This window comes from Echeneis naucrates, chromosome 22, assembly GCF_900963305.1.
Source record: "Echeneis naucrates chromosome 22, fEcheNa1.1, whole genome shotgun sequence".
NCBI classification, from domain to species: domain Eukaryota; kingdom Metazoa; phylum Chordata; class Actinopteri; order Carangiformes; family Echeneidae; genus Echeneis; species Echeneis naucrates.
The window spans coordinates 452637-513676 of record NC_042532.1 but is presented as its reverse complement, the minus strand read 5'-3'; the positions used below and the strand labels follow the sequence as shown (position 1 = coordinate 513676).

Sequence of the window (61040 nt, the reverse complement as noted above, 5' to 3'; positions counted from 1 at the left end):
CAACCCAACCGGTCAAGGCAGATGGCCGCCCCCCCTGAGCCTGGTTCTGCTCGAGGTTTCTTAAAGGAAGTTTTTCCTTGCCACTGTTGCCAAGTGCTTGCTCATCGGGGGATCTGTTGGGTCTCTTTAAATAAATTTATAAAGAGCTTGGTCTAGACCTGCTCTATATGTAAAGTGTCTTGATGTAACTTTTTCATGATTTGGCGCTATACAAATAAATCTGATTTGATTTGATTTACAGTATCAGCCCCCACACCAACCCCATCCCCTCTGTTTTACTTTGTCCATTATGTCCTACAGGGAACTGGAGAATTGTGCTGAGTTGTTTTCACGATAGTACATTGATCGCAAGGCAGTAGCAACTCAGCATGGATGAGGAGAATGGATAAGAGAGGTGAAGTACCCTTTAACTGGATCACAGGCTATGTAGCTGAAGTCAAGTGTCAGTCTTCTGAACTACTTTAAAGTCTCTGGATTTTAAGTCCCGGGGGAAGGCTTTGGTGACATCATGTGAGCTGGCCTTGCTTATAATTTACCATACACCACGTTATGTACACAATGTTGACTCAATACACCACTTTTATTGTCGAAAACAATGTTATATATTATATAATGTCACATCATCATGCATAATTTATCTATGCTATCGATCTATGCCTTATTACTATCAGATATTGAGTTCTGTCTGGTTTTAGTTTGCACTGTTTGTGGTTTCCACTTTCTGTTTTATTTTGAAAGACTTTTGAAAGTGTTTGTGGTAGAAAACCTATTGTTTTGAGTGAAGGACTTATCAATGAAACAACTGATCAATGGAACAATGGATCAATAAAAATAGTTTTGAATCTCAGGTCCTTTTTCCAAGAGCAGGTAATTTGGTTAAAATTCCATTCCAAAAGATTGTACCACTCACCACAGCAGGAGCATTAGTGCAGTGAGGGAAGGTGAGATGTGGGAAGGAGGTGGTGTCTTGGCTCAAAAGCTGTTATTGCATGTCTGCAGGTGTTTGGTAATTGAATTAATGCTGGAGCAAAATGAGGAATGTGTTTCCTCCACAGGCTGAGAAACCAAGAGGACAAACATACCTTTTTCATGGAAGAGTGAGCTTCAGCTGCAGCACAGATACATCCTCTATGTTCCAGAGTGTCTCCCTCCTCCACATAGACAGTTAAAAACGACTGTGCTGCCCCTCAGAAAAGGAATTTATCTAAAGCCCAAAGCAAAACAAGAACAGGGGAGATGAAGGACGATGATGATGATGGGCCTCTTCCCAGTTTGATCCATCTCCAAGAGAAACTTGGGTAACCTCAGCCAAACATACCCTCTCAGGTTCTTGTATGTATCTTACTCTTTCCACCCAGAGAGTCTGGAAAAAAAGCCACACTTTGTGGGGCTTCAGACAAAACAATTGTCAAGGATGTGTGAGGTGGTGGGACATCCTGTCGAAATAATGGATTAGTCAGATTAAAGACAGTGGATTTGGCTAAAATGGGCCAACAGTAGTCTGATGTAATGAAACTGCTTCCTTATTTGGAGGTTTTCTCATGCATTTTCTCTTTTGTTGTTAAAGTTGTCTGTTTTCTGTCAGGTCCCAATGTCCAAATCTATCTTATTTTTGCTCAGTGAACTGCACCCAGTGATGGTCGTGCTTACTCTCAAAATTTATGTCAAACTCAGGTTAGATAACAATTACCATTTACTGTCATCAGAGACTGAATTTTAAATATCAAACATCTAAATATAGAAACAGTGGGAGGTATGAAGTAAGAAGATCACCCACAGAATTCAGACAGACTTACTACTCCATACAGTAATGTGGTTTTTGAAACATCAAGAAATGATGTTGTTACTCTGAGAGAGTCCACTCCTGTCAGCTCAAATTTCAATGACTGTGATGAACTAAGAAAATAGTTTGTGTGTGTTTATCTGTGTACTGTCTGGTGTGCTCACTGGTTCTTGGGCTGTTTTGTGTTACCATTTGATTGGTCGTAATACTTTAAAACAGCAGTAATGCTTCAACACATACTGTATATTTCACCTGGGTCACATAGGTCCTCACATAAGAGCAGCTTTCCAATAACACAATATTATTCATTTATTTAAGTATAACATTTATCAAACTAAAGTTTTTGTTGGAGGCGGAACAGGTATGTCCTAATGTGTCAGCTTTGGTTTCAGCCTTCTGTTTTCATAAATAAAATGTTACTTCCCACGCAGAAATATTCGGCCATTTGAGATAAAGAAATATATGTTGTCTCTGATTAGACAGTAATTTATTAGACACTCAACTGTGTCCCAACAATGGGACATCATCCCATTCAAGGTTAACCCTGGACTGTGAGTCTGTGTTAGCTGTGCTCCTAATGGTTAGGTTCAGGAAGCACTTTCACTGAATGGGCACATCACATCACAGTTACATCTCATATCCATCAAGACAAATTTAAATAGTCAACAGCTAGCTGTTTTAAATGCAATCAAATTTTGTTTATAAAGCACCAAATCAAAAAGTTACATCAATGGACTTATCGTATAGAGCAAGTCTACATCAAACTCTTTATAAAATGTAAAGGTCAGATTGGGGTTGCAGCTCAAAGCTTTGCCTTTCATTATAGATTTGACATTATTGAGAAAGTTTATGTAACAACTTAAGAATAATTCTCTCCAGAACAGCATGCACAACTGAAGTCAGGGATAACTCCAGCATCTCGCGACATAGAAACAGATAAGCAGTAGATGGTGAATGAAAGAATGTTTGAAGCTGGATGTAGTGCATCACATACATGATGCTTTAATGACAAATTTGTCTTCTGAATTGTCATCATTGTGGACTGGGAAATCCTTTCACCTGGGACTGAGGTGAATTGATATTGTCTCATTGACTTGTCACTGAGTTCCATCCTGTCCACAGTGCCTGTTCAAGTGGCTTTGAGAGACTTTACAGGTGTTCAAGTTTGTTTTTATAGGTCGCAGCTTTTCTTTCAGAGGTGTTTAATGCATCTCTCAAGTAGCATTTTATGGCACCAGCAGATGACGCATGTGGCCCCTGACGAAATGTTGTGATGTCTGCAAAGAACACCATGAGACTCAGAAGATCCACCTTTAAACTAACACTTGTGGAAAACAGAGATCTTTCATACAGTCGAGCTTTCTGTAAGGTGGGAGTCAGAAGACAGCAGTCTGTCACAATAAACCAAAAACAAAGAAGACGGCAAACAATTGTTGGACTGTCGTTCTGGTTAGAACACATGATTAAGAGTGAGAAGGAAGGACGGAAGAAAGGAAAGAAATATGTCTGAGGCATCCTGCTCTCAGTTACCGTCAAATTAGGAGAAGGGATTCAACTCTTCAACGAAGCAAATTAACACGTGATGTAATGATACAAATGTTCTTTAGTGGAGGACCTGGCAGAACTGAGATACAGGAACACGTTTCTATTTGGACCATTAGTAATGAGGGATTCTGTTACACATCCTCAGAGGATGTGTGTTACATTCCCAATATGAAAGTTTCGTAATTTTTTCTGTTCTGCTGCTGCTTGAGGCCTCAGTCCTAGACTCTCTCCCCCTCCTCCCTGGGCAGTGGGCGTTGCCAGTGGATCTCCCGCCAATCAGGGCATACCACTCACCTGAACAGCTGGAGTATAAAAGCTAAGGAGCTGCACCCCATTCTCTCCCTGCCATCTGTTGTTGCTTTATTTTGTATGACCTTTATGAGTAAGATTTGTTCTAGCCAGGTAGGGGGGAGCTGCCACTTTGTTTCCATTGTGTTTTCTCCTGTTTATATGAAGGATCAGAGGCTTTAGTTTTGTAAACCTTTTCTTTTTATTAGATCATGGGTAGCTATTTGCTTTCTAGATAGGGACAGTTTTGTTTGTTGTTTTGGCCTGGGTTCCCCCTGATGTTGTAATGCGGTGGTAGGCAACCTTTTTAAGTCTAAGATCCCTGATCTTGGCCTTGGTGAAAGGCAAGATCTAACGATTGAACTGTTAATTAAAATAGACAGCTAACACTGAACTTCCCAGTTTAGGCCTTTTATTTGCCTGTATTTTCATTACATTCACTTTGGTGCAACAGTCAAATTGATACAGCCAAGAAAAGATTCTAATTAATTGACATATCAACAATAACAAAGTTGTGAATACACAAAGCACTTTTCTGATGTTTCACTGTTATAGTGCAAGTGGACATACAGGGTTTATGCCAGAGGGGAAACCTCTGGGCCTTCAAAGTATTCAGTGAAGGCCTTAGAAAAAATATTGAAAGAATTTTTGTACCATATATATATATAATTAATTACATCTTTTGATGATTTTGATGATTTTTATTCAGTCAGTAGTAGTAATATTTTCTAGATCATTGTTATAAACATGGATGGATATTTATTGGGAATGTGTTATAAGAATGAGAAACGTACAAATCACAATTTTTCTTCCAATGGTATCTGGGTAGGCTATTAAATCTGTAACGGATGCCCGTGTAATTCAAGTCAATGTGAGCATGAATTGGAGTTTGACAGGTGTCTTAGCCAATCATATTTCATTGAGCTGTGGGTGGGACCATATCACGACATCTTCCGGGTATTTGCAAATACCTAGGAGAACATATATAAGTCAAGCAGCCTGCCAAAACAGTGAGTGAGTGAGTGGAGAGTGGAGTGGAAAGCCGGGAAATGGTGGGAGCTAGGGAAGAAGAAGAAGACCCTGTGGGTTATATTTTGAGCCACAGCAGCAGCACAAAAATTAGTAAGAAGTGTCATGTAGGCCTAAACCAAAAATTTGCAGACAGTTCTATAGCCCTTAAGGCCAGTGAAAAATGGCTGAGCATAACTTACAAAGAGCTTTTTCCTTTTCCCATTTCACCTCAAGAGGTGTTTGTGTTATACTTTTGAAATATTAAATATTAAATCTACATTGAAATTCAATTGTGTCAAAGCTGAAACAAACAAAAAACATTGGATCCATCTTTAGTTGTTGAACAGTAGCTAATAAAAATGATTCTAGACATTTTACTTTCATTCCAGCTAAACCAATCCATGAGGTAAGTGAATGTGTGATTTGCTTGTTTCATTTAGTTTTTGTAATTAAATGTCATGATAGCAGGCTTTGAATGTCTGTTTCTCCAGAATCAACTTGGTGTATTGTTCAGCCGGTTGGGGCAAATAAACCTTTAATATGCTGAACATCAATGTGGCAGGGCTCTGGCTATTATTTGTGTTGCTATGTTTAATCTTTTATTGCTACATGTGGTTCTATTGAAGACCCAGGGTCTGGGTCCATGGCTCGCCAGTGGTTTATGGATATATCCATTTGCAGTGAATGAGTCTCAGAAATTGGCAATGGAACACAGCGATTTTGAAAGAACATTTTAAAAGTACATACTGAATGCATGTATGCCACACATAAACACTTGTCTTTCACTAAGGTAAGTAAAAATTCCTCTTCCAGTTCAAGGTGGAAATTATATATTTTTGCCTTCTTATGAGAACCCCCACCATGCCCGCTAGAAAACTCCTTCGCTCTGGATCAAGACAGGCATTTTTTCAATTATTTTGGAGAGCTCCACAGAAAGTCCGATAGATCCCACGGTAGATTCGATCAACAGGTTGCCAACCCCTGTTGTAATGCTTCAGAATCTGGCAGTAAAAAGAAGAACCGGTAATCCTTTGTCTCCTTGAGTTACTCATCTAATGCTGTGTTTCTCCCCTGTTCCAATTGACCTACCTGTGGATGTGAGAGAAGTGGGGGCTCATCTGGGCATTAAAGTTTCCCTCTACCAGATGGCAAATTCTCAAAGATACTAGAGGATTTGGTAATTTGAGTAAGCACTGGCAACTTGCATCTTTGATTTAAAAAAAATCTAATGGGATTTTGATTAATCCCACCTGGGCAGAGTTTGATAGTTGCCACTCACTTTGGTTTGTCTGGAACCAAGCATATACTTAATGAGTTAAAATCCTTGTTTTGCAGGCAGACTGGCAGAGAAGGGATTGCTCACTTTGCTTTGGTCACCTCCTTTTGTCAGTTTTCCTGACAGCAGAGATATTGGGGCCTGCTTAATCAACAGCAGATACAGATCCAGAAGCTAGGAGTCCACCAATGATTGTAAGGACAAACCCCTCACCAATCTTTGATACTTACCTCTGGGTCTAAGGAACGTTGCATGGTAAAGGTATGTTTGACCTGCTTAAAGATGGAGCTGAGGATAAAATTAAAGCAAGACAAACATATTACGAGCTTTGTAAACGGAAACTCTCAGCAGAAACTGAGAAAGCTGCCAAACTTGAAAAGAATTGGACTGTCATTTGAACATTAAAAAAATAAATTAAAGTGTGTCAACAGGAGTTGCAATCATTTGCACCTGGCACTTCCCTGCAAGCAGTTTTTTGCACTTCTCGACCGCATGCCCCTGAAAAAATCATTTAAAAATGCCAAACAGGTGCCTCTTTCTGCTGTTACAGCAGGCTCCTTTGATGTCAGCAAACTTATTGTATTGGTTCCTCCCTTTTGAGAATCAGAAGTTGATGCATATTTTAATGTATTTGAGTGTGTAGCTTCACTGCAATGGCAAAAGGAAGTGTAGCCTTCGCTTTTTCAATGCAGATTGGTTGCGGAAGTCCAAGAAGTTTGTTCAACTTTGTTAAACTTTTTCTTTGGAAGATGGCCTACAGTATGATGTAGTCCAGAGATACTCATTGTGCGGCTCATCAAGCTTTACTTGGTGGCTTGTGTGGTAGCCTATAACAATATGGTAACGTAGCCAATATTTTTTTTTTTTCAAATGTGCTACATAAATATTCAGTGAACACTGCACTACAAACATCTGCATTATACTTCGATTGCTAATTAAAAAAAAAAAAAAAGGCAAAAAAATCGTGCAGACAGACACACACCGTTGTAACGAAAATGAGGATAAAGAGTCTGAGGAAGAAGCAAATGAAAATCAACATGAAGATGCCGGAGAGGGGATGAGCAGTCAAACGTCAGGTGTTCCAAGTAAAAACCATGTGGCTCTCCCCTTGACTTTGCTCTGGCAATGTATCTCGTGAAAAAAATAGTGAGGATCACTGATGTAGTCAAAAGTGCTATCCTACATGCTTATGAGCATGTAGGATAGCATGCAGACAACGTTTCAGGGCCCAAAAAATCCACAGGTCAAGCTTTTGTGGGGGGTTTGAAAGAGAGAAAACTTCTCTCTTTGATATATGGTGTGTAGCTAATAAAGTTTGACGTTTGCACTCTTTGTGAAATCATCTTCAAGAATTGTGTGCCTGAGAGAATCACATGGAAGCCCATTTCTGCCAGTAAAAAAAAAAAACAAACAAAAAACTTAGCCTTGATATAAAAAATTACATACCAAGTACATAATGACATAAGTCAAAATTATGAGATAAAGTCACAATGAGAACGTCAGATAAAATCAAGGAATGACATTCTCCAGTGTGTAAAGATTCTTACATAATGACAAAAAGTCAAAATTATGAGATAAAAAGTCAAAATTATGGGATAAAAGAGTGTGTTTGCTTATTACAATAACATGGGAATCCAGAAACAAATTGAGTATTTAATTTATTGTAAATCCATGTTTAAAGTAGTTCTCAATGTGTTCATAATCGAATTCACAAGAAGAGAATTCACAAGAAGAGAATTCACACAAAGAGCTGCTACTCTGACAGTTGTTAACGTGGTATCTCATAATTTAAACTTTTTATCTCATAATTTTGACTTTTTAGCTCATAATTTCATTTTCATCTTTTTATTTTTTCTTTCAAAGGTTGATGCGCAATCCCCACAAATGGTCCTCTGTCCCGGAAGCTGATTTGGAGTGCTTCTATTGTCAAAAGCCAAATTCCTCTAGGCAACATTATCAGGAAACACAACATCAACTTTCACTGTTATCAAATCAAATCAGATTTATTTGTATAGCGCCAAATCATAACAAAGTTACATCAAGGCGCTTTACATATAGAGCAGGTCTAGACCAAACTCTTTATAAATTTATTTAAAGAGACCCAACAGATCCCCCGATGAGCAAGCACTTGGCAACAGTGGCAAGGAAAAACTTCCTTTAAGAGGCAGAAACCTCGAGCAGAACCAGGCTCAGGGGGGGCGGCCATCTGCCTCAACCGGTTGGGTTGATGGCCATTAGAATGTCATTGGAGACTTTAACCAGCGCTGTTTCTGTGCTATGATGGGCTCTAAATCCTGACTGAAACTCTGGAACAAACTGTTCCCATCCAGATGGTCGTGTAGTTGTTTTGCTACAGCTTTCTCAATGATTTTAGAAATAAATGGAAGGTTCGATATGGGTCTATAGTTTGCCAAAACATCTGGATCAAGATTAGGCTTTTTAAGCTGGGGTTTGATGACCGCAGTCTTAAGTGCCTGAGGTACATAACCCAGAAATAAAGTCAGATTAACCAAATCTAGAATGAACGGCTCAATTACATAAAAGATCTCTTTAAAGAGGCTAGTTGGTACTGGGTCTAATAGACAGGTTGACGGTCTGGATGATGAAACTATAGAAGCTAGCTCTGAGAGATTTAGAGGTGAGAATGATTCCAGATGTAAAAGAGGCGCCGCAGCTGATTCAGCAGTTGCCGTCTTCAGAAGGGGATTTTTATTTAACGTAGGCAAGAGCTGATACATTCTTTCTCTGATCGTGAGAATTTTGTCTGAAAAAAAACTAATAAAATCATTACTGCTTAGAGCTAAGGGGATCACTGGTTCAACTGACCTATGGCTCTCTGCTTTAATACGTTTTTAGGCTGTCTTTCCAGGCTCTGTGAGACCAGTTTCTTTCTAATTTCCTTGATGTCTGCTTCAAGGTACGGATTTGGTAACTATACCAGGGAGCCATCATCCTCAGATTGAATACTTTCTTTTTGAGAGGGGCGGCATTATCAAGATTCGAACGCAGTGTGGCCATAGTGCTAGTCACAAGGTCATCAACCTGCATATGGGAGAAATCCTCATTTAAATTTAGATATGGCATTGTTGGGAATGATGACCAAATGTTCTCTTTAAATTTAGCCACAGCAGCTTCAGATAAACATCTTCTATAGCTGAATTTATTCCTCAATGCTGTGGAGCCCATTAAAGTAAACTCAAATGTAATAAGGTAATGGTCAGACAGGAGAGAATTTTGGGGAAGAATTGTTAGCTTGTCAATTTCAATGCCATAAGTTAGAACAAGATCAAGGATATGATTGTAAAAGTGAGTGGGTTCATTCACATGCTGGGAAAAGCCAATTGAGTCTAGTAGGGAAAGAAACCCAGAACTAAGGCTGTCGCTTTCTACATCAACATGTATATTGAAATCTCCCAGAATAATGATTTTATCTGTACTAATTACTAACTCTGATATAAACTCAGAAAACTCTGATAGGAATTCTGAGTACGGACCAGGTGGACGGTATACTGTAACTAACAGAACTGGTTTTTCACCTTTCCAGTCCGAGTGGGAGAGACTAAGAGTGAGGCTTTCAAAAGACCTGCAGCCAGATTTTGGTCTGGGGTTGATTAATAGGCTTGACTGAAATATTGCAGCCACCCCACCTCCTCGACCTGTGGTACGAGGGATATGAAAGTTAACATGAGTTGGGGGTGTAGCTTCATTAATGCTAACATACTCATCCTGCTGCAGCCACGTTTCAGTTATACAAAATAAATCAATATGGTGATCAGCTATGAGATCGTTAACTAGTAGAGATTTTGATGATAATGATCGAATGTTCAACAGTCCACATTTGATCGCAGTGTTATTTGAGACTGAATTTGTGGCTGTTTTAATTACAGTTAGGTTTTTGTTTTTAGCTCCTGTTTTGTTTAATTTGGGTTTATTAACTTTTCTAAATTTAGGTCGTCGGGGGACAGACACAGTTTCTATAGACCTAAACATAGACAGAGACTCTATTCTATTCTCGGCAGATGACCGCTCTGACTGAGGCGCAGAGGAGCGTGTTAAACTGCGGCTCTGCCTCCTGGTCTCGACCCGGGATTGTCAGGGTTTTGGATTTCTAATAAAATCGGCCATATTTCTAGAAATGAGAGCGGCCCCGTCCACGGTGGGATGGACACCATCTCTCCTAATTAGACCAGGTCTCCCCCAGAAAGACTTCCAGTTATCTATGTAGCCCACGTTGTTTTCGGGACACCACCTCGACAGCCAGCGGTTAAATGACGACATGCGGCTGTACATGTCATCACTGGTCCGATTGGGGAGGGGGCCGGAGAAAACTACAGTGTCCGACATCGTTTTAGCAAAAGTACACACCGATTCCACATTCATTTTTGTGACTTCCGACTGGCGAAGTCGGGTGTCGTTACTGCCGACGTGAACTACAATATTAGCATATTACATATAGCATACGTTTACCCTTAGCCAGCAGTTTCAGATAAGACTGGATGTCGCCTGCTCTGGCCCCCGGGATACACTTCACTATGGCCGCCGGTGTCGCTAACTTCACGTTCCTCAGAATAGAATCACCAATCACTAGAGTCGGCTTTTCAGCGGGTGTGTCGCTGAGAGGGGAGAACCTGTTGGAAACGTGAACTGGTCGGTGGTGAACCGGGGGCTGCTGCCTACGACTATGCCTCTTGTCTCGGACAGTCACCCAGCCGCCCTGACGAGATCCCGGCTGCTCGGGAGCCACTGGGGGGGGAGGAAACTATCTTAGCTGGCGTATGAGCTCGTCTAGGTTGGTCCGCACCGGCTACAGGGGGGGGGCTAGCTACACTAGCATAAGTTGGGCTAGCTAAAGTGCGGAGCCGGGATTCTAACTCATTAATCTTCGCCTCCATTTCTACCATCATCCTACATCTATGACAAGAGGTGCTATCATAAAAGGAGGCAGAAGAATAACTACACATGAGGCACAGAGAACAGGAGAGGAGAGGAGGAGGAGAAGGAGGAACAGAGAGTGGAGACAGAGAGCTAGAGGACATTACTAATCGGGTAGTTTGATTAGCGGAGGAACAGAAACGGTTATAAACTTTGGAGAAAGGGGAAATATTGACTTCTAAAACCTAGTGTTGGTGTGAAAATAATTTTCTGCCTGATTACTCGAGTGAATTAGGAAATAATAGCAGAAGAACAGTGGAAACAACACAAGCACAATATAGAGTTATGCAGATGATATTCAGCTGTATTTATCAATGAAGCCAAATGAAGTCAGTCAGATAGTCAGACTGCAGACATGTTTTGAGGACATTAAAGTCTGGATGACCCAAATTTTTTTACTCCTTAATGCAGACAAAAGAGAAGTTATTGCACTTGGCCCTAAGCACCTCAGAGAAACCTTATTTAACCATCTAAACAGTCTTGATGGCATTACTTTGGCTTCCAGCTCCACTGAAAGAAATCTTGGACTAACTTTTGACCAGGACATGTCCCTTGTCCCTCACGTAAAACAAGTCAGTCAGGCAGCTTTCTTTCACCTCTGAAACATTAGGAAAATCAGCAACATACCCTCTCTCAAGATGATCCAGAAAAACTAGTCCATGCATTTGTAACTTCTAGGCTGGACTACTCAAACTCATTACTATCTGGATGTCCAAACAAATCTCTGAAAGGCCTTCAGTTGATTCAGAATGCTACTGCACAATGTATAACTGGAACTAGGAAAAGAGATCACATCTCTCCTGTGTTAACTGCCCTTCATTGGCTGCTGGTAAAATTCAGAATAGAATTTAAAGGTAAAGAAACCTAAGTACTTATACTGACTCACTATTTCCACTGCTGTTCCTTTGACAAAGGTTTGGGCCTTGGCAGGAGGGTTTCTGCGGAAGTCAGGATCATGTCTTTTGTTTTAGACACATTAAACTGCAGATAAGTCATCAAACCATATAACAAAATAGTCAAGGACAAGTCCATGGTCCACCTCATGGTCCTACAACAGCTGATAATCACCGAGTCATCTACAAATTTTGTTATAAACCTTGACTCAAACATGCTCTTACGATGATTAGTGAAAAGCATGAACAGAAGTGGTGACAAGACACACCCTTGAGGTGAACCTGTGAAACACAACAGAGTTTCAGACAGGGTTTCATTCACATGTTCTCTGCAGTCTCATTGTCAGAAAATCAACTAACCAACATATAGTTCCGAAATCAATGCTGGGTATTTTTTAAAGTCTCTGAGCAAGAACATGAGGCTGTAAGCAGTTCAACGCTGATGAAAAATCAGCAAAGCATAGACGTACATGTGATTTCCTACCCTCCAAGTGTCTGACAACAACAGCATCCTCCACCCCTCTCCTGGGTTGATAGGCAAATTGAAGTGGATCAATCATTGTCTGTGTCATTGCTTTTTTTTTTTTTTTCACGAGATTGTCAAACTCTTCATCACCACTGAGGTGAGGGCCACAGGATGATAATCATTTAACATCTTTGGTGTTAGTACCTTAGCCACTGGGACAATTCTTTCCATAATGAGGGAACTTTGTTTCGTGACAAGGACCACTGAAAAATGTACGTGAAGATATCACTTAAGAATGGGGCATAGCATTTAAGTAGTCAAGCATTGATGCCATCAGGTCCATGACTTTTCCTAGCATTAGTATTTTCAAAAATGTTCCACACGCTGATTTCATCTATCAGAATCAGGCTGCTTATTGGAGCAGCCCTGAATTTGGATATGTCGTCAGAAAAGTCCTTAGAGTCAAATCTCAGACAAAATTGGTTGAGATCTTCTGCGAGGGTAGAGTCAGATTTGTCAGTATTAGACACTCTTTTTTCATATCCTGAATTCCCACCATGGACTTAATTCCTTTCCAAGCGAAGTAAGAATCACTTCTTCTTCCAGACAGACTAATTTCTCTTTTCACCAGTTTTTTTGTTTCTTTTTGTTGAGTAACATCTCCCTCATAGTAAGCTACTGAGTGAAGGGTCCTCTTGTAAGGCTGGCATCCTAGTTTAAGATGTTGAAATGGGCTTTGTTGCAACTCCTTTGCATGAGGTATGTGTGAAATCCAGATTAATCAATGGTTTCTTTGAGGTGGCTGTCATGGGAAATGATATTGCTGGGGGTAAAGTGAAGCCTGTTCCTGAAGTTCCTGAGGTTTTAGAACCATACTTCTGGGTGAATGAACTACAGATCGAACCCTGTCCAGCTATTTTCCTCTGCTCTTACCAGAGCTCAGTCTCATTGTTTGAAGGAGGAACTGGATCTGAGTGACACAGTCGTGTGATTGACTCTAGCAGGTGACCAGGACACAGAGGTGGTAAGCGGCATAGCTTATTCCCAGATATCATTAGCCACCTGCGACCTCGAAGACAGTTCTGGATGTAAATACACCCAGTGAGGTTCCTATGAAACTCTCGGTAACAAGTGAGGCACTTTGTGATGGTCCTGCCTAGCCATCACTGCAGTATGTTTTTATCACGCCCTTCTATTCTTGTATTCCCCTACTTACCACTTATCTCTGTGCTTCCCTCGCGGTCCTCTAGATGTCCTCCCGATCAGCTCACATGGTGTCCTCACCTCACAGCTGTCTCCACACATGTCATCACCTGGTGTCCTCTGGTTCCCAAGGTTTCTCCTGTTGTGTGATTAATCCACCATGTATTTAGGCATACCTGTGTTTGTCTCTCACTGTTGAGATGTCTGTTACCCTAAGCATGCTGTTTTTTCACTCTGGAGTAAATACCCAAGTTTGGATTCTGCACCATCCCTGTCTTGGATCTTTTTCTGCATTCCTGGGTCTGTATAGCAAACCCTGACACACTTGTTACTCAAAGTTCCAATCCCTCTCTTGTTAAATTTTTCTCAATCAAAGGAGCTGTTTTTGTCCGTATTACCTGGAAGATGGGATCTTGATGCAGAGGTGGATTCCCCACCCAGCCCACTCAGTAAGCTCTGAAAAGGAAAAAGGTGACTGGAACACTGGCATGTGGTCCTTTCTGCCTATTGTCTCTTGCACATCATCACCTATGGGTAGGACATCTTGGTGTCACAAAAACCTACAACAAAGTCCTTAGTAATTTTTTCTGGCCTGGTTTAAAGACAGATGTGGTGCAATTTTGTTGTACCTGCAAAAACTTAGTTTGCTGGAAAACCTAATCAGGTGGTTCCACCTTCTCTTCTTTGCCCCATGTCAGCCCTCAGTGAATCTTTTGAGCGAGTGGCGAGCCGCGGAGGAGTCATGGCCAGGCAGAAGAGTCGAAACCAGGAAAGCAGGCAGACACTGGAGACGCAGAGGCTGAACCTGTTTTCAGAGACAGAAGGCAGACGAGCACATGTCGACGGGAACACAGCAGGCAGCGAATCGAGAAGGCAGGGCCCCCATCAATAATCCGGGGAGGAGGTGGTGGCTGAGGAGCAGGCATGAGTGGACTCTCACTTACTGGCTTGATGTTGGAAATGTGAAAGGTAGGGTGGATCCACATTGTGCGGGGCAACTTGAGCCTGACAGCTGCAGGGTTGATGATTTTCTCAATGGTGAACAGCCCGATGAACTTGGGCGCCAGCTTCTTGGACTCCACCCTCAGGGGAAGATCCTGGGTTGAGAGCCACACCTTCTGACCCACCAGGTAGGTAGGCGCCCTGGAGCTACGACGGTTGGCAGCTGTGGAATAGGGATCAGCAGCCTTCAGGAGAGTAGTTCTGGCCTTGGTCCAGGTTCGGTGGCAGCAGCAGATGAAGGCCTCAACAGAGGGGCAGGAAACTTCTTTCTCCAGTGCCGGGAACAAAGGAGGCTGGAAACCATATGCACACTGGAAGGGGGACAACCCACTGGCAGAACTGGTTAAGGTGTTGTGGGCATATTCAACCCACAACAGCAGTTTGGACCATGTCGAGAGACGCTTAGGTGCCATGCATGCCATCCATCTCCTGATTCATCCTCTCTGCCTGGCCATTAGATTGGGGATGATACCCGGAGGACAGACTGGAGGTGGCCCCGATGAGACAGCAGAACTCTCGCCTGAGAGAGTGAGGTGAACTGGGGACCACATCAGAGGGGAGGCCGTGGATCAGGAAAAGGTAAGGGCACGAAGTGGGTCATCTTGCTAAACCAGTCCACCACTGTCAGCATGGTCGTGTTGCCACCCGACAGTGGCAGACCGGTGACAAAGTCCAAGGAGATGTGAGACCAGGGCGGATGGGGCACTGGCAGGGGTTGCAGGTAGCCTGCCGGGGCCCGGCGGGAGGTCTTGTGCTGACTGCAGACTGGGCAGGCGTTGACGAAATTCTTGGTGTCTTCCTCCAATGTGGCCCACCAGAACCGTCGCTGCAGGACCTCCTTAGTGTGCGGAATGCCAGGGCGGCACGTGAGCTGGGAGCCGTGGGCCCATTACAGGACGTCGGACCGTAACCCCTGAGGGACAAACAGGCGGTCTAGAGGACAGGAGCTGGGACCTGGCTGATTTTCCAAAGTGGCTTTAACCCGCTCCTCCACCTCCCAGGAGAAGGAAGCCACCAGACGGGGAACAGGGAGGATGGTGTCCAGGTTGGGGGCAATGTCCTCCTTCCCCATGAACTGGCAAGACAGGGCGTCAGGCTTGATGTTGTGGGAGCCCGGCCGATATGACAGGGGAAAGTTGAATGTGGTGAAGAATAAGGACCCCCCTGTTCACTGCTGAGCCCTTCCTTTTGCTGGGCAACAGGAGATGAAGTGTCCAGACGTACGTCCCTCCTCCTCGCCTGGATGCGCCTGTCCAGCTGGGAAGTCAGTTCGATGAGGTCATCAAGGGAGGTCAAACGAAACCAACTAGTCCTTGATGTACAGTGCTAGCCCATGAAGGAAGGCATCACACTGGGCAGCAGCATTCCAGTCACTGAGGCAGGCCCAGGTCCAAAAGTCTATAGCATAATCTTCCACGGTCTGAGCCCCCTGTCTCAGGCCCATGAGTCCTCCAGTGGCGTCAGGTCCCAATGGAACAGACCTGAAAACTTTACGTAGCTCTGTAGCAAATGCCTGGAATGAGGAGCAGGCTGGCGTGCCTCTCTCCCACTCTGCTGTTCCCCAAAGGCGGGCTTGGCCAGTCAGATTATTAACGGTGAAGGCTACCCTCGCTGCCTCTGCAGCGCAGGTGTGGGGCTGCAGAGTGAACAGAATGGAGCAGTTTGTCAGGAAAGGGTTGCAGCCCTCGGGGTCCCCCGAATAGTGTTCCAGGGTCCCCACCCAGGGCTCAGGAGCTGGAGCCACCAGTGAAGACAGGGAATCCGCTATCTGTTGTACCTGGTTAGCTAGAGATGTTAGCGCTTGCTCCAACGCTGACGCTGTCTGCTGAGCCTCTGCTGCGCTGGAGGCCATCTCAGCCTCGTGGTGCTGGAACATTCCCTCCACCCACTCCAAGCGGGCTTGAGGGGAGGGAGAGTGTGCTGGGTCCCTTCGTGGCCAGATTGTACTGTGATGGATGTGTATGGAACCCAAACGCAGTACTCCAGAGCTCATGAACAGTTGGTAATGACTTTTATTTTCACAGCAGTTAAACAGGAGTGTTAGCAGGTGAATTAGCTTAGCGTTCAGTTCACACTTCAGGCTGGTAGCCCAAAAATAGTCTCTGGATGTCTGGCTTGAGAACAGGAATGAGTTCAACCCGGCCGAGGGACTGAGGAGGGGGACGTGCACCCTTGGACCCGTAAAGCTGTTGACACTTGATGTCCAGAGCCAGACGGATCAGCCGAAGGTGCAGAGGGCGATCGACGAGCGGCAAGCCATGGAGGAGTCATGGCCAGGCAGAAGAGTCGAAACCAGGGGAGCAGGCAGATGAGGCAGAGGTACCGGTGAGGAGCGAGCTGCAGAGGAGTCAAGGCCAGGCGGGGGAGTCGAAACCAGGAGAGCAGGCAGATGAGGCAGAGGTACCGGTGAGGAGCGAGCTGCAGAGGAGTCAAGGCCAGGCGGGGGAGTCGAAACCAGGAGAGCAGGCAGATGAGGCAGAGGTACCGGTGAGGAGCGAGCTGCAGAGGAGTCAAGGCCAGGCAGGGGAGTCGAAACCAGGAGAGCAGGCAGACGCTGGAGATGCCGAGGCTGAACCTGTGGTCAGAGACAGAAGGCAGGTCGGTACACTGGGAGGCAGACAAGCGGGGCAGGTCGGGGACAGGCAGGGTCGGCACCAGGAGGTCAGGCAAAGATAGCACACTGGAGAGTCTCACATAGTAGAACAATCTGACGAGGCGTGAGAGTGCTTGAGGAGCTTATATGCCAGGCTGATGAGACAAGCAGCAGCTGTGCAACCAGGTGAGTGGAGTTGAGCTGATGAGGGGGCGTGGCTGAGAGGTGGAGTGAAGCAGAGGCAGGGAGAGAGGAAGAATACAGAGGGCAGAGTGGAACCAGGAGAACAGAGCTGTGACACTTGCGTGCAGGTGCAGAGCTGTACAGAGCTATATGTCAATTACTGATAAAAACGCATGCTATGACCTTGTCCTTGAGAATGAAAGTGCTGAGATGAGACAATAGCCTTTGGAATGTCTTAGATATGGGGGGGGACTAACAAAAAGATTATAAAGCTGTGTTTGAGAAATGTCAGACTTATGTATCTGTCGTAACCCACCGATTGTCCCTGTGAGACCAAAGCTCTCATCTTTATTTAGATACAACATTTCAGAAAAGGTAATTAATTCTAGGTGAGATGCAATGTTCCCATAACCCAGATTTGTTTGATTAAATCAAACAGAGGGCAATAGAAGTTTTAGAATTGATTTTATTTTATTTTGTTTATTTATTTTTTGTCTACATTTGTCCTCATAGTTTAGCCCCCATAAGTGTCATAAGTGACCTTGTACCAGGGAGGGCAGTGCTACACCTCATTGAATACAGGGGGTGCCTTGATGTAACTTTGTTATGATTTGGCGCAATATAAATAAATCTGATTTGATTTGATCAAGATAGTTTTTACAGTAGATTTACAGTAGTCTGGTCGAGAGCTCACAAATGTATGGATTAGCTTGGTGCGTGAGCATAGAGGGGCTACTCTATTGTTTGGTCTGAGTGTGTGAGGTAAGTGAAAGAGAGAGGCAAAGCAGTTTATCAGTTTGCTTATGCGTGTTTTAATTGCTCTTTATCTCTTCCTCAATGGGAAGGGGGTAGGCAGTCCGTGAGCTGGCTGTTTTGGGTCTTTCATGATGTTTCTAGCCTTCTTGTGTAGTTTCCAACTGTAAACAGAGTCCAGTTCTGGGAGGTTGGCCCCCACAATCATCTGTACAGCCTTAACCACACGGGCCAGGTCCCTGCGGTTCTCTGCAGTGCAGCTGCTGTACCACACTGTGACACAGTGGCAGAGGATCCTTACTATTGTGCTCCTGTAAAAGTTCACTAAAAGCTCAGTGGGAGGGCTGGCTTTTTTCAGTTTTCTTAGGAAGAAACGCCTCTGCTGAGCTTTCTTCACAGGGTGAGTGGTGTTGAGGGTCCATGAAAGGTCGCTTGTGATGTCGAGGCCTAGGAATTTGGTGTTATTGACCCTCACAACTTCCTCTCCATTGATGTGAAGTGGGAAGTGAGATACTTTCCTCGTCCTGCTGAAGTCTACAAAGATCTCTTCTGTCTTGGCAGTATTGAGGACCAGGTTGCTGTCTGAGCACCATCTGGCCAGGTGTTGGCGTTCCTTTCTGTAGTGTGTCTCATTGTCCCCTGATATGTGACACACTATAGTGGTTTCATCAGCAAACTTCGCCATGGTGTCAGAGGGGTGGATGGCTGTGCAGTCCTGTGTGAACAGAGTGAAGATGGCCGGGGTGATAACACAACCCTGGGGCACCACAGGATGTGTTCAGGATGAGGGCGAATGATGTGAGGTTACCTACTCCTATGTTTTGTGGACTATTGGTCAGGAAGTCCAGGATCCATGATCAGTGTGAAGAGTGTGGTGGCTAAGCCCAAGTTGCTGAACTTTTTAATAAGAAAATTATTTAAAGAGACCCAACAGATCCCCTCGTGAGCAAGAACGTGGGGACAGTGGCAAGGAAAAGCTTCCTTCAAAAGGCAGAAAACTTGGGCAGAACCAGGACTGGGGGAAGGCAATCACAAGTAAAAATGCAGGTATCATTTCACATGCATAAGTAATCTATCTTACACCAAAGCTATAATATGTTAATTTTCAACTTGTGGAAAATAAAGAAGACAAACCCAGAAACATGTCACATACATGTGGCCTGTGCCATGCTAAGCCACCCTGCAGTTCAGTGCTGAAAAACAAAAAAAAAGAAAGATTTCGATTCCTGAAAATCTGCGAGCACAGCATGTGGTGTAAAACCTTAGAGGTGAATTGCATGATTGTTACGTGGGTGGATATGTAGACAAAACCATAAGTACTAACTTCCTTATCTGCGCTACAACTGTCCACAGAACCTGCACCTCTGGTATGGCTCAGAGGGGACCTGCCAACTCGGCACACAACTCTGCACTATTGGAGTTGTGTCAGACAAGAATGTCCAGGTAGTTTGACCCACTGTGTTCAAATCTTATTTCCATCCTTGCCAAACAGAAAAATGTCATCACAGAGTATTTTGATTTCAACTGCTCTGTCTCTAGTGCTTGCTCATGGAGGGATCTGTTGGGCCTCTTAAAATAATTTTAGAGAGAGCTTAGTCTAGACCTTTTCTATGTAAAGAAGTAACTGCATTGTGATTTGACATTATAACACTTGTAGGTATCGAGAATGTGGATTGGATCAAACGGATTGTGTTACACTGACCTAAAGGCATACAGACAACATTTGTGAGTATCCTTGAAGCTGATGAACCAGTGTACCAGTGGCACTAATCTCATTCACATTGTGCTCAATGTTTCTTCTGCTGAGATGTGACCAGTGCTCTGTAAAAATAACTGAGTGTATTTCTTTTCCAGGCAAGACTTGCCAACAGCCTTGTAAACACAAATGGTTTTATGGAACACCTCTGCTACAGACATGGCCTTTTTCTTAGAGATTGCATTTTAGAAAAACATTCTGTCCCATTTTTGTCTGTGTATATATGTATGTGTGTGTGTGTGTGTGTGTGTGTGTGTGTGTGTCCGGGGGGGTACTTTAGAGTAATGTTTCCCAGCATGGAAGGAACAAAGGAGCTGGGAATATAAACCATGTGCGTCCACAGCAGCTGCAGTATTTTCTGTAATAGTTTGAGCCCATACACTCCTAGTGATTGGGCTGTCTCATTATAATACTGACCGGCCACAGTGTGAAACCTCTTGTGTTATCTGCAAACTCTACTGCTGTGGGAGTGTACAGTCGATGTGGATAACAAACTTTGCCAAAACAAATATGGTTAAATATCTTCAACATGCTGAATTGATAAAGTTCTAAACCTGGTCCATGGACTGACTGACAGGGAAGCTGCATGCATAGCTGATGAAATCATTTATACATGCAGGCCTGCTGTGGACTCTGAGGAGTTGGACTGATTTTGGATTGTTCCACATGCTGAATGGTGTTCACACAGAGTGTAGTTTGTACTTTAAATATACAGTTCATCCATAATTTCTCAGTCCTTCACATTCTCTTCCTTAACTGGTGCACTCTTCTCGAACCTGACTAGGACTAAATGAGTGATCAGGGAGAAGAGTCCATTAAGAGAGAAGACACATAAGAGAAGAGACCCTGCATGTCTAAAATCCAGAGATCCTGTGTCGAGATGGGGAAAATTCCTTCATAATATACGAAAAAAACCTCAAGGGCTCTGTACACTAGATTGCAAGTAAGTAGGGCACTAGGGGCCAAATGCATTAACTGTGTAGGCACTAAAAATGTGTGTACATCCTTTTCCACAGAGGATGAGAATGTGCATAATACATATATATGCAGTCTTTTGAGTCTGATTCATGTGATTTTGCAAGTTGGTGAAAAAGCATAATAAAATAATTAATTTGAGTGACATTTTATTCAGAGATATTTTGCTACAATGTAATTTACAATTTAATGATTACATCATGATCCGTGAATGGTTAACAACCAGTTTTTTTAAAGAATTAAATTAATTCTATATTGAGTAAATCTTACTAAGCATTATGATAATTATATTAATGATCTCAATATAAATAAACTAAAACATACATGAACTACATTAATAAAGATTCTTATTCTGTGTGATTAGAAAATATCCTGCACTGTCAGGCATGACAAACTAACAGTCGTTAAAATGTCACTATGTGGCGGCTGTGGCTATGCACAATGGCTTTGCCAAATCATTTAGTGACTGCTTTAGCATTATTTGAAGACAATGCACAATACAGGCAAGAATAGGTTTTTTTTTAGAGACCAACTGATTTCCTGGCCCATGATGATGCTAACTGGCTAAAGGGCCACAAGAGCTCAGGCATCCAAATAATCTCAATTTGATAAATCACTGTTTTCTGTTCACAGCCAGTAAAATTGTGTTTCTCCTTCAGTTGCTTTCTCCTCAAAATTAGACTAAATGCCAACCCTTTATCTGCAAAATAGGCAACTGGGGGTGTGTTGGAAGCAACTGATAGTAATTTGTGGGTGGGGTCTGAAGGCTTCTGCATGTGCGCACAATCTCAGGATAATTGAGATGTATAAAGGAAAGACACATGGGAACAACTATATGAATTAGTTGTATTTAAAAGCATTCTTTTCATATGGTTTTGAAACTGTTCATCAGGCTACTAATTACTCCATTGTTTTTTAAAGGATGATGATGATATCAGCGCTGCCTTGTTCCCTTAATGATTTTTTGTTACTGAAATTGTCAGGATCTGTTCTTAACCACCCCCCCCCCCTCCACTTTGCAGCAGTTCCTTGTATCTGCCTCAATAACTGATTGTCCTGGGAGCGAGCAGTCATCACAAACACACTTAGATTCAGGTGCTCATGGCAGACGTGTCATCAGCAATTTATTGGTTTAATAAGGAAGTGTGATCAATGTCAGGTGTTGGGTGTTGGTGACAATGAGAAGGGATGTTTTGCACAACAAATACTTCAGACTCTCAGCTGCCAATTTTTTAAACAATGCTTATTTGTCAAAGCATTGCATTTGGAAAACACCTTTCATTCTTTTGGCACATTTTGGAAGCTTTCATCAGATTTAAACAATATGTCTTTTGTTTGACTTTCTGTGTGTCTTCACCTCTGAGATGGAGACGGAGATAAAACACAGCCAGAGGACAGACTCACACCATGACATGATGGAAGTCTTTGAGAGTGGCAATTACCATCTGCACTTCTACTGTATTGTAAATGCAGCAGAGGCAGCTGCTGACACACCTCTGGTCTACAGAACAACTGAGGAAGAATTTTCAAAGTGACAGTTTTGAGAAGGTCTTGAAAGAGGAGATACTCACCCTTAAGGAAATTAAATACATACACATCACCTTCACTGAGGTTCACTGTACCGTTGTCTACTACTTCTGCTGTTTGTGTGTGTGTGTGTGTGAGAGAGAGAGAAAGAGAGAGAGAAAGAGTGTTCTAATATATTTGTGTCCGTATGAGAGTGTATATTTCGGACGTGTGAATCTAAACCACTTTCAACCGCTGACAGGATTGTATAACAGAAATAAGATTAGATAGAATAAAAACTAAGATGAGATGTAATGAGATGCATTTTTTAAATAATTAATTGAAATTACATTTTTTTTTTTTTTCTGAAGCATAAAAAGTTTGCTCAGACGTTGCAGTGATCGAAAAATAATTGAGCTTCATTCCTTATATGTGGTTGAAACAACATGGAAACAACGTCCAATGAATGTCTGTGTGTTGTACCTGGAGAATTAAACATGTTGAGTCGTGTAGAATAAGACAAACGAGTTCCTGTCACTGAGATGCTCTGTGAGGGAATATATACAGGTGTTTGTTGTTAACTTAAGACTTAAGACTGTCAGATAGCTCCTGAATACCTGTGTTTATGTGTGTGTCTACTTGTGTGCGTGTGTGTGTGTGTGTCTGCTATGTGTAGCTTCTCCTTCACAGATCTGATACCAAGATGCATAAAATATTATCAAGGGAGATCCAAAATCAGGAAAATAACCCTGCAGAACAGAAGGAAGGGGGAAAGAAACAAAGAGAGAAGAAAGAGGTCAGCTCAAGAAAAAAGAAAGAAAGGTGAGAAGAATTGATGTTGTATGTATGTATTTAATTTATGGTGAACGTCTGCAGCCTTTTGATCTAACCCTAAGCCTTATCCCAAGGTGTGGACCATGATGAGGGTTTCGATTGATTCAGATCAAAATATATTAATGTCTTGTATCTTCTTTTAATGAGTTGCAGACCTATTCCTATTACAACAGGGCTGTGTGTTCCAGGCTCTGATGTTTGTGGTCACAGGCCTGTGTAGTTCTCAGTCTGAAGAATCATGATGATACAAATATGCTGAGGGTTCGGTTTAGATATCAGATATGTCTTCTTTCTCTGCTTGTGAGTGTCATTTTAACATCTCAGTATCGCAAGCAAGTGCCTTCAGGTCTATAGTCAACTGTCCCATCAGGTTAGACTCAGGTTTGGCAGCTCCTTAGCTTTAGCTACCAGCAGTTTCCTTAGTCTGCTAATGACAATGAAGCTGTTTAATCTTAATATTTGTCTTTGCTGTATGAGGGAATGGGTCATATATGTTCAAGACAGCAGAACATAGGTATGATTAGATATTAGATCCCCTGTATGTCGGTTCTCATACCTGCATCTCCTCTGCTTGTATAAATAGTGTGAGTGCGTCAGTCTTTGCCTGCGGTGCTTTGACTCTCTGACAGACAGACAGCACAAAAACGTCCTTTGTCTCCTCTCCGAACAGGAGTTTATTGTGGTGAAGTGGTTTCTGTGATGGAATGTGCTGCTGAGGAAACACACCCAGGTGTTCCCACACAGACTATCGCTGTGACGGCTGCTCAGATTTATGATTATCTATAGCAGCAACATATTCTCAGTGATTCTTGGGACAGACAGGAGGAAAACCACACATTGCTGGAGAGGCACTGTTCCTGGTGAGGTGATGTTGGTCTGCAGGTCACTCCAAAAACCTGTCCCATGCTGACCTCTATTGCAGGCTCCAAAAGATGACCAATAGCAACATCTTACAAAAATTTTTCTATTTATTACAGAAGAGTGGACATGTGTGGACAGTGATCCACGGTGCCATCACTTGCAGTGGTTACTTTCTGTACAGACAATGACACATGACACTGCAGATATCAGACATGTGACATGGTAGCTGGAGGAGCCCATTTTTCACATATGGTGTAAATACCTTGATTTCAGAGATCTTCCAGTAAAGGCCTAATTTGATGTCCTTTTCTTGTCTTTGTGTCTCTGGAGCACTTTTACTATGTGTTTTGGTACAAAAGGAACTGAACCAGGTCTCTGGAGCTTTACCCCTCATCATCCTCAGATGATGTAAATGTTCCAGTGAGACAGACATGGTCGAGGCTGTTCCTTCCTGACCCTGTGGTGATGCAGTGGTGATCTACTGAGACTGAGACTCTCTGTCCCTGTAACCTTCTGACCTTTTTTCTGTCCTGTGCACATCTCTGTGGTGTGAACTAAGCTGAATCAAATCAGGGCATCACACTCCAACTGAGTTTAACACAGGTATTTGAGCTTGTCTCTACTGCTAACAGTGCTGAAGATTTAAACCAATCCTGTCATTCTCACTGTTACACTGTCAGACTCACCCACTGCAGGTCAAAAACCACTGCACAAAGAATTTTTTTTGTCTTCATGGTTTATTCAGAAGAAAAGGGAACAGGAAGCATTTCATTTTCAGCACTCCATGAATCCATCAGCCAGGCACAATGGGTTTCATGTTTACTGAACACAGATGTCCCACTGGTCACTACCTTCTGACTTTACTGACCGACTGTTTTCAGATACTTCTCAATTAAGTCACTTTTCCTACATGTCAAAGAATCTGCGAAGACCCATCTTCCAACTTCCAACATCTGGCCTGTGTCAGCTTATCTGTTCCGGAAACAAAGCAACCACATTTCATGTAGACTGGGGTTAAGTTTAGGTTTAGGTTAGAATAGATGTGGATTCTGGTTTCGATCTTGGTTCAGGCTTATGACAATGGGATCTGACAGAGAGCATAAAAAATATCCAGTTATCAGCAGTGACAAACTTTGGTTGTTTTCAGTCTTCAAAGTGAAGTTGTAGCCATGAAAATTAAAAAAGTCTTTTTTTTTTTCTCTCTCTCTTTACTTGCGACAAGACTTTCCCCTTCATCATTGCAGATCGGGAAGATCATCACAGTAGTCTATATGGAGGATCATTCCTCTGGTGATGTAAACGAAGTCAGGTCAAGTCTGTTTTAGATCTACACCCACAGCTCCTGGCAAAGGAAGATACTTGTGGAACATCCGGCAGTTTCCTTCTCCAAATCCCATGTGTTTTGACAAGAAATTCCTTCTGTGAGCCACTGTTTGAAATGTGGGATTGTGTACACAATTGTGAGTCTAAGCTCCTGCCCCTCTGTACTGCTGAAACATGGGCTCAGGAGGCTGAGCACACAGTTCGGGTCTTCTGTCTGCTGTCAAATATTCAATATATGACTTGAATACAATATGGAGACGCATGGAGAGTGTGACATAAAGTGTTGTTTCTGATGAGCACTGTTTCCAATAAACAATAATTTCATTCAATTCAGTTTTATTTGTATAACACCAAATTATGAACTATATTATTTCAAGGCATTTCACAGTATCAGATCTAGGTGTGACTTTATTAAAGACAGAAACCAACAATTTTCCATTAGCATTTGCAGAGGAGATATTCCCTCTATCTCAACCAATAGTAATAATAACAGTAAAGTGTTGTTGTTGTAGGGATACCTGCAGAATGAAGACAAGCGAAAGAAAGACAGAATGACAGGGAGTTCGTTGAATCATGGAAATCCCCCAGCAGTCTTTACAGCATAAGTAAGGCATGGTGCATGGTGACCATAACGTTAAAATCCTTCAAATAAGAAACAGCATGGTTATGTGATTTGTGTCCTTGTGCCAAAAAAGAGTGTTATGTGCTCAAACTTCAGTTGGAAAATTGGAGATGATGGGATGGTGCGTTTTTAAACTTATGTCACACATCCACAATTTACAACATTAATGATGGCGTAGCTGGAGTTGCAGTCTGATAGGTCTATTGACCATGCCAGAAATCTCATGCTGTCCACTTTTCCAATTTCTTAATGTCAACATCATCATGTCATCCTTATCAGGTCAATCTAATATGGCAAGCGCATGTTTGATGAACATCACTTGGCATTATTCAGCGTGTTTTGTTCTTGGCAATGGTTCATGTTCATATTCACTCAGCTCTCAGTCAAATAAACTAAAAACTACACAAACTCAGATGAACAGTTTGTACACAGCAGAGACAAGGATAGTACTGCAGATACAAACTGCAGAAATAAAAGTATCAATCAGAGAATTCATCTGAACCAGAGTATGAGCTTGTAATCTCACTGGTTTATGAGAAATTGATACTTTTCATTTTTCCGGTCTGTAATAAAGGAGGAGGACCAGGTGGAGACGTATGGGCAGCACTATCTAGTTATTGTCCCATCAATACGTTCAGAAGGGCAAATTGTGAACCACAGAACTGAAGCCATCAGATGACCTCTTTACCAGGGTCAGTGAGGTATAGTTCTTGAACAGCCCCACACAAACCTTGCCTCCTTGATGTGGCGGTCTATTTGATATTGCCTTTTCAGTGTTGCCCAGTTCAGGGTGAGTCATCCTGAGGAGGCGTCGGCTGGGTGTGAACATTTCACTCACTTAATGTTTGAGTTTCTAGGGAAGAAAGTCAACATCTGTCAATAGAAGTTTACTGAAGCTGCTCAGACAATAATGGACTTTGATCTGAGGTTCAAAGCAACAACTTCACATAAATCATCATTTCATAAGTGACTCTGCTCCGGCCGTCACACTTTTTCTTCATAAAGGAAATGCAGGTAAACCTTTACCCTTCAAGATTGAAATGGCGATATTAACTGTCTTGGGGCCCTGGATTTGTTATCAGACTCATTTACCAACTTTCTAAAGATGAAATGATGGTTGATGAATTGATTGAAATAAAATTGGCAATTATTGGCTACAGTTTTGGTGATTGATACATTATTTTTTGTTTGTTTCTTTGTGTGTGTGTAAATGTATGAAAGATTCACAGGATCAGCTTTTCAAATGTTTCACTATCGAACAGAGAAAAAAATGTATACAATCATTTAAGAACGTCTGCGTTGAAATTTTCATTAAATCCTGCCTACTGTCGCTGTACTTTGGGACACCGGTGTCCCAACCACTAGGGGGACTGCACGAAGAGGTTAAATACTACTTTGACTTTGGGAGTTTGAAATGCCACTTGGTCAATGAATTTTAATAATTTTGACTGTAGGATTAGTGGGCTAGTATGATCCTGATATCCAGCTTTATGACTGTGTCGTATTGCTTTCTTTTGGAGTATGAACAGTGGGTGCAACCTGCTTATATAGTTATTGCCCCAAATTTCAGCACAGTAAGTGAGATATTGAAGGACTAAGATACAGCACTGAGCGAAGTGCATTCTGATCCAGAACCTGTCTTGCTCTGTTTACAACTGCTGTTGTCTTTGAGTTTTTGTTGTAAATGCTTGATGTGGGCATTCCAGCTCATTTTTCCGTCTATTGTCACCCCAAGAAATTTAATTTCATTTACTCTTTCAATGGCAAAACCATCCAAAAAAGCTTCTGTCTGTGTATTATTCTTCCAGCCACCAAAACGCACAATTTTCATTTTATTTAAGTTTAATGATCATTTATTTTGATTGAACCGTACTTTTAATTTGTCAAATTCTGTGACAACGTTGAATACTAATTTCTGTAAGTCATGATCAGAGCAAAATAAGTTATCATCTGAAAATAGTACAGGTTTTAATGTTGTAGAAATATGGCACAAGTCTTTAATATAAAGTATAAATAATTTGGATCCCAACACTGACCCCTGGGGAACACCACAAGTAGTTTGCAATGGTCTAGAATAATAATCACCCAGTTTTACAAAATCTTTTCTGCTATCCAAGTAGCTCTTCATCCACCATAAACTTAAACCCCTAATTCTATACCATTCTAATTTATCTAATAATATATTATGATTAATAGTATAAAAAGCTAATAATACAAAAAAAAAAAAAAAAAAAAAAAAATCAACAAATATTCCTATTTCATGCTGTTTTTGATCTATAGCCTTTGTTATCTCCTCTACTGAATCCCTTAGTGCCAATGATGTTGATCTATTTGCCCTGAATCCATACTGACTATCAGTGAGAAGTTTGTGTTTGTCTATGAAATTATCCAGTCGTTTGACAAAAAAGTTTTTCAAAAATTGTAGAAAATTGTGTACGTAATTCGTAAAAAAAACTATTGAGACCTACGCTCTCTAGGTTCAGAGAGTTGGACCCCTAAATCATTCAGATAAGGAAGAACATAAAAGTTGACGTTGAAAATGTATTGTTTAACAATAATCATATTTTGCAGTGCATGAAAAAGAATAAAAGTAGAGCTCTTTCATAAGAAAATAAAAATAAAACAAAATAAAAAATATCCCCCTCTTCTTTATTCGTAGTTTGCAGTTCAGTCCAGTCCAGTCCAGTTCAGTTTCTAATACTACTACTACCTGGGTAAGATTTTATGTTTGTGATTCTTATCTGAAAAGAGAAAAGCAAAATGATGTCTGCGCCGGAGTGGATCCCACAGTTGGCAACACTGTGCACCTTTCTGTCCCAGTCACCTACGGACCGCTAAGGTTCAGGATCTCAATTCCTAATCTGGCAAAAAACCTACAATCTACAAATAGAGTGCAGAAAACATAACTATTACTCTCTATGCAATCACAAAACATCAATTTACTTTCTCTTCTCATTCTGAAAATCTTCCTAAATATACCCAGATACAGGATATATGGTGTCCCAATCAATGTAATTGACCCTGTATACATACAAGTATTTTTCCCATGACAATTATTCATCATGAACTTAAGTTATTCACTTAAAGTAAAATATTCATACTCAATCACTATATTTTTAAACAGCTGTATAGATCAATATTTATCTTTTTAACTGTAACATTAATATGTAACCAACTCCAGTGCAATGAAACACAAAACACATAATTATTATTTTCTGGAAACACAGTTTCCGCAAAATAATAATTAGCAAAACCTGACACCTTATTAACATAAATAGGCATCATATGCAGTCTCAATTTCTCTTATTTAATCACAGTAGTGGCATATTAGCTTATTTACCCATACTGCTATTACTCACATTAGATATCAAAGTAACATCTGCGCTAGCGCCACTCGCGGTTAGCATTAGCATTGTGCTAATCTAAGCTAGCGATATTTTTAGATGTAGTTTTCATTGTTCACGATGACACGCACAGCACCAAAGTGGATTCAAACATTAGAAAACACTCCTGTAACTCCGACTGGTTTAAAATAAGTGCCTAAGTTATTTCCACACAACAATATGCATTAACAAGCTAAATTAATAATGAGGTTTAGCCTCTAGCATGCAGCGGTCATGCTTACCGGAGTTTCTCTCAGAGGGCTCACTTGGTGAAATGGCTCCTCTCATTCAACATATAGTACAAGACTTGACCCTAACAAACAAAAGATCTGTTAGATAATGCTTTGAAATTATGAATTGTGAATTTACACCTTTATGTAATTTTTCTTACCATTGCTCGTCAGCTCAATGTCGCTCTATAATAAACGTCTGGGGTCAGAGTAAGAGTGAAACCTGTGTACTTGATCATGAGTAAAAAGCTGATGCGTCACCTTGTGGTGCGGCATGGTAACACTACTAAATTACAAATGGGTTTAGTACCCCTGTAGGTTACATTAATCAAGTTACTGTTATATTTTTTATAGTTTATCTCTGCCTCCTTGATTCTCTTTCTTATGAATTCTCTATACAGTGTATTTTTCTTCTTACAAGCAGTTTTTATAGCCCTTGTAATCCATTGATGGTGCTTATCCTTAGATTTTTTACTGACTGATCTGACAGGACAATTTTTGTTATATAATTTTTGAATATTTTTAGAAATGAATCATATGCTCTGTCCACATCATTATTACAATATATATTCCAATATATTCCAGTTCTGTTCTAACACATCATTCTTAAATGCATTTAGTGATTCTTCTGATTTTACTATTATATACACTGTCCTTTCTTTGTCTGATTGATGAGTTATGTAATCAATATCATATAAACACAGGAAGATGGTCACTGATGTCACTAAGTAATATTCCACTGATCGTTTTATTCAAAATGTTGTTTGTAAAAATATTATCAATACTAGTAGCACAGTGGGCTGTTATTCTGGTGGGTCTAATAATTGCAGGGTATATATCCAAGCTATATATCATATTGATGAAATCATTGTCATTTTGTGATTATTGGGGTTAAGGAAGTCTAACCCTAACCCTAACCCTCCCCACAGATTGAACTCCTTTTATGAGTTTTCTTTGTAAACATTTCCTCCATCCAGTCCTTGGACAATTCAATATTGGAATCTGGTGTCCTATATATACAACTAATAAGTGTACTTTTGTTTTTGTCTTTATGTATTTCTATCGTTATGCACTCCAGCATTGACAATCCCGAGTCGAGACCAGGAGGCAGAGCTGCAATTTAACACGCTCCTCTGCACCTCAGTCAGAGCGGTCACCTGCCGAGAATAGAATAGAGTCTCTGTCTATGTTTAGGTCTATAGAAACTGTGTCTGTCCCCCAACCACCTAAATTTAGAAAAGTTAATAAACCCAAATTAAACAGAAGAGGAGCTAAAAACAAAAACCTAACTGAAATTAAAAATTAGTCTCAAATAACACTGCAATAAAATGTGAACTGTTGAACATTCAATCATTATCGTCAAAATGTCTACTAGTAAATTATCTGATTGCTGATCATCGTATTGATTTATTATGTATAACTGAAATGTGGCTGCAGCAGGATGAGTATGTCAGCTACACCCGCAACTCATGTTAATTTTCATATCCCTCGTACCACAGGTCGAGGAGGGGGGGTGGCCGCAATATTTCAGTCAATCCTATTAATCAACCCCAGACCAAAATCTGGCTGCAGGTCTTTTGAAAGCCTCACTCTTAGTCTTTCCCACTCAGACTGGAAAGGTGAAAAATCAGTTCTGTTAGTTACAGTATACCGTCCACCTGGTCCGTACTCAGAATTCCTATCAGAGTTTTCTGAGTTTATATCAGAGTTAGTAGTTAGTTAGTTATTCTGGGAGATTTCAATATACATGTTGATGTAGAAAGCGACAGCCTTAGTTCTGGGTTTCTTTCCCAGCATGGCTTTTCCCAGCATGTGAATGAACCCACTCACTTCTACAATCATATCCTTGATCTTGTTCATATGGCACATATGGCACGGAAATTGACAAGCTAACAAGTCTTCCCCAAAACTGTCTCCTGACTGACCATTACCTTATTACATTTGAGTTTACTTGAATGGGCTCCACAGCATTGAGAAATAAATTCAGCTATAGAAAATGTTTATCTGAAGCTGCTGTGGCTAAATTTAAAGAGAACATTCGGTCATCATTCCCAACAATGCCATATCTAAATTCAAATGAGGATTTCTTCCATACACAGGTTGATGACCTTGTGACTAGCACTATGGCCACACTGCGTTCGAATCTCGACAATGCCGCCCCTCTCAAAAAGAAAGTATTCAATCTGAGGAGGCTGGCTCCCTGGTATAATTACCAAATCCGTGCCTTAAAGCAGACATCAAGGAAATTAGAAAGAAATTGGCGTTCCAGTAAGTCAGAAGAGTCTCCCAGAGCCTGGAAAAACATATAAAAAAGCTCTCTGCAGTGCTAGAAGTTCATATTACTCAGCACTCATAGAAGAAAACAAGAACAACCCCAGGTTTCTCTTCAGCACTGTAGCTAGGCTGACAGAGAGCCATAGCTCAGTTGAACCAGTGATCCGCTTAGCTCTAAGCAGTGATGATTTTATTAACTTTTTTACAGATAAAATTCTCACGATCAGAGAAAAAATGTATTAGCTCTTGCCTACGTTAGATAAAAATCTCCTACTGAATACAGAAACTCCTGAATCAGATGCAACGCCTCTTTTACATCTGAATGTACATCTGTATGAATCTACCTCTGAATCTCTCAGAGCTAGCTTCTATAGTTTCATCATCCAGACCATCAACCTGTCTATTAGACCCAGTACCAAGTAGCCTCTTTAAAGAGATCTTTTATTTAATTGAGCCGTTCATTCTAGATTTGATTAATCTGACTTTATTTCTGGGTTATGTACCTCAAGCACTTAAGACCGCGGTCATCAAACCCCAGCTTAAAAAGCCTAATCTTGATCCAGATGTTTTGGCAAACTATAGACCCATAGTGAACCTTCATTTTTTTTCTAAAATCATTGAGAAAGCTGTAGCAAAACAACTACATGACCATCTGGATGGGAAGGGTTAGGGTTAGTTTGTTTGAACAGTTTCAATCAGGATTTAGAGCCCATCATAGCACAGAAACAGCGCTGGTTAAAGTCTCCAATGACATTCTAATGGCTTCAGACAATGGATCAGCCTCCATACTTCTCCTTCTAGATCTTAGTGCTGCATTCAACACCATAGATCATAATATTTTACTGCAGAGACTGGAACATGAAATTGGAATTAAAGGAACTGCACTAAGGTGGTTCAAATAATATTTATCAGATAGACATCAGTTTGTTCATGTTAACAACAGCTCCTCCTCATGTACTGTAGTTAGTCATGGAGTCCCGCAGGGTTCGGTACTTGGACCAATCCTCTTTACGCTTTATCTGCTTCCTCTAGGCAACATTATCAGGAAACACAGTATCAACTTCCACTGCTATGCAGACGACACTCAGCTGTACCTACCAGCTCCACTGTAAGAAACCTTGGAATAATTTTTGACCAGGACATGTCCTTTGTCCCTCACATAAAACAAGTCAGTCAGGCAGCTTTCTTCCACCTGAGAAACATTAGGAAAATCAGAAACATCCTCTCTCAGGATGATGCAGAAAAACTAGTCCATGCATTTGTAACTTCTACGCTGGACTACTGTAAGTCTTTACTATCTGGATATCCAAACAAATCTCTAAAGGGCCTTCAGTTGATTCAGAACGCTGCTGCACGAATATTAACGGGAACTAGGAAGAGAGATCACATCTCTCCTGTGTTAGCTGCTCTTCATTGGCTGCCAGTAAAATATAGAGTAGAATTCAAAATCCTTCTTTTAACATATAAAGCTCTTAATGGCCAAGCTCCATCATAGTTCCTTACTGTCCAAGTAGGCCACTCCGCTCTTTAGATGGAGGTTTACTTGTGGTTCCTAGAGTCTTCAAGAGTAAATCTGGAGGCAGATCGTTCAGTTATCAGGCTCCTCTTCTATGGAACCAACTTCCAGTATCAGTCCGGGGGGCGGACTCTTTAGTAATTTTCAAGACCAGGCTTAAAACTTTCCTGTATGACAGAGCTCATAGTTAAAAAGTTAAAGTCCTCTACTCTTTAGCTATGCTGCTAAGGCTACTGGGGGAAGGACTGAGCTTCTCTCTCTCTCTCTGTCTCTGTCTGTCTCTCCCTGTCACCCTCTCGCCCCCTCTCCCTCTTTCTCTTTCCCTCCCTCTCACTCGCTCTCCCTTCCTCCCCCCTTGCATGCGCTGATAAGAACCATCCTTCTTAAAAAACACAGTTTCACCCAGTTCTATGCATTTATACTGCATTTACTAACCATGTTCTGCCAAAGTCTCTGTCTCTCCCAGTTCCTCTCCTCTCTCTCTGTCCTCATCCTGCAGGTGGTGACTCATCGCCATCCCATGTTCCTGCAACACCTGCTGGTCCCATATTTCATGAATTCTGTACTACAGCTCAACTCCATGAACTTCATACAGCAACATGTTCCTGCCTACACCCTCCCCCCAATGCCTATCTCACTCTCTCGCTCTTTCTCTCTCTCTCTCTCCCACTCTCAACCCAACCGGGCGAGGCAGATGGCCGCCCCCCCTGAGCCTGGTTCTGCTCGAGGTTTCTGCCTCTTAAAGGAAGTTTTTCCTTGCCGCTGTTGCCAAGTGCTTGTTCATCAGGGGATCTGTTGGGTCTCTTTAAATAATTTTATAAAGAATTTGGTCTAGACCTGCTGTATATGCAAAGTGCCTTGATGTAACTTTGTTATAATTTGGCGCTATACAAATAAATAAATAAATCTGAAATCTGAATCAGAACATTATTAACAGTCACCGATAAGTTTTTCAACACCCTAAAGCTCAAATTGTTATCCACATAAAAAGCTACTCCTCCCCCACTTTTGTTTTGACATGTATGAATTCATAGCCCTCCAGTTCAAAGTATACTCTCTATACCGCTGTCTCTATACCTTTCAACCTTCGTACCTCTCTATACCTTTCTCTATATTGATCCATGTTCCCGATATTGCAATGACATTGAATAGATGTGAGAATTGTCTTAAGTATTGCTTGATGTGTGTGAAGTTTGCATAGAGACTTCTACCATTCATATGTATAACTGAGAGTTTCCCATCTTTATTAATATGACCGTATTGTTCCTCCGTATAGTAGCAGCAGTTGCTGACAGAGTTGAAAAAGTTATTATCCGGGTCTAGGTCGTGTTCAATGTCCTGTGTATTGTGTTCAGTATATTGAAATGTTTGTAGTACTTGTGATCCATGGTCCCCAGTCGTCTATGTCATGTTACTAGTTTCCCAAAATGCAGATGTATGAGTTCTTTCAGTCGGTGTCATAATTACAGTATGTGTTTAGATGGTTGGTTATTGATATGTCTCCAGATCCTCCATACTTCTCACAATTAGCACCTTTGCCTCCTCTGGTATACCGTTCAGCTTTTTGAATATTTTGCAATGGTCCAGGTGCTTTGAATTTTTTTATTTTCCTCAGATAATGTGCCTTTTTTGCAATTTCAGCATTATGTTTTGTCAGATGCTCATTGATGTAAACATTTGTTCCCTTTTATTTCTTCCCTTGTTTCAGGAGTGCCATCTTGTGTTTTCTGTTCACAGACCTCATAATAATAGTAGATGATTTGTCATTGGCACCTCTTTTGGGAAGAGGATGTCAGTCTTAAATTTTATCACAGTCCTGATCTTCCCCCTTAGCCTGCAGAAAAGCCGCCACCTGTTGCTCGGTAGTGTTTGCATCTGTCTCGCCTAGTTCTTCTCCACTATCCCTGGTCACTGCTCTCACATATGACCAAGGTCTCACTTGGACCCCAATGATGACAACATCGTTCAACCAAGAATACGTGGGACTTTTACCTCCTCAACCAGGGCAAGTATGTTTTTCTGCTGTTTGCTCACAACAGAAATTTATATTGTGAGAAAGTCACAGTAAGTCACAGAAAGTCACAGAAAGTCTGCAGTCGACTCCTTTTAACAGCATCTTTTGATCAAAGGCCACAAAGACATCAAATAACACAGGGCACTGACTCAGATCATGAACAGTGGGTATCTGCTCTCAGCCAGTCAGCAGGTCTCAGCATCAGGACCTGGCTCAGATACTTATTTGAGTCTCTCCTCAATTTTCACTAATTTGCCACTTTACCATAGGTGGAAATGTGACAAATGGTGAAACATGGTAAAGTCATCACTTTGTTCTGGACTAAGCATACTGTACTTCAGAGCAGCAGAGTTGTGGGGTAGTTTAGAACCAGATAAGCAATGGAAGTCCAGTTAGGTCTTGCAGGGAAGTTCAGCCTATGAATATAAAGTTCATCTTTGAGGTCTGCTTTTTGAGTATCTCATTTGAAGGTTAATTGATTTTATAATGTTCAGTTGAGCTACCATAATTAGACAGCTACAATGAGATGCAGGCTGTTGTGGAGAACCTCTATAGCTTTCTGTGAGACATTCTCTGTATTCATGGGACAGGTCCCAGGCCTAGGTCCTCTCATATCACCAGTATGGTGCTGATAAATGAAGCAAATGAAGTGTATTAAGTATGTCCAGCTCCATATAACTTACCACACTGTTCCTGTTCTTTATCACAGTGGTTCCCTGGGTAGCAAGTTATGTCACAGGCCGTTACTGTCTCAGGCTTCATTCAATAAGAAGCACAGACAATATGGTCCATAGTGGTAAGTGCTTGTGGCTCACAGCAAGAAGGTTGTGGGTTCGGTTCCCAGGCCTGGGGCCTTTCTGTGCAGAGTTTGCATGTTCTCCCCATGTCTGCGTGGGTTTCCTTCAGTTATTCCGGTACCCACTCCCCTTGTCCAAAGACATGCATGTCTATCATGATAAACATTCATGTTTACCTTAACTGGTGACTCTTGTCCGTAGGTCTGAGTGTGAGTGCGAGTGCTTTGTCATCTCTGTCTGTCTCTCTGTGTTTGCCCTGCGATGAACTGGTGACTAGTCCAGGGTGTACCCTGGCCCTCGCCCAGTGTGAGCTGGGATTGGCTCCAGCAACCCCCACAACCCGGAAACTGATAAGCAGTAGAAGATGAATGAGTGAATGAATGATAATGTGGGCCTTCCATAAAATGACATCATGGTGGTGAGTGTCTATTTCACTTATTTACTCCATCTAATTCTGGAATTACTATTAGAAGATTTACGTTTCACATTTCATATTTTTTTTTATATTTGAATATTACATGTGAAGTACACTGGACCATAACAACAAGTAGAATAAGTTGGATGTCAGTATCTCACCATGTTCATTGAGTCTCATCAAGTAATTGAAATTTTCAATTTAAAACCAGTGCTCTCACTTTGAAATATTAAATTGCACAAACGAGTAATTATTTTTCCTTCCTGTGTCCTCAAAATGATTTGCAGCAATAACAGAGTCATCCATATTTCCGAGTTCTGGCTGAAAACTCCATGTAATAGATGTAGAAGAAGAAATCTAGCCAATGATGTGAAGATGACAGAGGAAGAAGACCACCTGACCCACAGATTCTCCACTGCTTCATATTACCGCATATTGATCCAGATGTTTTAGCTAATGACCCATATCAAACCTTCCTTTCATTTCTAAAATCATTGAAAAAGCAGTAGTAAACCAATTACACGGCCATCTCCATAGAAACGGGTTGCTCAAAGAGTTTCAGTCAGGACGTAGAGGCCATCACAGCATAGAAACAGTACTGGTTAAAGTCGCCAATGATATTCTAATGGCTTCAGACAATGAATCAGCCTCCATACTTCTCCTTCTAGATCTTAGTGCTGCATTCGACACCATAGATCATAACATTTTACTACAGAGACTGGAACATGAAATTGGAATTAAATCAACTGCACTAAGGTGGTTCCAATTCTATTTATCAGATAGACATCAGTTTGTTCCTGTTCACAATAAGTAGTCCTCATGCACTGTAGCCAATTATGGAGTCCCACAGGGCGCGGTACTTGGACCAATCCTCTTCACTCCTTATCTGTTTCCTTTAGGCAACATTATCAGGAAACACAGCATCAACTTTCACTGTTATGCCGATGATATTCAGCTGTATTTATCAATGAAGCCAAATTAAGTCAGTCAGATAGTCAGACTGCAGACATGTCTTGAAGACATAAAAGTCTGGAGGACTCATAACTTTTTATTTCTAAATTCTGACAAAACTGAAGTTATTGTACTCGGCCCAAAGCCGAGCTCAGAGAAACGCTATCTAATTATCTCATCAGTCTGGATGGCATTACTTTGGCTTCCAGCTCCATTGTAAGAAACCTTGGAGTAACCTTTGACCAGGACATGTCCTTTGTCCCTCACATACCAACTCATTACTATCTGGATGTCAAAACAAATCTCTGAAAGGCCTTCAGATGATTCAGAATGCTGCTGAAGGAATATTAACAGGAACTAGGAAAAGAGATCACATCTCTCCTGTGTTAGCTTCTCTTCATTGGCTGCTGGTAAAATTCAGAATAGAATTTAAAATCCTTCTGTTAACATATAAAGCTCTTAATGACCAAGCTCCGTCATATCTCAGAGAGCTCATGGTTCCTTATTGTCTTAGTTGGCCACTCCACTCTCTAGATGGAGGTTTACTTGTGGTTCCTAGAGTCTCCAAGAATAAATCTGGAGGCAGATCTTTCAGTTATCAGGCTCCTCTTCTATGGAACTAACTTCCAGTATCAGTCTTGGGGGTGGACTCTTTAGTAATTTTCAAGACCAGGCTTTAAACATTTCTGTATGACAGAGCTTATAGTTAAAAGTCAAAGTTCATCTAGTCTTTAGTTATGCTGCTATAGGCCTAGACTCCTGGGGGAAGGACTGAGCATCTCTCTTCCTCTCTCTCTCTACCCCATGTTCCTGCAATGCCTGCTGCTTCCATATCTTCATGAATTCCATGAAGCATAATTTCTATGAACTTGTATTATATGTAACCTGCCTCTTAAAGGAAAATTTTCCTTGCCACTGTCACCAAGTGCTTGCTCATGGGGGGATCTGTTGGGTCTCTTTAAAAAATGTTCAAATTCATTAATTTCGAAGAGTTTGGTCTTGACCTGCTATATATATAAAGTGTCTTTGTTATGATTTGGCGCTATACAAATAAATCTGATTTGATTTGATTTGATTTGAATGCCTGCTGCTCCCATATTTCTTTGAACTTCAGACAGTATTGCATGTTCCTGCCTGCATCTGTGTAGAATACCCCCTCCTCCTGCTCTCATTCTCTCCCTACCCTATTCAATTTTCCTCCATCCCCCCTGCGCCTTTCTCTCTCACGTGCTCTCTCTTTCCCTCTCTCTCTCTACACAGTGGTCGAAGCAGATGGCCACGCTCCCCTCAGCCTGGTTCTGCCCAAGGTTTCCGCCTCTTAAAGGACGCTTTTTCTTGCTCATGGTGGGATCTGTTGGGTCTCTTCAAATAACTTTGTAAAGAGTTTGGTCTAGATCTGCTCTAGTACCTTGATGTAACTTTGTTATGATTTGGCGCTGTATAAATAAATCTGATTTGATTTGAAGTGATTGAGCAAAGCAAGCAAGCAACGAGCAGAATTCTGATCCAATACAGGATCCAGTACAGAATGTAGTGCTGGATCCAGTATTGGATCAAAAAGAGGATACAACAAAGGATTTAACACATGGGCCAATACAGGATTTAACACACAGGTGAGGAAAATTTCCAGTAAAGGAATGAGTACAGGCTGCAAATATGAGCTCCAATTCATAGTCTGGCATGGGATCCAGTGTAGGATCTAGCATATGGGCCAGTACATCATCCAGTTCAGGATTCGACACAGCTATCTTAACATGAATGTTGTTGACAGTGTGAAAGATTAGGAGGAGAGCTTTTCGTGTTTGTGTATGATGGCTTCAAGATGATGATTTCGATGAATACTTTACAATCTACGTAACTTTACATCTTATAATGATACATGTTGAGGGATCCTATGAAGCCTCATAGAGCTCAGATGGCGAATATTCATGGTTAGCTCCCTCACTGACAATAGAGCGGTCCTCTCACAGCTCAGGACCTTGTTTCACTATTAAATGTACTCACTCTCTGATATGTCTCTGTGTTTTAATTTGCAAATGATTCTCCTTTGGAGTGGTGAGGCAGGTATGTGTGCTGGATTTCTCCCAACACAGCTGTGTTTTCATTGTGTTTGGATTCTGTCCTCAGGGGCCTGTAAGATCATTACGGCAGACAACTAACTGCATCATAAATAAATACACACACGTTTGCCTCAACAAACGGCATGGAAGGTAGAGTAGCCTTTACATGTTAGGAAGCAACACAGTCTGGAGCAGATTTAATCACATCAAGTCCACATACTTTACACACATTTGACATAATAGCTTGCAGCAATTGAACATATTGAACGTGAACATGGAATGTTGAATTATGAGCTATGATCTGAACTAGTTAATTTTAAAGTTTCCAAACTGAACTATTAGCTAGTTCATGCTGAAAGTGAACTTTTCCAACACTGGCTGACTGCACTGTAACGTCCCATCACTCCTTCTCGTGGCTGCCTGCGCTGTCCCTTCCCTCACGGCTGCAACTTGCGCTCTCTTCATCATGGGAGCTGCAGGACAACTCAACCACCATGATCAGTTTTTGATGTTTTATCAGGAAATAACTCCAGACTCTACTCTAGAGTGATAGGGCAATTAGGGCAGGATCCAGGATTCGGGACAGCTGCTTTCATTTCGGGACTGTTCTGTATTTTTTGGGATGTCTGGTCACCCTAGTCGGGGCAGTGCTGAAGGAGTGGCATACTGGGGTGGTGGTCCCACTTTGTAATAAGGGGGACCAGAGGGTGTGTGCCAATTGTAGAAGCCTCACACTACTCAGCCTCCCTGGGAACGTTTACTCCAAGGTGCTGGAAAGGAAGGTCAGGCCAATTGTTTTCTCTGATTGAAGAGGAACAATGCAGGTTCCCTCCTAGTCATGGAACATTGGACCAGCTCTTCACCCTGGAGAATATGACCAGGTTCCCCGGGAGTTTTTGTGGGGGGTGCTGCAGGGGTATGGGGTGAGGAGGTCACTTTTAAGCTCCATCCAATCTTGGTACGCCCAAAGCAGGCTCCGCCATGTCACCTATCCTGTTTGAGATCTTCACAGACAGGATTTCTGGGCATAGTCAAGGAGGAGAGGGGTTGCAGATCAAGGGGCTCAGGATAACATCACTGCTTTTTGCAGACGATAAGGCGCTGTTGGCCACATTGGTTTGTGATCTTCAGCTCTCACTGGACAGCTTCGCAGCTGAGTGTAAAGCGGCTAGGGAACATCTCGAGATCCCCCAGTCAGAACTGGTCGATGAGGCTGGGGAAAGGGAAGTCTGGGGCTCCCTGGTAAAGTTGCTTTATTCATACACCTGATTGCAATGAAAGGTTGCTCAGCTAGGTAGCATGGTTACCTTCATTTATTGGTTGGTCATTTTATTGGTTATTCCAGGCGACTAACCCCAAACAACACCTCAAACTACAGGACTGCCTGAATCCCATTAGAGACACTGGTAGGCTGTAGAACATGTAAAGGGTGGACTTTCTCCATCCACATGTGAAGATGTAGAGAAAGCAGAAGGAGCAGCAACAGCTGGGATATAAACCGCATAGAGAGAGACATTTAAACGCGTGTCAGTGACATTGTTCATGAATAATTTATTCATGAAGTTATGTCAGCTGATCCGAAAAAACAAACTGACTTTTGGTCCTTAACTCAACACCTTTGAGTCAGTTACTGTACTTTTCCACACTGTTGCATGAAACAAAGCTTATTCTGTGTGTGTAGCTCCATTGCCTTATATTGTATCTAAACAGACTATTAAACTGTAAACAAGGAACGCTTCGAAATTTTCCACATGTTCACATTAACTAGTAATGCGCTCCAATATTCTTTGTACATCTCGAGTTGACCTGGCGGTTCCCTCTTGAGAAGGTGACATATTTAAAGCTATTTTTTTTAACTGCACTGTTCTTGAGTGGTTGATGATATGATTTGATAAAGTCATGGATTTATTGCATGTCACAGTAAGTTTGATATGAGGAGCTGCAACAGTGTATGAGTCAGCTAAGTAACATTGAAGACACCGTGTGTGAATCTATCAGGACATTTATCTTTGGATTAGTTCTTTACTAAACAGATTTAATTTACATACAGTGGAACAACAGTAACCAGTAACTGTTCTACAGCTCAGGGTAAATGTTGAATCTGTTTCATAATAATCTGTCCTCACAGATAAATTATGTCCACACTGCTGAACTGTGCAATAACCAACTGACTGCCCAATATTATGTACACTAAGTGCACTATATCCATTTTTCTTATGTGCAAAACATCCCATCCTCTACTGATTTTTATCCTATATTGAGCAGTTGTAAATAGTGTATGTTAAATCCCTCAGTTTGAGCTAGGGGTGATGAGGAACCCTAACCTGACAAATTAAAAATTAAAGAAGAGTCAGCTGGAAGGTGATGACAGTTTTATTTCAAACATGTACTGAAGAGTGGAATCAAGTAGTCAAATGTGGGATAGGATAAGCAAAGGTGGTAGACCAAAGAGATAAACTCAAAATAAAATAAGTCTTAAGTTATCTCACTTTATAGAACCAAAACACACACAAAAAAATCCCTTCTGTCTCATCCAAGAAAAGAGCCACCAAAACAATACAGGGGCTAACCTAGTGTATTCAAACAATAATAAACTATTTGCTGCAATGTATAGAATATGCCCACCTTACCAAAAGGCCCAAAACAGCTCTTGTCAAAAGAACTTCTTCATATGGAGGTCTCCAGACAAGTGACTGGTCACTTGGACAGCCAATACTCAGGAAGGGACTAGTCTGCTCAAGTGGTGTCCATCCACTCCAATCAGTACATGGAGAGAAATCAGGTGAGAGGGCGGAGTACATCCTGGACAGGTCACCAGTCCATTGCAGGGCCAACACACAGAGACAGACAGAGACCAATAACCATTCACACACAAACTCATATCTACAGGCAATTTAAAGTCAACAATTAACCTCAACATGACCGGAGTACCTGGAGGAAACCCACGCAGGCACAGGGAGAACAAGGTAACTCTGCACCGAAAGGCCCGAGGCCCAGGAACTAAACCCACAACTTTCTTGATGTGAGGCAACAGTGCAACCACTGCCATGCTGCCCTGTAAATTTGTATTGTTAAGATGACAATTTATATTCTTTATAGTTATGTTTTTAACGTTTTACTTCAAACTGCGCTGAATCTAAGAGCTGCTGCCTCAGTTTTGTTGTACTTGTCCAACAATGTCTCTGGTAGTACTCAATGGTCTAATGATGACATACTGGCCAGTTAACCAGCCATCATCTGGGTGAGGGGGGCATTCCAGCTCTGAGCAGTGATTGATGACATAATTAGCTAAATGTGGGTTATTTACTCAAATTTTCAGAAATTGTTAATTCAGCTCATATATAACAGCCAAGAAGTGTTGACCATGTGAACATGAAAATTCTTGCGCTCAGTCCTGGGAGAGAACATCAATCTATCCCTAACATTGAGCTGTTGCATATGCGAGGGAGAGCTAGCCAAACGACTGTTTTCTTTAGCATTTCTCCACTTAGCCAGGTCCCAAGCTCTGCTGAATCCTCCACTTTATTCAGTCAGTCATCTGTCATTTTTCTCAGCAGAGAACAATTAGGATCAGGAGGTGATGGTTCACACACACATGCTGACTGCTCCACAAGCACTTCTGATATGAAACATGCTGATAAACCAGAAGGAAGACAGCCTTGGTGAGACGTTGAAGAGCTGATGACTAATCAGGCATTCCCTGAAGACACCCCAACCACTTTGTCTGAAACTGCCTGAAAGGGGCTGTCTTTGTTTATACGCAGTGGTCTCAGTACTTGGTGTACTGACAGTTATTGTTTTTTTTGTTGTTGTTGTTGTTGTTTTTGTGTGTGTGTGTGTGTGTGTGTGTGTGTGTGTGTGTGTGTGGTGGGGGGTTCTTATTCTTTGCAGTCTATATTGTGACAATAATGGGATATTTCACATTGCTTGTACTTCACATGAAATTATTTTCCACTTTCTCCTACAAATATGATATCTTCTGGTTTGAAAACACAAAACATTGGGTCACTTAATGATGGCTTCCCGCTTGGGTACCACAACTAAAAGCTGCCTGCCATCTCCAGGCTACTTCAGATTTTTCATTTCTTATCTTATCTATTTATAATTTCCCATTTCATATTATCAAAACTTGAAATTTTGGGGGGGTGGGGGGGGGGTATTACCATTGTGGGAGAGGGTCTATCCAAAGAAATATTGTTCTGGTGAGCAAGTGAGACAAGTTCTTATCTGCCTCAGAGTCCATCTACGCAGTCAGCTAGAGCTGACTGCTCATACAATGATTATTTATATGGAAACTACAAAGATGAAAGCAAAAAAAGAAGTTGTCAATGTCCCCTGCTTTTTGTTTAGGATCCAGTCCAGTAGCAGAAGCAAGTGCTTCTGCTTTAAAGAAAAGCTCCTAAATTATGGACATCAGTGAAAATGTGGTTTTACCTGTTGTGTAATGATGGGAGCTGCATACTAAGAAAAGCTCAAACTGTGCAGAATATGTTAAGAAGGAGATCCAGCCTCACCTCGGTGTGTTCATTGTGAGCTCAGATAAAATGGCCTGCAATTAAGGAAAGCTGATTGCAGCCTCACAGTCTGCCAAGCAGCAATTTAAATGGTTAATAACCAAAAGAAAACATTTATGTCTGATGCTGAAAATTGTCTTGTTCTTCGCAGCAGTGGCTCTCAGCCATTTGTGGTATTTTATTATAATTGGCTAGAAAAACAAAATAGACCTTGGACCAAAGATACAAAGAACTACACAGACATGTTTTTCCAATTAAGTATAATGAATAACAACCATAACATGCACACCGTGTCAAACTGGGAACATACATGAAGAAAACAGTGAAGGCTATCACCTGAGTAAACACTTTACCTCCTGCCCTGCATCTTTGTCCAATGTGTGTGAATATCAGAGATCTGAGCAAAATTTATCTTCTATATAATTGACAAACTAAGGTTTAGATTGAAGAACTAAAACAAGTGCAAGTGTAGTAACGTAAAGATGTATATAGTGACTAAAACGCACAACAAACTTTGGAAAAGAAGGAAAACATGACAGAGAAACCATCTTAAAGTGACATTACTCTGACTAACCTTTTGATGAAAACATTTTTCAACATAAAGACTTTAACAACTAATAATGAACTTGGTACAAGAAATTACCTCTTAAAGGCTCTGTCCTCCTTGATCAGTCAGGAAGACTGGTGCGGAACATCAACATGCTACAAACGCTACACATATCCAGCACACTGGAGACTCTAGAGCAGATGAATATTGATTTAAAAAATATATATATAATTCAAAGTCAACAGGCATTCTTGGTAATTGTATAAAAAGTAGAGCAAAGGCAGGCAAGTAGTTGTGTAGTAGTGCATTAGTCAAGGCAGGGAGGTACAAACAGGAGTTAAGTCATCACAATGGCAGCTCCGGTGAGGACATATAATGTGACATTATACAAACTGTAGTTTGAGCTTCAAGAACTCATATAGTAGTAAAAGCAGAAAAAAATAATGAGATGGAATCAATCACTTTTCTGTGTACAGAAACAGGTATGAGGTTGGAACTACGTCAAGCAAATTAGTCAGAGCAGGATAAATGCTGGTGCTGAAATTATCATCAGAATCAGGCCAAAGATGTACTTTTATTAAAAATAAGAGTTCTGCTCCAGACCATAGCCTACTCTTCACTCTGAGTCCATTTTAGAGACCATCAATGACATCAGAGCTGCAGGTCAGACATATCTGACACAAAAAACACAGGCCTTGCCTGTTCTTTGCTCCACTTGTTGCAATAGCAACAAGCTCAGTACGTAAGAGGCTAGATCGAGCTCCTCTACCCGTTTACAGCAAGATCATATCCTCCAGGTGAACCATAATCATCATAAGTTGGTGTGAAACTAGAGTGAAAAAAAAAAAAAAAAGCCAGAGCAGCAGTGTGGCAAGTTTGTGGGACAAACAATTCACTGCCAGGAATGAATATAATTTGAGCTAATGGGTTGTTTATTTTTCTACCTTTGATCAACATTGAAACTCAATAAAAAGCAATTAGAAGGATATGAGTTGTCCTTTGTTCTCTGTTGGGCTCTGTGTTTGGCCAGACATGAGGGATTCAAGAATCCATAATGACTCATATATATATACTAATAACTAAAAAAATAAAACAAAAAACTCAACAACTGGCATGCTTCCTTAGATCTCTGACAGCAACAGAAAAAATGAACTGACTATTAGTATTCATAGAATACTTGTTCTATATAGAATAGAATGCTGTTTGTCACAAAAACTAGTAACTTTGTCTTGAGTTAAGCAAAGAGTTAGCAACTTAGTTTTCAGGACAGCTAAACCTATGAACAATGTAGCAATGTGATGTACGATGAGTAATGTTACACCTAAAAGAGTGAGATAACTCAACTGGAATGAATGGCATCTATATAATTATAGATGAATCAAAGAGCAGCTTGACATTTTATTGCAATAGGGTTGTTAATGATACAATGCATGACTGGGTTAAGAGATGGAGGAAATATTTTATATATCATAAACAAAAGTCAATACACTTGTCTTGCATAACTCAACATACATCCAGTGCTTTTGTAAGCTTATCTACCCTATCTCACCTCCAATTAAGGATTTTGACCTCCTGCTTCAGAGACCTGTGTAAGAACACCATTCCTCACTGATGACCACTGTGATCAAATCAAATCAAATCAGATTTGAGCAGTCAGCATGTGTGTGTGAAATAATAACAAAGTTACACCAAGGCACTTTACATGAAGAGCAAGCACTTGGCGACAGTGGCAAGGAAAAACTTCCATTGAGAGGCAGAAACCTTGGGCAGAACCAGGCTCGGAGAGGGACATCTGCCTCGCCCGGTTGGGTTGAGAGTGGGAGAGAGTGAGAAGCTCAGTCCTTCCCCCTGTAGCCTAGGCCTATAACAGCATAGCTAAAGAGTAGAGCACTTTTACTTTTTAATTATAAGCTCCGTCATACAAAAATGTTTTAAGCCTGGTCTTGAAAATTGCTAAAGAGTCCACCCCCCGGACCAATACTGGAAGTTGGTTCCATAGAAGAGGGGCCTGATAACTCAAAGATCTGCCTCCAGATTTACTCTTGGAGACTCTAGGAACCATTAGTAAACCTCCATTTAGAGAGCGGAATGGCCTACTAGGACAGTATGACCACAACATCCAGATGCTGTGCAATGACACCAGCTGCATGTCTCACTACACAATGACAGTTAATGACAGCAAAAGATGTTGCAATATGCCAGCAGTGAATAATCACAATGCTCTTCCAGGACCAGTTGAGCAGAGAGACTGAATGGAATTCTCAAACTGCTAGGCAGAAATGGTAGATGTAGCATTTTCCCTTTCACCTGCCTCAGGCTTGTGCGAAGTCAGCCATTAGCTCACTAGTTATGTAATGAGCAATGGAGATACAGATAAAGCTTATCCTGCACATCAGGAGATGCTAGCTTCAGTGAGGACATGTGCCCGTTTTATTGGCAGGTAAGAATGTTGCTATACGTAGCAAATGTGGTCACTGGTCAACTTTTCTGAGCAAGGAGATTGTTTTCTGCAGTTCTCCCCTTACAAGTGAACTAGATTGCATTGGAACAAAACCAGGTTGAATATGGACTTGATCAGCAGAGTGATTCTAGACCTCCTTGGAGCTCTGATAATTTTCAGTTTCTCATTGCTCTTAAATGAGCATACGTCTGTAGTATCCATCTTCAGCACTTCTCATACCTTAGTTGTATGTTACTGTATGAACATTATTCTGGTCCATTTCTGATCACATCAGTCAGACACTCATGACAGAAAGGACCAGCTTCACATGAAGCAATCAAGTGTACATATTCTGAATAAATTGACCTGAAGAGATGAATCAATGCTCAGACAGGTTTCACCATCAAACTGTTTTATCAGTAGTGACAACCAAACCTGATGCTGTTATTCCAATCTCTATAGCACAATCTGCACCACGCCAACACATTCACAAGAGCATTTCCATCAGACACATTGAGGGAACACCCAAGACTGAAAACAATAATCTCCTCATTCCACCTACTCCCACTCACTCACTGCAGCCTAAAAAACACGGGCAAGGCTACCCTCTGTCTGATGCAGCATCCATGTAATGGTCACCCTACACTTCATCATTAGCTTAAAGACTACAACACTATAGATCTGATTTGTGAAAGGGGAATAGTAAATTTCTCTGGTGCTATCATGTTCATCACAGCCTAATACATCGGCCTCCATCTATATCTAACCCTAATGTGACGGCCTCAGGCCTCAGATCAATTCCTGCTCCTGCCTCTGCTCTCTTTTTGCAGGTTCCCTCCCTGATTGCTCCTCCCTCCTCGTTGGGGATTGCTTGCACCTGGGCAAAGCCCTTAAAATGCTTGGGAGAATCCAAGATGGCTTGCTCTCCCTCCTGGAGGCTGGTGCCTTTTGGTCACATACTGTTTGTTTGGGTTGACCTTATTTAGTTTAGTCTGGGTTTCCTTCTACACATAGCTTATGTTAGCACACACATCCACAGCACCCAACACCTTCATTACACCACTGATTTCTTACTTATTACTTGGGTTTTCTATGTTGCTTTACCTTAAATAAATTCATTATTTGTTTAAATGCTGTTATTATGTGGACTCCTTTCCTTTGTTATGCTCTCCACCGAGCTGGGCATAACGCTAATCCTATAACTACTGAAAACAAATCACTGGCATCCCACGTCCCCTCATCACCATGAACACACTCAACCCCGAAACAACACTCATGCACACACTCACTTGACACCTATGTCTGACACTTACCTCATCTGAAGAAGAAGAAGAAGAGCCAGGAGGCAGATGACTACAGTTGGGAGCAGGAGCAAAGACTCAGAAGAGTGAGGAATTACCATGTTCTCCCCATGCCTGCGTGGCTTTCCTGTGGGTACTCCGGTTTCCTCCCACAGTCCAAAGACATGCATGTCTAGGTTACCTGGTGACTCTCTCTCTGTCTCTGTGTGTTGGCCCTGTGATGGACTGGCAACCTGTTCAGGGTGTACCCCACCTTCATCCAGTGTGAGCTGGGATTGGCTCCAGTACAACCTACGACCCAGGAACGGAAAAGTGGATGGACGATTGGTGAGGCTGAAGAGAGACAGGTGGGCCACGTCCCCGATTGTTGGCTCTTTAACTGGGAATGAAGTCTGGCTCTGTGTTGTTGTTTTCATGCATCAACCAACTTTTTTACTAAGAACTTACTCACTCTTTGCAGTCGTTCTCTTTGCTGAAACATCATGTTGAAGTCCCCCACTGTAAGTGGATGGCTGACATCATGTCTAGGGTTAGGGTTATTAAAATTGAAGGGTAACGTTAGGTTCAGCTACCACCATCTACTGGCTAACGTTAATCAGAGAAAAATATATAGTTATACTGTCAGCTTACAGGCAAGTTACAGGTTTATTGTTGAACACGTAATGTTGATGTTACAAGTTTATCAGGTTACCATTACACTGGATGATAGATAATAGAGCGCTCATTACAACCAAAAGCCACATGAGACTTTTAATTTTTAGAGACTTGAACTTGACTTGGACTCATGACCAAGGCTTGCACAGTGTGAGCTGGGATTGGCTCCAGCACCCTGTGACCCAGAAGATGAAGATTGCACTTACATTTTTTCAAGGCTATAATCATAGCAACCCATCTAACTAAAAAGAGGTTCCCCTCCTCATATGTAATTTGTGTGTAAACAATAGAGATGTAAAGCAAATACAAAACATGATTTCTCCAAGGACCGCATCACCAAACACCAAGAGGATCCTGTTTAAGTTATCACTGTATCACAGTATCACACTCAAACTCATCCCATACTCACTCACCTACTGCCTCACCACCTCATCAGTCACAATCTCCTGCACCTGGTCTCCCCAGCTGAAACTCTTCTCCACTCATCAGCCGTTCAGTATTTTAACAGCCCAGATCCTCACAGACACTGCCAGATAGTTGTTGTGTCATGCACCAGTCTCCAGAATTAGTTTCAGGACTGGGCTCCGAGTATCAACTCTGCCTGTCCCTGACCGTCTCTGCCATCCTAACCTAACCTAACCTAACCTAACCTAACCTAACCTGTGCTCTGTCCCTGTCTGTGAGTTCTGCCTGTGTATCTCCTGTTTCTGGTTACTTTGACACGCTGTTCCTGCTTCCACCTTGATACCTGAGTGGTATCAGTACTGTCTATCTGTTGCTCCACAAAACTGGGATCACATCCCAGCAAGGACACAAATTGAACTCTGAACATTGAGAAAATTCTTGTGGGTTGTTATTCAGTTACTGCATGGCTTTGAATAAAGACTTATAAATTCTGCCACCCAATTGGATGCCTACCTCTATGGTCTTGCTGACTACATCAAAGATGAGCTGGTTTCCCATGATGTCAATTCCATGCTGCATGGAGTGGAGTCATCAAGCTGCCCCCCCCCCCCCCCGATTAACCAGTCCAGATGGATTGTCAGCAGCCCAAATCCTATGCCAGGGGAACCTGAACCAATGCACATCCTGGCAGGGACACCAAGTGAGCTCTGAGCATTGAGAAAATTCTTGTGGATTGTTACTCAGGTGCCGCAAGGATTTGAATAGAGACTTTTAATTCTGCACTCCTTCTATTGTGCTCTTGGGTCCTGCCTCAACCCATGACAATCAATGTGGGTCTGAAAATTATGGTATCACACAATAAATCTCAAAATAACTCTCACAACACACACAAAATATAGTACTCCTTCTGGATGATCTAGCCGCCATGGAGAGCGACCTGGATGTAAGTGCAACAGTCTGTCACTCCTGGCATTGGCGTTGGATGCTACCACACCACAGTGTGGCAGTAGGTTGACTGGAAGCAGTTGGTCAACGAATCTGAGCCACATAGCTGCAACTTTACATATGCAAGACAGCTACCCTTCAGTGACTGATAGCTGCCTCACCTGTGCCAGAAACCTATTTCACCATTATTATCTGTTGTCCACAGGATCAGCGCTGCTTCTATACCTTGAATAATGAGATTGACTCTGGAGAGTCAGCTTCTCTGAATTTGAATCTTTCCTTTACCCAACGTTAAGGACATTTCAGTGTAATGGTTGGAGCATCATGTTGTGGATGACTGTATAATGATGTTACAACAAAAGAAGTGTAACATGCCTTGACTTCTTGTTCAAATTCATTCCCAGATGCTGAAGTAGCCTTGTCATCTGTAAATGCTGATCTACGTGAGATGTTACATAATTCAACTTCTTGTATCTGCACTTGCTGTTCCTCGTGAGTTATCAGATGTCTCATCCTTCAGACATCCTTCTGGCTGGTACTATCCAACTTAATTTTTGTGCTGCAAAACAATCAGTCAGCATAACTGCCAATGCTGTTAGCACTAATCACAATAATGCTATCATCATAGCATTAAAGAGCTCTGGCTCCTTTTGTGTGTACGTGTGCGTTACTGGTTGTTGAAGCCTCTCCATGTGGCCCTCAGAAACAAACAGTGAAAACACAGCTGTGGTTCTGCAGTCTGACAGACCAGACCTCTATTTCAGAGGCCAGAGCATCCGTCTGCCTGAAGTGCTCAAACCCCATGCCACATCCCCACTTCATGCTGTTTGCTTTATTTATTCTGTGGTCACATGATCCCCGCTGGTTCTTGTCGGTCATGGCAGAAGCAGTTTCACTGCAGTGCCTCCCCTCTCTCCATCTGCAGATGTTACACAGGTTTATTTATATTTAGAGGCCTTCGTTTTTTTTTTCAGCTTCATCAGTAGGCGGCTTCTCCCTTGGGGACGGGGGCGGGTCACATGCCTTTCTGTCAGCCTGTTGTCCAGCAGTCAACAGCTGAAAGCTTGGGGGCTAATTTGGTCCAACAACCCTCAGAGAGGTCTAACTGACTGCGATGCACCTGTTCAAGATTTGATGATTAACATGGAGAAAATAACATCACTTTTTTTTTTTTATGTCAACATGGGGAATGGAGTCGAAGTGTTTCAGATCGGTCCTTACAGAGGTCTCCTTCAGTCAGAAGATTGCACAAGATTTCTGTCCTTATGCCTGTTGAATGTCTCACCTTAACTCTTACATTCATAAATATGACCCATTGTATGCATCAGATTCCAGTTTTACCATTCAGCTCTAAATGTTTTGGAATGAAACATCAGGAGTAACTTCTCTGAATTGTGCCATGTCTAACCGGCCAACCGATTTTTTTTTTTTTTTTCCCCCCCAAACTGAAGTGATGAGAACCATCTTAAATCAGGGCAGGCAGTGAGCTACTAATGCAGGTCTTCTATTTTCATCTGCTGTGGGGTGAACACAACATTTTCAGTTTGAGAACCATTGGTGTGGACACATTGGTAAGCCTGACCCTCTGAGATTAAAGACAAATTTGTTGAATTCCATTCATTGATTCATTTATCTTCTATCACTTTTCTGTTTCCAGGTCATGGTGGGTAATGGAGCCAGGCTCAGCTCACTCTGGGCAAGGGCTATAAATTTAGAATTGCACCATCTGATTTTTAACCCAGTTAAAACAACTTAAGAGACTGTTCAGCCCCATGCTCACTATACCAGTTTTTGATGTGGCATATTGTGATCAAGCATTGATGAATAAGACCCTCTATCCAGACTTTGTGACTTGGCAAGACCTCATTGCCTGTCCAAAACCCACTGGCTTCCCAGATCATGTTACCCATCCATATCTTGCTGCCAGTTGAGACCCTTTACCTTCTCTGACGCTTGTATCTGTCCTGTTTTCATTAACTGTCCAGATCATGTTACCTATGACAACCCATTTACCTTCTACCTTGACCATTGTCATTGACAGTGAATGGAAGACAAAGTAATATACAGCAGGTAAAATAAATATTGAACATTTCACCCTTTTTTTTTTTTTTTCAGTCAATGTATTTTTAAAGGTGCTACTGACATGAAATTTTCACCGGATGTGGGTAACAACCCATGCAACCCACACATGCAAAGAAATCAAACCTTAGATGTCCATAAATTATGTGTAATAAAATGGAACGACACAGGGAAAATGTATTGAAGAAACTTTCTAAAATTTATTTAATACTTCATACAAAGGGCTTTGTTGGTAATAACAGCTTCAAGACGTCTCCTGTATGAGAAACTATTTGCATGCATTGCTCGGGTGAGATTTTGGCCTATTCTTCCACACAAACAGTCTTCAAATCTTGAAGGTTCCGTGGGCCTCTTCTACAAGCACGTTTACATGCACAGTTAAGTCGACCTATGGTTATAACTCGATAAAGCCATCTTCCAGTATACAGGCATGGCAGTGAAATATATTTATTTTTGACATCATGTCTCCTGCTATGATAGGTGGCGACATGCACTCTTTTGGCTTGCGAGTAATGGGCCCCTACCATCTGACCTATGATGTCACAGACCACAACAGAGGTGGAAAGAGAAAAAGACTGGTGAGCTAGCAATTTAGCCTCTGTATCCGTCCAAAAATAACTTTTGCTGCAGACTTTGCCATGCTTTTGACGTGCTAGCAGTTAGCTTCTTTTGTCTGACCTCCTACGTTTGCATTTACGTTTTATATGCCGTTCAAGTTCCGGATCATAGTTTAGTGCGAAACTTTAGCACATGCACAGATCACCTCCTCCAGCTCCAGTCCAACTGTCCATATACATGCAGCAGCTGATCAACTTTCAGTCACATTATCTAAGATGTTAGTCCGACAATTTCAGTCGAGCTAACATGTTTACACGTACTTTAAAAGTCTAGTTTTGATTGGACTAAAGCAATCTTTTTTTTTTTTTTTTTTTTTTAGGTGTCATGTAAACTTGCTTTATGAACTCTTTATCTAATCTGATCTTTAGTTCTTTCTATAGATTTTCTATTGGATTCAAGTGACCAATCAAGTGATTGGCTGGGCCATTGTAGGGGCTTTATTTTCTTTCTCTGAAGCCAAATGAGAGTTTCCTTGGTCGTGTGTTTGGGAATATTGTCTTGCTGAAATCTTGTTTCATCCTCATCATCCTGGTAGATGGGAGCAGATTTTTTATCAAGAATATCTCAGTATGTTTCTCCATTCATCCCTCCTTCAATTACATGAAGTTTGCCAGTGTCGTATGCTGAAAAACAGCCCCACACCATGATGTTCCCATCTCCAAATTACACTGTTGGTATGGTGTTGTTGGGTGTGCTGTGCCATTTGACCTCCAAACATATTGCATCCAAATAGTTACATTTTGGTATCATCTGACCAGACTATATTCTACCATTATTTCACAGGCTTGTCTAAATGTTCTGCAGCAAACTTTAAATGAGCTTCAACATGTTTTTTCTTCAGCGATGGAGTCTTGCGTGGTGAGTGTGCATACCGGCCATGGCTGTTGAGTGCGTTACTGATTGCTTTCTTTGAAACAATCATACCTGCTAATTAAAGGTCTTTCTGAAGCTCTCCACAAGTGGTCCTTGGCTCTTGGACAACTCTTCTGACAATTCTTTTGACAACTCTGTCTGAAATCTTGCGAGGAGCACCTGGTTGTGGCCGGTTCATGGTGACTTGAAGTTGTTTCCGGTTCTGGGTTATGGCCCCAACAGTGCTCACTGGAAAATTCAACAAGTATTTCTTTCTGACTGCTGATAGATTTCAGCTGGTGTCTTGGCTTTTGGTGCCTTTTTGCAGCCCCATTTCTTCATGTGTTCAATACTTTTCCTCTGTTGTTCCATTTTTATCACACATAACTTAATTTATGGACATCTAAGGTTTGATTTCCTTGCATGTGTGACTTGCATGGATTGTTACCGACATCTAGTGAATATTTCATGCCAGTAGCACCTTTAGAAATATATTTACTGAGGAAAATGATGTTGTGTTAAATACTTATTTTACCCACTGTACATAGATCAGCTACAATATTGAGACCACTGAAAAGTGGTTAAACAGTGACTATTGAGTTACCATGTCATTACCGTTGGCTATATTAGACAGCAAGTGAACATTCTTTCCTATTGTTTGTTTTGTTGAAGTATGGTTGGTCAAGCGTAAGGAGTGAGCTGTTATCCATTTTGGAAAGCAGTCTGGAACACATAGCACAACCAATTGAGCCCATCATACTAAGCCCTTTACACTTTTTGACACAAGTACAATATTGGAGCATGAAGACTAACTGGTTGGTTTGCTCACAACATTGTGTCTGTCCACAGCACTGTCCTCAGTCTCTCAATTGTTGGACATGACCCCCACCTTGACAGTGGGGTTTAATCTAAAACTGAACCCAACACAACAGGTGGCTCCTCTCAAATATTAGTCACTCTCTCATTTCCGTGAGCCATCTGCACGCAGTGAGCTGCTGAGCTGTGGTTTGTACAGTCACCTACTGATCCTATGAACCCCTTTCCTCCAGCTTTGAATAATCCCTAGAGGACAGAAAGAGGCCTCTGTAACTGAACACTGTGCTTTTCTCTGTCTGGATTCCACTGCTGACAACTGACAACTGTTTGACACAGCAATGATGATGGTGATGGACTTTCTTTGGTTTCTCCTTTAGCATATGTCTAATGCAGTGGTGGACACTAACAAAGTAAATTTACTTAAGTGCTATAATTAAGTATAGTTTGTGATGATCTGTACTTTACTTGAGTGATTTATTTATTTTTTTTAAACTAACATTCCACTATATGGAAAGGCAAGTATTGTAATTTTGACATCACTAAATTTTTATGAAGTACCCTTTACATTTGTATTTGAGATTTCCATAAACTCCTTTTGATGTGCCTCTCTTGTGTTCATGGGATGTTGCTGTGGCTGTCCCTTGTACTGATGGGAAATTCAGTTCCTTTCACTGACTCAGTTTTTATGAATGACTCACCAAAGTGAATCGGTCATTTGAGTCATTGAAGTCACTGAGCTTAACCTGGTCCCAGTCCCCATTGAACCTTCATTTTGTTAAAACCAGTGGTTGGAAAATTATCAGCTTCAAGGACATTTTTCATTTAGTGAATTAATTATGTTTGAAACACAAAAATTATATCCTGTTTTCATCTGAGTTTCTGTGTGAGTGGATGCCTGTGCAATAATGTGATTTGGTTTCATGTATAATTATTCAAATTTCTTGTTTTACTTTATTCTCATTTAATGCTTATTATTTTATGTTTGTACCTGACTGTCAGTGTCTCCAGGGTTCATGTTTTAATTGTGTTGGAGTTTCCTTGACCAATATTGTCTGCCAATCGTCTGTGTCATTCCTTGTCATTCCTGAGATTCCTCATTCACCTCCCCCTCTGCCCCTTTGAAATGCACTCTTGGGAAAGAGGTCATCACCTCCATTCATTTACACCATGCAGAGGTCTAAGCACACCGGTTACACATGAATAGCGATGTAGCCTGGGTGGGGGATATTGTCTTTGTTTACTTTTATTTTTTAATGTGTAAAGCAGTTTGCACTACATTGCTCTTTGTTTGAAAAGAATATAAAAAAAAGTTTGTTGATTGATTGATATTTTGAATAATTTTCCAGATCGGCACAAGAGACTTTCAACTCAGGAAGGGGAGGGGCTCTCCCAGAGCTGTGTGTGTGAATGTGCTACTGCTTAACTGGGAGAGACACAGGACTCATGAGTTCGACTCTGATGGGCTCCCACGAGAGGTATCAGGATTCAAGCAATTGACGAATTTGACTCCTGTCACAATAAGGCGAGAGGAGTTTGGATTTATATGCTGTAAATCTGAACAGGTTACTGTGAGAGGGGTCGACAATATGTAGTGTGTGTTGGACCGGGCTTCCGACCAAGTGGGTGAGTGAAACAACCTCCTGAGATGCTGCTTTCCCTGCAGGGCTAATAAAGTGATTAACTTCAGTTCCTGCAGTCACAGTCTGACAGTAGCAACAAGTTGTCTGATCTCTTCTTTGCAGTTAGTTAACGGTAGCAGAGATGAGTCAGTGAACGAGTTAATGAGATGAGGATTCAAGATACATGAGTTTGGGGTTAGGGTTATCAGTTATCAGTGGGTTAACCCTAACCCACTGATAACATTGAAGCAGTAGAAGAAAAATGATCCACTGCACCTGTGCATCGCAAGCCATGGCATTGGCAAGCAATGGCTACGGCAAGCAATGGAGACAAAGCTGCTCCAACACTCCCTGATCGTCGGTGGCCATAACTGAACTCCAGTTTGAACTTACGGATTGGGTTGCATGAGTTTTTACCCACATCTGGTGAAAATTTCATGTCAGCAGCACCTTTAGAAATATATTGACTGAGAAAAATGGTGACATCTTCAATACTTATTTTACCTGCTATATGTACAAGATAATGTAAAATATTGAGCAAGTTTATGCCTGACATATGGTAAATTTATAACCTTGTTTTCCAAGGAAAATGGTTGCACTGCATTAATAATTGTTGTCGTGCACTGTGCAAACATACAGCAAGCAATACTTGGGGGTATTGAAATCCCAGTGTACAAAGACATGTCCAGACAACGTCTTTTCAACGTAATTTTTGTACGTCTAATTTTTGTCTCTAAAGGTAAAGAACGTTACACCAGGCGACGTCTTTTTCCAATGTCATGAACCAAAAAGAACAGGCAGACACAAATGCATGGGCAGACTTAGTGGCTACTCGGGGTCTTTATTACATTCCAAGTCAGTACACGGGAATATCAAAACTCTCAAGGCAAAGGTACAGGCAGACACTCAGGCAATAATCGTGGAACCAGGAATACAGAAACTGCTTAAAAACCTACTGAGACTAGACACAGGGAAATAATGCTGTGCAGGACAAGGTTTATATAGAGACAGGGAGATAACAAGACACAGGTGAAACACACCTGACACACCTGACACCCGATGTTTAATGAACATCCATTATTGACGTCCACAGGACCTCTGTATCAGGGCCAATTCTAGTCCAAATGTGGTAATCGTGGACGTCTTTTGTACATCAAATTTAAACTCATTTTAGACATTGTTTTTTATATTGCTTCACCAGTATTTTTGAAAGGAAAAACAAGAAAATGTAAAGTACACAATATTACTTTTATTAAGTAGTTATTTTTATATGAATGATAAAATTATTAAACCTTATTTCTTAAGATATATGGTTGAATGACAAATAATCTATATTCATATTTATTAATCATGTTGATAGCAATATTGTTATTTTATATTGATATCAATTTCTTCCTTGGACGTCCACTTGACATCCAAAAAAGTTACCTATGTGGGGAGAGAAAAAGGGCAGAAAGCAGTATTGTATAATTTAGTTGATTACTTGTATAAATTTGATCAAAACAGCTAGCAAGGAAATTAATAAATTGATTACTAGTTGCCAACTACACAACCTCAGTAATTCCACCAGGAGAATTTATAGTAACCCTTGACCAAATGGTTGGAGCACACAAGTTTGTCACTGATGAGGGCGTGAGACTGGGTCCAGTAAACTAAATCAATACAGTTTATTTAACAATGTTATTTTTAACACAACAATTCCATGAATTGGTTTGTTCGTGCATCTACATACACAATATACATAATTTACACACATAACAGAATAATTCAAATAAAATTGTTGTGCATACCCGCCCTTACATACACACACACACACTAAGATAAGCCTCCAAAATATCCAAAGAAAAAGCAATTGACTAAATTAAATCAGGGTAACATTAATCATACTGCCTACCTGAAACATAAAACCCCAAAAAATGCAACACAAACGAAAGAAACTGTCAGACTACCCACAGCAAAGAAACTGGACAAAAAAAAATCTTGAACTGCTAAACCGAAATGAACATGCAAAGCAGAACAAACGTTAGCTAGAATAACAAATATAATCAAACCCAAAAGAAACTATCAAGCAAACCAAATGTTAAACAAAGAAAACAAAAATTTGCTTATCAGTAAAATCAGTCCATCCACACTTTAAAATCTGGAGGTAGGTGCATTGTACCACCCAGGATAAGGGCTGCATCCCTTAAGTACCAGTGACAGCACAAAGAAAAAGAAAAAAAAGATAGGGTGGATGCGGCCTCGGGACTCAAGGCCACCGCCCTACATCGCAAACAACAAAGGCAAAACAGCAGCTGGCCGACATCAAGCCAAGGGATGAACTCAGCAGCAGCACCGTTACAACTACGGCAGGACAGCTGATCCCTGCCACAGCTGACTACCCCTGCCACCACGTGCAGGTGAGTCACTGGGGAGAAAAACCATACCTAGAAATTCACTCCAATGAGGAAGATGTAAGCTTCAGGTACAAAAAATGCATGAAGACAAAACACCAATGTTACAGATAGCTGCAAGGCTAGTTTTTAGCAAAACTAAAAAGACAGCAACTTAAAATTAGTCCTCAGAGTACAGCTGAGGACGGACTCTGTGGCCCATTAAAACACACAGCACGAGCACTAAGATTGTGAAACTTACAAATTTAACGTCTCAGCCTCAACCTCTTACTTGTGTTGCTCTCCTGAGCGTGTGTGTAAGTACATCAGTGTGATCCAGCAGAGAAACCTTGACACGTAGACATGTTCAAATAAAATCAAATCAGATTTATTTGTATAAGACCAATTCATAACAAAGTTACATCAATGCACTTTACATATAGAGCAGGTCTAGACCAAACTCTTAGTAAAATAATTTAACGAGACCCAACAGATCCCCCGATGAGCAGGCACCTGGCAACACTGACAAGGAAAAACTTCCTTTAAGAGGCAGAAACCTTGGGCAGAACCAGGCTCAGGGGGTGACCATCTGCCTCTCAACTGGCTGGGTTGAGAGAGAGAAAGAGAGAGAGAGAGAGAGAGGCACAGGGGGAGGCAAAGTTGAGTAGAGTAGGGAAAAAATGAGACCAGGAGGAGCAGGAGAAATTCAATACAGGTGCAGACAGGAACATGATGCTGCATGAAGTTCATGGAGATGATGCTGTATGGAATTCATGAAGATATGGGAGCAGCAGGTGTTGCAGGAACATGGGAAGGTGATGATTCATCACCTGCAGGATGAGGACAGGGAGAGAGAGGAGAGGAGCTGGGAGAAACAGGGATTTAGGATATTATATATATTATTGGTATGTCGGTGCATGCAAGGGGGAGAGAGAGAGTGAGAGAGAGACAGAGGTGCTCAGTCCTTCCACCAGCAGCCTAATCCTACAGCAGCATAGCTAAAGACTAAATGAACTTTGACTTTTTAACTATAAGCTCTGTCATACAGAAAAGTTTTAATCCTGGTCTTGAAAATTACTAAAGAGTCCGCCCCCCGGACCGATACTGGAGGTTGGTTCCATAGAAGAGGAGCCTGATAACTGAACGATCTGCCTCCAGATTTACTCTTGGAGACTCTAGGAACCACAAGTAGACCTCCATCTAGAGAGCGGAGTGGCCTGCTAGGACAGTAAGGAACTATGAGCTCTCTGAAATATAATGGAGCTTTATATGTTATCAGAAGGATTTTAAATTATACTCTGAATTTTACCGGCAGCCAATGAAGAGAAGCTAACACAGGAGAGATATGATCTCTTTTCCTAGTTCCTGTTAATATTCATGCAGCAGCATTCTGAATCAACTGAACGCCTTTTAGAGATTTGCTTGGACATCCAGATAGTAATGAGTTACAGTAGTCCAGCCTCGAAGTTACGAATACATGCACTAGTTTTTCTGCATCCACTTGAGAGAGGATGATTCTGATTTTCCTAATGTTTCTCAGGTAGAAGAAAGCTGCCCAACTGATTTGTTTTACATGAGGGACAAAGGACAAGTCCTGGTCAAAGGTTACTCCAAGGTTTCTTGCAGTGGAGCCGGAAGCCAAAGTGATGCCATCCAGACTGATTAGATGATTAGATAGTATTTCTCTGAAGTGCTTAGGGCCGAGTACAATAACATCCATCGTTTGAATTGTTGTTTGAATTTACAAGTAAAAAATGATGGGCCATCCAGACTTTTATGTCTTCAAGACATGTCTGCAGTCTGACTATCTCACTAAATTCATTTGGCTTCATTGATAAATATAGTTGAGTGTTGAAATTTGTTGTGTTTCCTGATAATGTTGCCTAAAGGAAGCAGATACAGGGTGAAGAGGATTGGTCCAAGAACCGAACCCTGTGGGACTCCATAACTGGCTATAGTGCATGAGGAGGAGCTACTGTTAACATGAACAAACTGATGTCTATCTGATAAATAGGATTGGAACCACCTGAGTGCAGTTCCTTGGTTGCAGCCTGGGTTCAAATTTTATTGGACATACACTTCAAGGCAGCCCGAGTGCAAAAGCTAAATACTGCTACTTACCCTGAACTCAACGATCTGTGTCTCTCCCTTGCCTGGTCTCTGTGTGACTGAATGTGAAAAAAAAAAAAAAGAGCTGCCATGCAATTCAAATTTTGCAGTCTCGCACTTGTTCAGAACACGCAGTATATAACTGTTGCTTTCGAGACAGAGTGCATTTAAGCCCCACCCACACCGGAGGGAGAAACAATCTCCAACTCTACATTGACTTTGCATTGTGTGAAGGTGTCTTCTCTCACTCTGCGTGCGCCAGCAAACATGAACAAATGCCCAAAAGCTGCTGTGCGGTAGGGTGATCTACTAACAGGGTAAAGA

The 61040-nt window shown here is 41.5% G+C and overlaps 1 long non-coding RNA gene across 1 annotated transcript; it reads left to right on the top strand.

Annotated features, from left to right (window-relative positions):
* The first annotated feature begins 22777 nt into the window (after positions 1-22777).
* On the top strand, positions 22778-28045 carry LOC115036339 (uncharacterized). Its single transcript, XR_003840379.1, has 2 exons — positions 22778-22987; positions 25083-28045. It is a non-coding gene; the product is annotated as an uncharacterized LOC115036339 (long non-coding RNA).
* Positions 28046-61040: the final 32995 nt, after the last annotated feature.